Source organism: Ammospiza nelsoni, chromosome 4 (assembly GCF_027579445.1).
Source record: "Ammospiza nelsoni isolate bAmmNel1 chromosome 4, bAmmNel1.pri, whole genome shotgun sequence".
NCBI lineage: Eukaryota > Metazoa > Chordata > Aves > Passeriformes > Passerellidae > Ammospiza > Ammospiza nelsoni.
The window spans coordinates 51528165-51599891 of record NC_080636.1 but is presented as its reverse complement, the minus strand read 5'-3'; the positions used below and the strand labels follow the sequence as shown (position 1 = coordinate 51599891).

The window sequence follows — 71727 nt, the reverse complement described above, 5'->3', positions numbered from 1 at the left end:
CCCCCGGCCCCAAGCTCCAGGGGGAAGCCGGGCAGCTGGGGCAGGCACACCTCCCTCGGCAGGGAGGCCGTGCTGCTCTCCAGTGCCACACAACTTTGTCAGGCCCCTGGGAATGGAGTTTATGAGGGGTGACAGCAGCAAGGAGAAAGTGCCAGAAATCACTGCCTAATAGACACAGCAGTCAAAGCAAAACAAGCAGCAACTTACCTGAATCGATTTTTAATCCAAGAGGAATCAGATTTATTTGCCATTTAACTAACTGCTCCTTACAGACATCATGGGAGGAACAGGGAGAGGAGTGGATGGGTGTGAGTGACACATGGCTAGTGTCAGGAAACAAGATCCCCTCACAAGAGATAACCTGCAGGAAGGCTTTATCCTGCTCACTGCCAAATCCTGTCCTGCAGATCCCTAAGCCTGCTGAGGAGTGCAGGTGATAAGGCTGCACAAATTCCTGGGAGAGTTATAAGCACCATAGGAACTTCAGAGCTGGGGATATGCTGCCACTTGCTCTGAGGAATGAGAAACAGAAATTACCTGCAAGAGAAATGGACACCAAAAGGTGCATGTGGATGTGCCTTTCCAAAGCCTTATCCTATACCAGAACATCAGGCAAATTTATTTGCATTCCTTTGCTAAGAGCACCACAAGACCACCAGGTGAACCCAATAGTCTCCTGAGTGGGGACCTGGTTCAGTGACTTTCTCTGAGGTATTTTAATTCCTTTGTTGTGATGGATCTTCTGGACCAAAAAGCCCAGGGGGACAGAGGCTGCTTGGTGTCATTTACCCTTACAGCAGCCAGCACCCAGGACCTCTGGGCTCTCTTCTCCATGGCCATCACCAATAGACAGTGACAAAGCTGTGGAGTAATAGCAACTCATTCCTGTGTGCAAGGAAGGCCACCATCTACCTAAATGCAAAAAACATGTCAAACTGCACAGGCACTTTTTAAACTTCTCTTAAAGGGTCTTCTGGTTCAGCCACCAAAACCAGAGGCATACCAAATCTGAAAAGTCTAATGATATAGAATCCCTGTTTGCTGGTGAAACAAATCTCTGCATGAGCAGCAATGAAAAGTTCCTTCCTACATTGCTAGAAATGTGAGGACCTTTTAGTGACACCAGAAGAAAAAAACCAGACAGGACACAGCTGAGCCATTGGACAGTTTGCTACAGCTCTATCAGCTCACCAGAGAGCGGGCAGCACCAATGCTGGATGGAGCTGTGCAGGCTACAAAGGATTAACACCACCCTGCTATCAGTTCTCATCAGATTTTTCAAGCCATGTTTGTGCTTCTATTTCTGTCCTACAGGAGCATGACAGAAAGCCTGCTGTCACCTTCTACAGCTTGAAACTAATTCTAAACTACTAAAATAATGACTTTGTGCAGAATTTCTGAATGACTACTGGAATTTTAACCAATACTCTGGTTTGAAAGAAAGAGGATTTTCTGCAAAGTAAATAAATGCCCCAGTGCCAAACTTAAAATTAATCACAAAAACCATATCTGCTTTATCTCACCCCAGACAACAAAGAGCCCATAAATGACAACGCTTGTTTTCAACTTTATAAACTCTTCTATCCTGTAAGTAAAGGATCACTGCAGCTCACAGGGGAGGCAAGAAAGAACAACAAAGACCAGAAGATCACAACTATAATCTCTCTCTTTCAGACACACACAAACACTCAGATGTCCCTCTCTGTGGTGGATAAGAGGTGAGACATGTTCAAGAGGAACAGTATTTGACTTGCTGGTAGGTTTAGGCTGAAGAGAAGAGATCTCCAACAGGCTACATGATTCAATGATCTCTGCACAAAAGTCACTGTACAGGAGGGACTTGGGTTACCCAAAGAGGGATCACTGGATCACCTTTCAATCTGAGACGTGGTCTCAAACACTTCTAAATAAAGCAAGGTAACTGCTGCAACCTAGAAAAAAACCCAAACAACCCAAGCAGGATTTCCTACAAACCAAGACAACTGTGGTAGATCACGCTGGGCTCTCATCTGCCCCATTGTGCAGCCTTGCAGCTGAATTTTGAGTAGCTAAGGCTGTAGAAATCACATACAAAAAGAAAATAATGTTGATGTTCAAAAGCGTCAGGCAATGTGATTAGAGCTGTCAGGCACAGCAAACAGCATGGCTTCAATACACAGAACTTGCAGCTCACTAGAAGACAGTACATGGCTGACTTCATAATTTTATTAAATTGCTTTAATTTTGAGCTGAGAAAATCTTCCAAGTAGAGCCATACTTCCTTTAACTGCTACTGGAAACTTTTTTAATGTGTGGAAATACTTGCTATTGCCATCACTGGCATATCAGTCATAACATCTAATGGTGTGGAGATTGTTGCCTTATAAAATTCACAGCTGGGTAGCTACATGGCTCAAGGCTAAAACCTATTTTAAAATCCAGTATTTTAGGAGGGAGAATGTTTATTAAAACATTTTGCCCATTAAAAATATATGACATATCATTGGTCATTCCATGTGATGCAGTGCCAGCCCTTTTTTAGGCAATCCACTTGGGATGACTGCTGAAATCCTGGCAAGCCTGTTTGACAAGACCACATCCTAATAACTAACTAGTCCATCAAAAAAAACCCAAAGAAACAAACAAAAAACCCCCTCAAACACAAACCCCTAAAAAAAGCATTCCCGCAGCCTGAAAGAAACTCACCACTGCCCCTGAAGTAGCATGCCCAGAACTCGCTCACATACAGAGCTACAGTTGGTCTCTTCACGCTGACAGTCACACACTGACATGCTTGCTTGATCTCCTCATGGCACAAGTTACACTGAAATAATAATGAGGCTGAAGGTTTTAGTTGGGTTTTGTTGCAGTTTTTTGGTTTGGGTTGTTGTTGTTTTTTGTTTTTTTTTTAATGAAATGTGGTGAAGAGAGAAATGTTGATATTCTTTCAGCAACTCCAGAGGCATTTGGCATCCAGTTCCATGAGCTGATGCCTGTCTTGACCTGGAGAACACAAGGATGAATACTTGGAGGCTAAACAAAACTCCAGATTGCTGTCTCTCTGAGCATTTCCCCACCTCTACTCTGTCTGCAAGGAGAGCTGCCGGCACTGCACAGCAAGGATCCCCTTGCCCAGGGTGAATCTCCCTCCCCAGTGAGTACTCCCACTGGAGTGAGCGGGATGACCCACGGTGGGACCGATCACCAACATGAGTGACCGAGTTCCCCACCTGATCCCACCTCTGAAACAGCTGGCATTTCAATTGTTAATTGAGAAAATTATCTGAAAAGCTCTGAAAAAGTGGAAAGGACTCAGATATGGAGAGATGGATGTGCAGTCAAGGTCATCTGTTCTCCTGGCTTGTTGCTGCCCATCCAGCAGCTCCCCCTCATTCCAGCTGGCAGCAGCAGGACTCACCGTGACCTGAGGAACCACAGCCCTTCCCAGCTGCCTGCAAGACATGCTTCCTTTGGGATTTTGCTTCCTGCAGCAGCAGGACCAACAAGGCCAGGCAGGAACTACGAGGTCTCTCTTCCCAAACCACTGACACAGCTTCTGGATAGCCAAGGAGGTGAGGATGAGGGCAGACTGGGCTGCCTCAGCACAAGAAAGATCACACCTTGGATGTGAGGTGTCAGTCATGTTCAGTGAGGTCTTTGTCCCATCAGGCCCAGCCAGACTCCTCACAGGTGCCAGAGTTACCTGCTCTTCCTACTCCATGTGCAGAAGAGAGGGCCAAGCTGTTAAAGTCACTTTCCTACTGCAGGAGAGATTCTTCTGGGAAGTTAACTCAATCATGTCCTGTGGTCCCAAGGAAGCACAGCCTGTCCAGTATGTCCTGGTTCAAGTCCCAGCTGAGTCTTTGCTTTGGACTAACTCTCCAGCAAAAAGAACACCATGTTTTTATACTTGCAAGTATGCCACCACTGCTAACAATCAGGAAAATAACCCTTGACTGCATTTCACATCCCCTTGCAGGAAAAAGCATGGATACTGTTATTCATACTTGTACTGTACAAATGTTCCCAAAATGTCAGTCTTCTCTAATGACCCTAAAGAGACTGAAAATTAAAGTGCAGTTCTGGGCCAGGAAGCAACTCTATTAAAAAAGAGACAGACAGAGAGAGCCCGTAGCTGTTCCGAGCAGCCTTCCAAGTTCTATATATTAACTAAGCCTATGCACCAAAGCCATGTTTTTAACTACTGTCAGCACTGCGGAGTCACTCCAGCAGCAATCGAGCAAGCTGTTCTGCCTCATGCCTCATCACCATTTCTCACACTCTGCATCAAAGCACCAACATTAGCAAATTCAGCTGCCCTTCAAACTCCCAGCTCCAGTCAGGAGGAAGCATCTGCGGCCATTCAGCTCCTTGCGAGCCTGCCGAACAAAGTCCCAGTGGCCAGGAATACCCGGAGCAGCCCAGCCCGATGGCTCTCCGTGACACGTGGCCCTAGCACAGGCAAGGGAGCTGCGAACAGCTCCACATCCCCACGCCGCTCTCGCATTCCCACTCCAAACCCCTCCCCGGCAGCATGGATCATCTGCAGGCTTTCAGGAGTCACTCCTGCCATTCAGCACGTCGGCGGGAATCAGATTTCAGCGGGGGAAGAGCACACTTCCCATGTTGGTAAGATCAGTTCCCAGTGACACAGCACAGGCTGACACAACTGCGGCTCCAGCACCGTGCCTTCAGCGAGGCACAAAGCTCCCGTTCCAACAGTCACTCCGACGGCAGAACACCGTCACAAGGCATCCATCAGCTCAGCAGACTGTAGGAAAACAGGAAACAGAGTCAAGAGGGGCTTTGGGCAAGAGTAGCAGAATTCTAACTCCTCACGGCTCAGTGTGCACAGCACAGACAGGGAGTTCAATCACTGCCTCGTTTCTCCCAGAACACGGGGTTACTGTCATTCTGAGGTCACAGAGAAAGGAGGAGCAGAGGCAGAACAGAATTCTCAAGGCTGGCCAAATCCAAGTGCTCTGCAGCCACTTGTGGGACACGCTGGTGAGTTTTGTATGACTGATGACACACAGCACACATGATTTGTGAAAGGGAATGGCAAGGAGGGAGCAAGTGGAGAACAGAGGAAAATTCCAACAGATGCTTCTAAGACTGGGAAACAATTTTCTGTGGATCTTGCTTAATGTTTGACAACTTTAAAAAATCAATGCATTAGCTTAAATATGTGGAAGTAATAGATGAAATGGTCAAATAATTTTATGACAAAAGGGAAAAATTAGGTAGGAAAGCAGGTTAGTGACTCCCTTCCCTCTCTTCTCTGCAGAGAGTTTTTAGTCCAAGTAATAGCTAAAAAGGAGCATTCCAGGTCTCCAGGCCCACAAGTAGATGGGACTGGGGCATCTACTAGCATGAAAGGTGGACAAACACATGACCTTACAAATGAGGGATTAAAAGCAATTGCAGGGCTTGTTATACTGTACTTGGCTCTTCACCAACTTCCAGCACTTCCTAATACACAGCCTCCTCCTCAGCACTTAAAGGTCTCCATGATTTAATGAAGCTATACAGAGGATGAGGATAAGAGAGGGAAAATGACCTCAGTATCTTCAGAAGATAATGGAATTCCAATTTTAGTAATGAAAACCACTGAGTAAAACCTATCCAAAGACAAACTAAGTGGCAAGGGCAAAACCCTAATCTGGCAGGCAGGTGACAACATCCAAGGTGCAGTGAGCCAAACAAAACAATCATTTCCTCCACATTTCCTGGATCTTTCTGGACCATTTTTGGATGCAAAGCAAATCTTCATTTTGATATTACTAGTTCTCAAACTACACCACTGCTGCTTAGCAGAGATTGTGGCATTTAGCAACACAGGAAAAAAAACTATGCGCATGTGTTCATCTTGGCAGATGACGAAAAAACAAGCCAAAAGGAAGTGCACTGAGATCATCCCAAATGTCAATACCCAGGCCTTGTTTGGGATTAAAGCAGTGCTTCATAGATCAGATTAAAATGCCCACTAAAAGCTTGGAAGGACTTTTGGAAAAGGCCCAATTGATTTCAGCATAGAAATCCTCATCAGAAGCAAATGAGAACGTGTGTCTGTGGTCCTGCTTACAGCAACACTCAAATACCTGGAGATATCCATCAGCACCAGTGAGGCTTTACAGCAAAACCCACAGGATGACTTTACAAAAAGGCTGGTTTGACTTTTAAGTGCCGTAGAAACACAATCCTCTTCGGTAAATTTGCTGCCAAACTCCAACCAGGTGAGAGGAGCCACAGACTTCCACAGGGAACAGTTTGGTTCTTCCTTTAGCAAAGGCCCAAACCATGTACTTCTCCAAAATTACCTTATGGAACAAAGTTGTCCACAATTCCTGGAGATTCACTCTCACTATAAATACATCAACTAAACATACCCAGCTAGAGAAGCAAAACATCTCAGTCAAAATAATTGGTCTAGAAATACCTTCTGTTGTGGCATGAATTCCAGCTGTGATAAAATTTTATAGGCAGACTGGAGTTAAAGAGACCTTTAAATATGAAAAACAAAAAACCTCAAATCTGATGCGTCTAAAATTCAGGACTCCACACAAGTGGAGGACATTTTTTCCTCTACCAATTTTTTTTTCCTCTATCAATTTCACTGGAAACAGACTGTTGTGCTAGGAAACACCACCCATATGATTAAGAATCTTTCCAAAGCAGCTTCTCTCTCTCCCTGAAAATCCCTTAAGTTCTCAAAAAAATTTCTTTGTTGTCCCCATATCACTTCCACCTTCAGAATGTATCCAGAAAAAAAGCCATTTGTCAACTACCCCCAGTTCTTTCAGTTCAGGACTCTATTATGCTGCATAATTGTTTGTGTGCATCTGCTTAACATGGAGGAAAAGATGTTGCTAAATTGGCAGCGGAACAGTGGGCTGGGCAGGAGAGGTGCCCTCTCCATTGTGTGCACAGGGCGGTTCTGCTGACTGCAAGGGCTCATGCAGCAGGAAAAACCCCAAATGCCATCCCTGCTCTTGCTATTGGCAGCTGTTCTCTTATCACCAAAGAGAATTTATCGCACCACTGACAGATGCTGAGATTCAGAAGCTGGAGCTGAAAGCCAAAGGGATTGATTCAAAAAACAAAAACACCCTTTGAAAGAAAAAAAAAATATATATATATAGGAAGAGCCCTCCCAAACCAAGTCACTTCAGTGCACACATCACATGGCATCTCTCCATGGGGAGAGGAAAGAGAGAGCTGAACCCCCACGCAGATGTCTGCGGGTCTGTCTGCAGCACTCCTGGAAGCTGCTCAGTGCTAAACCAAAGAGCAGCAGGAAACCACAGAGAACTTGGCCACAAAATTCCTAGTGGGGGCAGTGGGAGCAGAGAAGACTTTCAGGGAAGAGGACCTTGAAATCAAGCTTTCTTGGTATTAAAGTCATTCTCAAACACAAGATACTTGCATTCCCAGTGTTGTCTCATGAAGGGAATTGGTGGAGCAGGGCTGTCTGGGATTTCTATTCTTGCACACACAGACACTTTCTCTGTGAAAGCCTCTTTGACTCCTATGAGGCTACAAGTCTTAGTTCCTTATATGTGACTCCTCAGTCAGGAATCGCCTGCACAGCTGCTGTGGCTGCTCCCAAGAACTGGAGACAGGATTCCTGTGCTGTACATAACAAGGGGCTCTAACACCTCCCCTCCCAATGTCACTCATGGCCCAGTGCACACAGACACTCCCTGCACACAAACAGCTACGTGGTCTCTGTGGCCCTAGAGCAGAGCCTGTACTTCATCCACAAGTTTTGCCAAATTGCTGCACACAGGATGCCAGTACATCCCTCCTGCTTCCTGCCCCCAGGGAAAACACAACTGTGTTTATCACAGGCAAAGAAACCCTGAGCTATCCACCAACACTGCTGTAGGCACAATGCGAAGGAAGACATGCAGTGCCTTCTGCCAACACTCCCAGGTGCGTTTTCCTAACTAAGGCAGCCTGATACAAGGTTTAATTCCTGGGCACTAATCTGTCTTTTCTGGAAAACTCAGAGTAAGCTGAATTCTCCCAGGGCAGTGGATTCCAGCAGTGGGGAAAGGAGTCCCAGAGCACTTCCCATTTCCTTACTTGTAACGTGGAAAGCCCCCGAACGAAACTCGGGAGGAGGCATTTTGCCGGGCACTTCAGAAGAGGGCAAACTGGGAGGCACGGCAACTTTAGGAACATTAGCACCATCCCGGTGGGGAGAGGCCCGGCCCCACCGGGAGAGCCCCGAACTCTATGGAATGAGGGTGAGGATGTCGCGCAGCCGGCGGGAGGCAGGCCCAGGTGCAGCGGCAGGACGGGCGGTACGTGGAGCAAGGCTGACACCTGCAGGGAGAGCTGGGCAGCAGCGGGGCGGAAAAAACAGTTTCAATGCCTCAAAAATCAGCACCGAAAATATTTTCACTCTTTCAGTTTTAAAATTCAACCACTTTGGGATTTGCTCACATTCTGCCATCAACATTTGAGATATTTGGTCCTGGGATCATTGTTCTTCCCGTGGTTGCTCCCTGGAAAACCACAGCATAAGTGGAGCAGGGCACAAACAGATCCTGGGATCCCACACAGGCTGACCAGGCTTCCTTACCGGCTCTGCTCTAGGTTTCCAGCAGCAGAGCCCCACACCGCTTGTTCCCTAAATAATTTAAATGTGGTGCAGGCACACAGTATCAGCTTGGGCTGGTGCCTCGGGAAGCTCCGGGGACAAAGGATTCCCCGGCGTTTGTCAGCTCCCCGGCGGAGCGCCCCGAGTCTGGGAGCTCCCTGCTGAGGAGCCTGCCTGGGAGCGCCTGGTCACCGTGCGGAGCCCCGAGCCCTTGGCCAGGCCCCGGGGCCAGGTCACGGCTCCTTGCTGGGGGCGCTGTCCGCTCCTCCGCCCCGGGCACAACCTGCAGCTGCCCCTGAGCTCCCTGCTCTCAATGTGCTCCTCAGTTCGGCTCCTGGGTGATCTCCTCAGCCACCTCTCTGGAAGCCTTCCCTACCTCTGTCTGCACAGCTGACTCCAGTCCCAACACAAAAGTATGGAGCCTCTTAAGCGCTTTCATCTTTCCTCCCAATTAATCTTATCTGCCAGAACAATTCGAGATCCAATGCAGGAATTAGGGCAAGCTACTTACTTACCCGGGAAGGTCAATTTAGGTCAAAGCTACAGCACACAGATGGCTAATTTCAATCCCTTACATATACCACACAATTGTTCAATAAACTCGAAATAAATAGTGTAAGTAATTAATTTAAAGCTGCCCTAATTGTTTCTCAATTTCCCTTATTAGTTTAACCTATAACACTCCTCCTATCAAAGTGTCAAAGCTCTAACTTAACAGCCAATTAAAGCTTCTTTAGGAAAAAAAAAGTGCTGTCAGCGCCGATTTCTTCTGACTGAGCCCCTTGAAGCACTTGGGAGTTCATTTAAATTGCACTGGGCTTAGAACCAAAGTGCTTTTTGCAGGTATCCTGTAAGCTAATGAGACAATGGACAATTAAGATTAATTAAGGTTTTTAACTCGGTATCAACTTTCTGACCGCCCTTTGGCTCGGTGAAAGTGGTCTGGCGCAGGAGCAAACAAGAAGTCGCTGGGTGTGTCAGCGGGAGCTGGCCTCAGCTCACTGAGATCCGGGGCTCAGCTACGGCTGAGGGTCCCCCCAGAGAACCCCTTCTCTGTGTGCTTCTCTCCTGAATTAGCCTTACTAACCTCATTATAGAACGCTTGGGTGGATGGGAAATCCTGAACCAGAGCAGCAGTATGGAACAGGAAACAGAAATAAGTAAAACAGGACTGAACCATTCCGAGCCAGGCTCCGAATACATCCCGGGAAGTTGAAACGCAAGCATGTTAAAGCTAAGCCTGCTCAATTATTTTTGTGGACAGGATTCCTCTGAGAAACTCCTGGGGTTACATGAGGGGAAAAGGTACCTAGCACACAGAGCAGCTGAGCAGGAGGGAGGAGGAACTGCAGGGGCAGGAGCAACAGCGCTCCAAGGGCACTAACAGGGAGAAATCTGAGTGAGTGATTGATCGGTACAAATATTCAAAAGCTGCTGCCGGCCCAATCCAACTTAATTTGGGGAACCAAATGGCATAACACAAATCTGGGAGTGACACAGCACAGCTGGTTCTGCTGAACACCTGGCCCTGACTGTCAGGGTGGATTTTAACCTCCCTTCATCCCCATCTTTTACTTCACATGACACATCTCTGCCACGGGACAGCCCCACACACTCTTCACACCGTTTGGTTTAATGAGACCAAGGACCTTTGCAGGAGCCTTCCCAGCACAGGACTGGCTGGGAGGGCCAAGTGAACCAGCATTCCCCTGTAGCACACTTGCCTGCACCTTTGAAACCAAAACTCTTACTGTTATACCTGGGGAATCAGTGCTTTACCCCCACTACTTTTTTTTTCTTTCTTTTTCTTCTTTTTTTTTTTTTTTTCTTTATTTTTTCCTTTCTCTCACCTTTTTTTTTTTTTAATTAGCAAAAAAAAAAAAAAAAAAAAAAAAAAAAACAACTATTAAAAGCAACTGGTAAACACCATACAACTTTTCTTACTGAGGCCATACAAACTTTTGGAAGTCTTTCTTACTACTAAGATTTTTTGTTACTTCCCAGAGTACACAGGGAAGCCCCCAAAATGTTAGTAACCATGACCTCAATTAACCAGGGGTTGCTCTTGCACAGTGCAATTGCAATTCCCAAGGAGAATGACAGCCCTCAGGGTTGTTTGACCTGACAGGTGTGTTCTTGGCCTCCCTGACTGAGATTTGCAGCCTCAGGCCTACCTGAGAGGAATGCCTGACTGGCCCAAAGGCACATTTCTGTTGTTTCAGACGGCTGAAGGGTGAGGGGGCCCCAGGGAGTCCCCGTGTGTTCACAGGTTCTGAGGAGTCCTGGAGGGTTCCGGAAGGTCTGAGGCACCTCAGGAGTCCGAGGTGCCTCAAGGGATCCTGGAAGTCTGAGGATCTCAGAGGGTTGTGAGGGTCTGAGAGTTCAGAGAGGCCACAGGAGTCTGAGATGCCCTGGGGAGTCCTGGCAGGTGTGAGGGGTCTGAGGCACTCCAGGGCTCTGAGGCGTCCAAGGCATCTCAGGGGGTCCCGGAGGTCTGAGGGGCCCTGGGGGGTTCCAGCAGGTCTGAGGGCTCTGAGGGGTCCCAGGAGTCTGAGGCACCTCAGGGGGTCCCGCGGGTCTGAGGGCTCTGAGAGGTGGCAGGGGCCTGAAGGGTTCCGGGGGGTTTAAGAGACATGAGGGCTTTGAGGCGCCCCGGGGGTGTGAGGGTTCTGAGGCACTGCGGGGAACCTGGGACTCCAAGGCGCCTCGGAGAATCCCGGAGGTCTGAGGGGTCCTGCGGGGGTCCCGGGAGTCGAACGGCTCGGAGGGGTGCTATGAGGCGCCCCGGGGCGCTCCGGCGGCTCCGAGGCCGCTGAGGCGTCCCGGAGATCGGAGGACTCTGAGGCGGCTCTCGGGCGCTCCCTAGCGGTCACTGCCGGGGCAGGACGGGGCGGAGCCGCGCCTTGACGCCATCGGCGCGCGCCGCGCAATGACGTCATCACGGTCGTTCCCGGCGCCACTCCCGATCCCGATTCCCATCCCGATCCCGGCCCGGCCCGTGAGGGCGGCTTGGGGCGGTCCGATGCGGCGGCGGGCAGGATGCACCAGAAGCTGCTGCGCAGCGCGCACTACATCGAGCTGGGCAGCTACCAGTACTGGCCGGTGCTGGTACCCCGCGGCATCCGGCTCTACACGTACGAGCAGATCCCGGTGTTCCTGAAGGACAACCCCTACATCACCGATGGATACCGCGCGTACCTGCCCTCCCGCCTGTGCATCAAGAGGTGAGCGCGCCCCGCGGCCCCGGGCGCCCCCCGGCCCCGCCGCCGCTCACCCCCGCCCCGCCTTGTGCCTCCTCTCGCTCAGCCTCTTCATCCTCTCCAACGAGACCGTCAACATTTGGAGCCACCTGCTCGGCTTCCTGCTCTTCTTCACGCTCGGCATCTACGACCTGACCGCCGTGCTGCCGGCCGCTGGCGCCTCCCGCGAGGACTTCGTCATCTGCTCCGTCTGCCTCTTCTGCTTCCAGGTGGGCGCCAGCTGCCGGCGGCGCTGAGCCCTCCGCGGTGCGGGCACAGCGCGGGCCCGGCGGCGTCGCTCCGCGGGGTAAAAACCGAACGCAGCTGCCACAGGAGAGAGTCTGTGATAAACGAGTGCGTTTGTCCGGGCCGTGTGTCAGAGCTGCCGCAGCTTGAGGGGGCCTGACGCGGCTCCAGGTGCTGCTGGATAGGGCCGAACACCCTGGCATCCAAGGGATCAGCCGCGGCCCGATGGTCGGGAAGGGCAGAGGGCTGGTGGCCTCACTTGTTACTTGTCAGAGGAATGTGTTTGCACAGACTTGAAGCCTGTCTCCGGTGGGCCCCTGCACCTTGTGAGAGCACAGAGAGCTCAAGGCACTGTTGGTGTTCTCTGCAGGGTACAGGATGCCTTTGTAGAGCCACAAGTGGCTCTAGTGCCCCTCCCTGCCCCTGCAGAAGGCCACAGAGAACCAAACACTTCTCAGGGAAAAGATATTAAGGCAGCCTAGGAGCAAACATGCAGCCTGTGCCTAAGAGTTAAATTTCTGTGTGTTCCCTCAGTCAAGGCACGCAGTGAGTGCTGGGCAGTCAGGGCAGATCTGGGCTTTGGGCTCTCCCCTGTACTGGTGCGGATGTGTCTCCCTGGAGCGCTGCCAGCTCTCTGGCCTCAGGGGCCCACTTTTGCTACTTGTACAACTGGTTGCCATGGTTTGCAGTGTCCTGCTCCTCCTCCCCCGTGCCAGAGAAGCTTTATGGTCGGCTGCCAGGGATCACAAGTGCCTGCGCTGGGGTGCACTGCATAGCACAGCTGCAGGGCTGGGACTGGCTGTGCTCCCTGCTCCTTTTTAAGGAACTAACCCTCCTCCTCTGGCACTCTGCGTAGGTGTGTATGCTTTGCTCAGTAGGATACCACCTGTTCTGCTGCCACCGCTCCGAGAAGACCAGCCGGCGCTGGATGGCGCTGGATTACGCGGGCATTTCCATCGGGATCCTGGGCTGCTACGTGTCAGGCGTGTTCTACGCCTTCTACTGCAGTAATGTGAGTGGGGAGCAATGTCCTTGCAGGGCTTGGTTCCTGTGTTCTCATTGCAGTTTCTGTGTGCAGGAAGGGGGTTCTGTGCAGGTGTCCAAAGAGAACAGGAGCGAGGAGGCAGGGATGGGAACTGGAACATGTCCCTCTGACCTGAGCTGAACTGTGGTGGCTGAGACAGGCAAATGCAGGTTTTTCTTTCCAGCTGTTGATTGCACAAGCCTCAGGGAAATATTTAAATTTCTCTCAAGGTAGGGAAACTTTACAGGTCCTACCTGTATCCAGTGCCTGAGGCTGGTCATAGGATGTGTCCCATCACAGGTGCTTTATTCAAACAGTATTGCCCACGAGATAGCTGCTGTGAGGCAGAAACAACCTTGTTTTCCCTCCTTCTAACAGAGGATGACTAAATGAGTTCCCTCTCAAGGCCTGCCCTGGGCATGGCTGTCCAGGAGCTGAGCTGGACAGGTGAGGCACAGGTGTATTGAAAACATTTGGTGCAGGAAGTGCTTGGAATGAAGGATGTGGTGCCAGGTGCCCCCCAGGAGCAGTCTCCTCCCCTCAGTGCCAGCTGACAGGCACAGGGCCCTCCACTCAGACCCACAGCAGGGACAGGGTGAAGCACTGCTGTGCTCAGTCACTGAAACCTTCTGCCCAGAGCTGACTTCTGCACACCACAAACTTGCCTTTGTTTCTTTGTACCCTCAGTACTGGCGCCAGGTGTATTTGATCACTGTGCTGGCCATGATCCTGGCAGTGTTTTTTGCTCAGATCCACCCCAGTTACCTCACACAGCAGTGGCACAGGCTGCGCTCCATCATCTTCTGCTCCGTGTCTGGCTACGGAATCATTCCCACCATCCACTGGGTTTGGCTCAATGGAGGCGTTGGGGCATCCATTGTACAGGTAAACAAAAAAAAAAAAAGAAATAAGACTCCCTTTTGCTTTTCATTTGCCATCTTCCTTGAGTTCTCTTACACTTGGGAAACAATGGAGAAGCAGGAGTAGTTACAATTCCTCTAAGGACAGAATTCTTTTGGTCAATACAATCCAAATGGGAACACTGAGAACTGTGTTGAGAGGGAAGTTTCATTGTGCTGTGCTGCCCTAAAGCTGCACGGTGGGAAGGGGAGCAGGATCCAGCTGTGTCTGTGCCTGGGCACGGAGCAGCCTGTGCAGGCAGACCACACCCTCGCCAGGGCCGGGGGCAGGAGCTGAGGTGCCTGTGGAGCAGGAAGGAGCCTGTCAGGCTGTAGGAGTGTTCAGGGCTGGCCACCTCCACAGCTCCAGAGGGCAACCAGGAGACACTGGGATGATTACTTGTCTCCTCCTCTGTTCCCTAGGATGGCAGTAGAAATCAGCATTTACCTGCTCAGCCCTCTGTCTCCTACGCAATCCTCCTCCAACAGCTCTTTCATGTTACTATTTTCCTGTTTGTTTCACTCCTTGGAATTACATTGTGACAGCAGCAGCCCAGTTCAGCCAAAGGCAGTCTGGTGTGCCCCAGTGTGAACCACCCTGAAATCAGTGCAGTTAGCCAGTAATACCTGATGGTGCTGAAAGAAACATTTCCTTTTCATAGTGAGCACAAACTGCACACACCTGGGCTGGCCTGTATGGATGGCTGTCCATGGGGTGAGGGTTCAGCCAGGTCCAGAGCTGCTGTGGAATGTGGCAGAGCACCACTTGGAAATAGACGTGGCCTTTATACAGGACATTTCACACTGGCCCTCTAAAAATCATCAGTAACAGTTGTGCCCCCACACTTCCCCATCTGGCTTCCCCTGGCATAGCAGGATGGTGTCTAGGGTACATTTTGTTTCCATACTTCAGGGAAAGGGCCCACTTTTGGTAACAAAACATTCTGCTAACAAGATGCACCTGGTGGCTGAGTTGCTGGTTGTTGATCCCCCACTGTGAGCAGTCCTGTGTGCAGCTACTGTGGTCCCAGCCTAAGTGGGATGTGCAGTGCAGTGTCCCTCACCCTGGCTGCTCTGTGCAGGCTCAGGGGAGTGGCAGGTGACCTTCACAGACACATGCTGTGCCTGCTGAACAGAGAATCTTGCATATAAAAGCAAGAAGCTGGAATACAAGAGGTTTTTTTCCACTCAGGCTTTCCCAGAGTTTGGCATGTGCGTCCCCACTGGATCTGTGCATAGCTAACACAGGCAGGGAAGGAAGATTCGGTGCTGTCATGCCTTTTCCTTTTTTATCTTTAGGGACATTTTTTTCTGGTTTTGTCTTCTAACAGAATAGGAGAGCTTGCTTTTCTTTTGCAGGAGTTTGCTCCGCGGGTATTTGTCATGTACTTCATCGCTGCTGTAGCTTTTCTCTTCTATATTTCCAAAGTTCCAGAAAGATACTTCCCAGGTAGGAAATTCTCTTCTGGCTGTTTTCTTCAGTTAAGCTTCCTACAGTGTCACAGTCCTTGCTGTGGGTCCTGAACTTCCTGGGAGAGAACAGGCTGACCATGTTCCCCATGCTGTGTTCCCATACAGAGTAAAAGAGTGGGAAGAGGCAGACAACTTCCATCAAGTTCGTTAAAGAACTTTCCCTGTCACCCCTCAAGGGCAGGGTGTGGCAGAGCTCTGCAAGAGACCAATTGCACTGCACAATGTGGAATAGTGGTGGAATTTAACAGCTGAACTCCATGTCCCTGTTCTCCCCCACAGGCCAGCTGAACTACCTCGGCTCGAGCCACCAAGTGTGGCACATCCTGGCAGTGGTGATGCTGTACTGGTGGCACCAGTCCACAGTGTACATCATGCAGTACCGACACAGCAAGCCCTGCCCTGAGTACAACGCGGACCTGTGAGCCAAGGTATGGCTGCTGCCATCCTCGGGGGAACAGGATACCCCAACCACAGGCTTTGGGAATGCTGGCCTGAACCTCAGGTCACCGTTCCCAGACTGGGTCCTGATTGGTGCCTATAAAAAGCAGGGATGTGATGCCAGGCACTCTGCTCACCTGTGCTGCTGCATTGGATGAGGCTCTGGGGAGCTGCTGGGCCCTTGAGCAGTTTTAGAGCAGGCTGGACTTAGTCCTGCCAGATCCCTTCCAGCTCTGTGTCACAATCTGAGTAGTCTCAAACCATCATCAGTACGTGTCCTTAAGTAGCATTTTCCTCAGGCTTTTGTCAGGTTTTCAGTCTGCTTAGCATTGATCTGGATGTTGTGGAAATCAGATGAGTTGCCAATTACATGTGCACAGTGATTTACCTCGTTTCCCTGCTCTATTTCAGAGACAGCACGAGAGGATTGGTGACTGGGGGCCTCATGTCAAGAGCTGTGCTGTTAAGGACTGAGGCAGTTCCTTTGCTGACTCCTGGGATCTTACCCCCTTGCTGGGACAGAGTGTTACTGCAAGCTTTGATAAACATAGCAGCACTGCCTGGGTTGGAGGAGCATTTCCTTCTCAGCCAGTTCCTGCCCTGCAGTCAAGCACCAAGCAGCTCCTCCTGGAGCCAGACAGCAGGAGGCTGAGCTCACTCGGCACGCAGATCCCAGCAGGATGTTCTGTTGCTTGGCAGACATGAATGGCTCAGCCAAGGGTACTCAGGCCTGGACACCAGGTTTTCAGCTGGTGTGCACAGTTAGGAGAATACTCTTGGCAGTGTGCCTGTAAAATTGAAGGAACTGTGGGAGCTGGTCCTAGATCTGAACCACAGGCCTGTGGGTAGTGCATCCTTCAGCCTTTACAGGGAAGATGTGTTATGCTTCAGCACTGGCACAGGAACGCATGAACTGGAATTCAGTGGATTTCTGTCCTGCTCTAGATGACCCCTTTCCCATTCCCTGGGAGATAATATGACGGCCTGCACACCTAGATCTTCATTGCAGATCTTAAAAATAGCCCACCCCAAGGAGGGGCATGATTGTGCCATTGCTTGAAGAAATTTCTCTAGATCCCTTCAGTAATCTGGAATCAGTATTCCAGGAGTAGCACTACGGCTGCGTGTCCATGTTTGCTGTTGTTTTGCCATCAGGGAACCTGCTGGGGCTGCAGATTCCTGACTTTTGGCCTTTTCCTATGTGCAGGATGATACTGCACTCACACTGCTGTCCAAAATTACTTGCTTTCACAATCCTGCCACCGTGCCAAGGCTGCTTGGAGTTTCAGGATGCATTGCAGAACCTTCCCTTATAATATGAACACCAGGGAGCCATGGAATACACTGGTTAGCACACAGCTGCTGCCCAGCACCATTAAGCTCCAGGGGTGCCAGTCTTCCAAACAGCATTAAAATCCTTTGGACTTCTGGGTTAGAGGCAAGGATGCTGTTGGGACAAATCCTAAGTGGCTACATCCTTGTGGAGAGGGCTTCCCTCAATGCACTGGGAGAGGCTGGCTCTGTGCAGTGACTAGCCCAGGGCAGGCAGGCTCTGTTGATTGCCCAAAGTTGCCTCCCTCTGAGCTAAGGCAGAGGAGCAGGACTTGGTTTCTGGTCAGGGCGTGCCAAGGAGACATGGAGTGGAGGTGGAAAGTTACAGACAGGCACCTGCACACCTCAGGCACAGAGAAGGCAGGATGGGAACTCCTCCTGATGTGCTGGACGGGGATGCTGTCTGTTTAGGTCAGAGGGTGGTTGTGGTGCTTTTCTGTTGATCTTCTTTAATGCCAGAAAGAAGTATTGGCAAAACTGACTCTGCATTAATGATTCAGCTCCCAGAGTTTTCAGCCTTTCAGTGTAAACACTGATTTTTTTTTTATAATTTTTTAACTTGACAGCCAAGCAAGTTTCAAGTGCACTAATTACTACTACTGAAGCCTGACAATGAACTTGCAAGTGTAGAAGTCTGTTTCCAGTGTTATGTGTACAGTAATATCTCAATAATGTGTCTGTAATATTACTGACTTGATCATTTGCTAATGTATTTTTATAATGGAAACTCAACTTCTCCAGCAGTTTTCACCAGATAAGAAAACTGATTGCCAAGCTGTGCATTTTTACCTGACACAATTTATCAAGCTGCATGATGATCTTTGATGTACATATTGAACTTATAAATAAATTCCAGTTCATTGGCTTTTTCTTTAGACTAACGTCATTCCTGCACCTCATGCAGCAAAACAGCCGATGCCAATGGCTCAGCCATGGAACTTGTGCCACAAACAGGGATTTTTGTGGGACACTCTCTAGCTGAATTTGCTGATGAGCTCAGCTTTTCAGCCTACTACCAGTACTCTTTATTAATAGAGTCCTGCTGCTGCTGTATCTGTTCTTGACCGTTTCCATTCTTACTTCATCTCACACAAGAGTAAAAAGCAATACAAGGAGCATCCAAACACCCTGCTCCAGTAAACAATTGCAGGAAGGGGCTCACACCACATTATAGTTCTGTCCACAAGTGCAGTTCTCAGTCCAGTGCCATTGGGACCCACACATGACCTTTCTGCAGGAAGGCTTTAAGGAGTAACACTGAACTGAAGGATTTTCAACCAGTTGGACACAGCAGGATGATTGGGCAGCAAATACAACTACTTAAAACAGTTTTATGAGAGTCACAGATACTTACATGGCAGCTAAAAAGTCATTCAGCAGCAGCGCTTATAATGAGTAAATGAAAGCCTACACACAAACACTTCACCATGCACTGTTGAAGAGACCTGAAAAGGCACTGTTACCAGGTTTCTTTATTTAACAACTCCAAGGGTTTTATGATATATATCAGCTTCACAAAAAAAGTTAAAAGTTCTGGCTTTAGTAGTACACAAAAAAGCTTTAGAAACTCCAAGTCTAACAAGAAGTGGAAGTGTAGTTCAGGCAAGTGCACTTAAAAGCTGAATGCCAGCAATTTTAAAATAGTTTTTATGCTCTTTAATAGTAGGTGATGCCTCAGTCACAACTTTACCATACACACCATCTTCCTGATTTCCTTTCAAAATAAGCTCTATGGAACAGCAGCACAGCAGACACCCTTGGTGCTTAACTCATATTCACTCAAGTCACAAACATGATTGTGGCTGCTGGGTTACCAACACTACAGCAACTCCAAGGGGTACATGATGTGTGCGAGCATGTGTATATTTTATATATACTCCTTGGATATATAAAAATACACTATATAGTATAAAAAACTCCAGATAAACTCTTTGTCTCACAGTAGCAAATATATCAACTTATTTTCACAGTACTTGGTTTTACTAACTGGGACACCCAGAATGATAATAAGCTTTTTCCTCCAACACTGGTGCTCACAGAGCCCCCCACCACAGCATTAATTACACACCTAAGGGCCCTTTGAGTCCACAGGCAAACACAACTACCTGGTTTTTCCTTCCATCACCACAAACACTTAAAAGAGGTTGTGCTTCTTAGCACTTCGGGGCAGACATTCTCTCCAGCAGCTGATCCTACAAGGCCTGTGCTTCAGTCCCTCAGCATGCAGAGGGAGAAGCTGTAAAAACCCATTGGGATTTCTGTCTGGGAAGGGAACTGTCAACCCCTTACCTTGCCCTTTTGCTACCACAGGCAGCATGTACTTGACTACTGCAAAAAGGCCTTTTTGATTTCTACTAAGGTCACATTGCACTCCACACACCCTGAAAAAAGGCAAAGGATACCCCATTCCCTGACAGTCACACATTTCACCTCCTTTAAATAGTGGATAGTGGCTGAAAACAACCCCAAGCTTGGGTTCAGTTGTGTATAAACTACATACACCAGGAAAAGTCAGCTTAGCAGGGTGCACCAATCTCACATCGGCCATGAGAAAGAATAAAATAACTAACTCTAAAGAAAAAAAAGTGAAATTTAATAAAAAACCTGATTGGTGTCTCAAGTGTGAAGAACCAGGTTTGTTAAGGCCATTAGTAGGCAAATATCATGAGCCATAACTTGAGCCAGCTCTAGAGTCAGTGGGGTCTGCAGTTTGCCTGTGCCTTGTCTCTCCCTCCAGCTTGGCTGTGCTGCAGTGTAAGTGCATAGAGACCCTCTGCCCAAGCCCCCTGCAGCCCTCCTCAGCCTGGAGCCCCAGGGTAAACCAACAGTACTGAACACATTTCCTATCTGTAATTTACCTGATGGCTTCTGCCCACACTGGGTCTGCTGGTGCCCAGCCTCCTCCCTGCATGTACAACAGCCCCCACCTCTCCTCCTGGGCCCTGTGCATTGTTAACCCTTCCCACTGCTTTCCCACTGGGAAGACAGCAACAGCCTGGCTTTGGTGAGGACTAGCCACCTCACTGCCACATTTGTCATCTTGCTGTGTTCCAAGGGCTCTTCAGGCAGGTAACAGCTCTGAAAGACATTGAGAAAGGCAGCTCATAAGCATGCACAGAGATTAAAAAAAGGGAAAAAGACTGTTAACCTGAGTGTCAGAAATGCTACAAAAATTGGCATGTGCTTCTTGCAGCCTTTGGCACCAAACAGGTGAGAAGAGCATTAATAAAGCTTGGAAAGTCCTGTGTTGAAACATTTCTACTCAATCTCCCAAGGGCTTATCTCCTAAGCCTGGAAAAGGCACACTGAAGCAGGCACAGCTGGAATACCCCACTTAGACCCTGTGAGAAGTGAAACTGAGGAAGGTGAAGGTAGCTATCTGCACACCATCACTATGAGCTACATTCAGATTCCAGAGCTAAGGGAAGCAATCTCACATATATCCTAGGGGGCATTTTATCCAACTGATCCCAAAGAAGTCTGATGATTTGTTTTCAATGTGTTTTCAGTGAATATTGAAAGGGACCAAATGCCCCCATCATCTCCTGAATATCCAGCAGGAGGCATTGGGGGGAAAAAAGCTCACAACCCTGCATATTTCACTTCACCTGTGACAGGGGGTCATGTGAGGACACCCAGACACAAACAGGGATGTTCCCCCTGTGCAAACACCCAGCTACCAACTCCTCAGCCTCCACTGAAGCAGGACAGAAAGGTGGGACAAGCTGAGGAGCCACCTCCTTCTGTGTCCCCATGAGGATGGCCATGGAACCCAGGCTGGGCTGTCCCAAGGGACTGTCTCTGCACACACCAGTACCTCCTGCACCACAGGAAGCACACACTGTGCTTGGCAGTGGTCACACCTCCTGCCATCATCCAAGGTGCCTCCCAGCACTCCTGGGCAGCAGGACAGGGCTCCCTCCCAAAAGGCTCCAAGGGGCGAAACGTAGCTCGGTGGTCCAGCAGCCAGCAGCTCCTGCTGGAACACAGCCAGGGTGGAAAGCATCTCCAAAGCTCAGTGCATTTAGCGACCCTTAAAAGAGCATCAGGTTACAGTCATCTCATAAAACTATTGTGGTAAAAAACCAACAGAGAGGACACATTTTCTTTTCAATCAAAATCCAAGAGGAAAACAGACACAAATCCCAAGGTGTAATCAAACCAATCCAATGGTTGTACCTCACAGTCAACTCCACAAGTCATCTGAAGCACTCCACGTGCCCAAGGACAGCCCCTCTCTTCCAGTGTGCGGAGGAGTCTCCCAAAGTGCTGCAATCCCAGCCATGTCCCCTGCTGGCTCACTCCCCCACACATTCTCACACATCAGTCAATCACCTGCTTCTTGAGTTTTGACTCTACAATTCCAGTTTGCTACTTTACATTAACGGCACTTACTATTAAAAAAAATAATTCAAAATTGACCATTTAGGCACATAAAAAAAACATCTGCCTTTCATCTCTGCAGCTGCATAGATGTCTGCAAGGTCCCAAGCCATAGCTGTGCTCTGGAATTCTGGGCCACAACCCCTTGAGGATGTGGCTGCTTTATTTTTATGATTAATAAAGGTAGTTTTCACCTAGGAAGCAAAGACCTGGCCATTTCCAGCACATAATCTGGATATCAGTATGTCTTGGTTCTTAGGTCTGCAGAGACACAAAGAAGCACTGCAGTTCATCAGCCTCCTGTACATGTAGGAAACATTTTCCATGTGCTCCCTGCCTCTTCCACTCCAATGGGGCACATGGCACAGGGATGGAAAGGCAAGACCAAAGTGCACAAACAACAGTATGTCCCAGGGCCCCAAGTCAGTGACAGGGATTTATATCCAATTACTCATTACATTCTGAGAGCCATCTCCCAGAAGGAAACAACACTTCTGATTTTTTTTCTTTCTCAAAAAGATCCAATTCAGAATTAGCCATTATTTGCAATTCCACCACGCAAGCAGGCCACTGCCTCCTCACCCTGAACAATCTGTACAACCCAGGCTCCTAGCATTTCAACCACATAAATGACTCCACTAAACCTTTACTAAGGGACTTGGAGAGGTATAGTGGGGGGAACCCATTGGAAGCCTCTACTGTTTAGAAGGGAACGGAGCTGCTCCAAAGGGATCTAACTCCAGTGCCTGCTGTGGTTGGCTCTGTGTGCTCTGCACCACCAGCTCTGTGAAGGGCACGGCACCAAAGTCATCTGTTTTCAGCCCATCCCCGCCGTGAACGGCCCCGTGCAAGGAGCTCTGCCTGGGCCTGCCAGCCACCACCACCGCGCCGTGGTCCCCGCGGCTGTCCCCAAAGCCCTGGTGCTGGGCATGGCGCATCAGCTCCGGCGGGTGGAAGGGTTTGGCCCCAAAGGGATCCAGCAGCGCCTCGTCGGGCTGCAGCAGGTTGGCTCGATCCTTGCTGTCGGTCAGGGCCACGCTGATGTTCTCCTTGGAGTCCGAGATGGTCAGGAACTCGTTGCTGCTCTGCGAGTCCCTGCGGCCGGCCTTCCTGTGCCGGCGGGCGCGCTCCGGGGTGCGGTAGCTGGGCTTCAGCCCCTTCTTGGTGCTGGTGGGAGTGCCGTGGTGGCGCTTCCCGTTGTTCTTGGGCACCTCCTGCTTCATGCGCCTCTGGCGGGAGGACAGCTTCTGCAGGTTGCGCTGCTGCTTCACCTTCTGCTGCTGCTGGCTGCCTGTGATCTCCTCAAACGGAACCAGCCCAAACAGGTCCTGTCTGCTCCCAGCAGACTTGGGGACGAGGGACGGCTGAAATGGGGTGCAACCAAAGATATCCACACTCCGCGGAGAGCTGGGGGAGAGCAAAGGCTCCATCCCTGACCCCTGCCCATCTCGCTGTGGCACCTTTTTGCTGAAGGGAGCTTTTATGAAAACATCAAAGTCATCCTGCTCTTGGCTTAGGCTGGGAAAAGCCACCTGAGAAGAAACATCTTTGTCCACTTTCTCTCTTGCCTGAGGCTGCAGTGTGAAAAAGGGCACAGCTCCAAACACATCAAATTCTTGGCCAGAGTTGATCAGAGTGCTCGATACCTCAGGCGGGGACATAGGCACCAAAGTGGGCTCTGTGATTTCACTGCTGTCCACCCCATCTCTGAACCAAGTGCCCAGGAGCCCTTCCACACATTTTTGCTTGGTTCGGTCACAATCAGAATCAGAGCTCTGCTTTTCTTCCTCCTCTTCTTCCACCTCTTCCTCAGAATCCATGAGCAGAGGTCGGTGGCCTAAATTCTCTGGCTCTGTATCGTTGTCATCATTGAAATCCCCATTCTCTCCGTGCAAGACTTCTTCATCCTCCTGTTCTTCTTCTTCCTCACTGCTCTTGGGAGAAGGAGGATCCGATTCAAAATCGCTCTCTGACTCCTCACCACCTTTTGTCACGTGTCCCTCTGCACTTTTCCTCCCTGCCCGAGGATCTCTAAACGCATGGCTCAGTTTTCCAGCCTTTGTTGGGGTCCCTAAGTTATTTCCTTGATTGCTGGCTGAGTTATCCACTTGTTTTCCAGGGGAACCTGCGGGTCCAAAGAAAAAAGCAAATGAAAACTTAAAACACAGAAAGGCAAAACTTTCTCCACACACTCCAGGAGCTGATGCAAACATATATCCTGTACTTAGGGAGTGAAACAAGCTAAAAATCACATCTGACATTTCAAACAATGCACATAAAATCGATAGACAGATCTGCCAGCTTTACTTCTAAAGCACAAGGTGCCTGGACATACAGTACCAGTATTTGGGGGGCACACAGAAGGGGCCAATGGATAAAACAGATCTCTAGAGACAGCTTTTCAAATCCAGTCATTACACAGCCTCTCCTCTGGGGAAATGGGAGGCAGCAGAACTTCCACACTAGTTTTCTGTATTTTTTAAGCAGACAAGCTATTTTTTTATGTGCTTCTGCTTTGATAGTCTGCTCTGACACACAAGGCTCTAGTCATGAGAGCAGTCCCTTCTAACTTCTGTAGAAACTGAGGCACAAAAGCTCTTGCTTTTCCTCAAGTTTGAGACCAACACTTTCTGCTTGGTGTTTAAATACAACCTGTCAGCTCAGCTTCTCTATGGCAAGGAAATTTATCTACTTGTTTCCCTCTGTCCCTACTATTCACTGACAACTAGAACTGAAGGAACAACTCACTGATGAGTCTTTTGTGGAGTGGTTACCTTGGGAACACTGGAAACAGTTAAAATTTTGCAGTGGTACAAAAAAAAGATGGCAAGAGCAGGCAGAGAAGGGGAGGCTGCACAGTGGCAGTGGCACTGCTCTCATCACTAGGCACACCCAGTTTCTCCCTGTGTAAAAGCCCCATGATGTGGGGAGATGTTTTCAGGAGTGTAACTGACTGTGATTTCTAGTGGAAAGGAAAGAGCAGGAGGAAAATGAAACCACTCAGGTCTCTTCTAGGTGAAGCACACTTCCCCTTGGAATATCCTCTTGGCCACAGACAGGGTGCATAATGTCAGATGTAATGCCAGCAACAGCAGTGAGAATTCACCTCCTGGCAGGCCCAGAGCCACTGCCTACAGCCTGTGTGCCACTGACCAGAGAGGCTGCCAGGCACCCTGGCACTGGGGACATGGCACTCATGTCTCCAGGACCAGACAGCAGCTGGGGACAGGGCTGCTCCTGTGGAAGCAGCTATTAGAGAGCTCTACCCACAGCACTGCACCCCTGACCTCACCCAAGCAAAACCGATGACTTTCACTTAGGGCTTTGTAACACAAACTGACATTTAACCCACTCCATGTGCTCAAAGGATGGAAAAAGCCAGGGATGGCTAGAGGCATCTGCTACTTCTCCAAAAGTCATCTTCAGCCAGAATCCACCTCACAATTCTTGTTCTTGCAATATACCAAATTATTTTCTCAGCTAATTCCTTCTTTCATGGGGAAACTAGTGTGCAACTTCTAGGTCAAGTCAGAATCTTTACTTTCTATGCTCCAGTTTTACAAGAACCACTTCTTCCATTTTAAAAGGAAATTAACAGCAATTTCCTCATCCATCAGCTTCCTCACTCCTTTCCAGCTACACATAAAATAATCAAAATTCAGCAGCAATACAATTTATGTAAGGATTTAAAAATAAGATGACCAGAATGACTAAAACCATCAGGTGATTAGGGCTTTGAGCTGTTTCTTCTTGCTTTCTAGTGTCAGATTGCTTTTTATCTACTGTAATTTTAAATGCTACATATTTGCTTTACCCACTAAATTAGAATCTGGATTATTCTGCTGCTTACTTTAGATTTCCCAAAGGTACAGCCTTCACATGGCACTAAATAACCCTCCCCTAGCCTCCAAATCCTGCTGTTTTCAATATTTACTGAACACTAATGTTAGCATAAATGCAAATAGATTTAAAAGAAAAAGGGACTACTTCTAGGTTAGATGTTAATACCACTTCCACAACAAAAAGCCCAGACCTTTTCTGTGTCCATATCCACAAGAGTTTATAGTCCCACAGAATGGTTAGACCTTTGCATTTCATCTCAATATGCAGTAAACAACTAATACAGCATTTTTTTCAAAGAAGAACTGAATCACAGTGTTACCTAACACACCTGACTTCTCAGCAGGCTGAAGTATAATTGGTGAAGTGCTGCCACAGTCAGAGTCCCTAGAAAACACACTGAAACAGGCACTGATGAGACAGAGCACAACCTCTCCCCCAAGCAGCTGAGCTGCATCAGGCACACAAGGTGCAGCTCCCAGCCCCAGAGCTCTCCAGACAGACAGCACAGCAAAGAGGACATTTCCCACAGCACACACCACGCACAGGCACCCCAGCTGCTCCAGCATCCCAACACACGCACCTGCTACTCACAACTGCGATTCTTGCTGGCAACACACAGCAAATCATCTTGGGAATTGGGCATCACGACAACCCAGCCTTTCACCCTAAGGTTTCCTCTCTTCAGTCTAACAAGCACAACCTCCAGAGGAACTCTGATGAAGCCAAGACCAACTGACCAAGCCATCCCTCTTGCTGGAGACATGCATCCACAGCAACACAGTGGCCAGGTGCTTTCCCCCTGTACTTGGAGCTCTGAACCTCTCTTCAAGGAAATACTGAGCACCTTCCTGGCTGATAGAGGCAGACACAGGGTAAGAGCTTGAAAGGCAATGAGAACACTGGAAGTTTGATGTACATGTTCATTTTTACTTTGCCCACAGCAGTGTGTCCTGGCCCTGGTCAGCTCTGCGGGCTCTTGCTCCACTCAGGGCAATGCCATGGCACACACCAGACTTCGTGCAGGCAGGAATGAGGCAGTCGGCAGGAAAGGGGAAGCCTTAGGTGCAGGCTGGTAAATGTCCCTGCACATGAGAAAGCATAGTCCAAAATATCTTAATTTTGAGGCCACTCCAAGACACAGCAAGAAGACTTTCCTGTTCTAACAGCACCACAGCACAGTCAATAACTGTATCTCAGCTCAGTGGTTTCTGAAGAAGGCTTCCAAATTTCTACCTCTTCAACTGAGATTGCTCCTTGTCCAGTCTCCTTGTGGGAGTTAACAATGTGACTTGGTTATTGCAGCACAAATCCAGTGTCTAGGTATTAGGTACAGACTGGAAATTATCCAACAGTGAGTACAAACTCAAATCCCCACTAGGAGCTCACTATTATCAGAGTTGCAGAGCCAGCAGGTATGACCCTACATGGACCATGTCACCTGGAAGGCAAGTGGCACGCAGATGATGCTGTGAACAGCAACTGCTCCTGATATGTAGATTTGAAGAGAACTCCTGTACTCCAAAGAGGATTTCCAGAACAGTGATATCACTGCTCCCACACTGCAGTATGTCAGGAGAGAACAAGTATCTTCCTTTATCCTTCCATGTGTGTTGAGGATAGAAACAACCAGAGCCACCTGCTCCAAGCAGAAACTACTCTAAGATGCTCATATTGCACACTTTTAGCCCTACCTGGCCAACTCTGAGGGAACAAACCATCTCTGCACCCACCTTTGCAGCTGCAGTGGCTTCATGTTAGTCCCAGGAACAGGGATCAAACCACATCAGACAAGAACCAAAACCAATCCAAACAAACAAAAATACCCTCACTAGAACTACCATATTTTAAACCAAGATAGAATAGTTTGGTTTTCTACACTACAGTTGCCCCTGTTTCACTGCTAATGAAATCAGCAAATGAAAGAGAGCACTACACACAAGCAATCCCCCAAAAGGGAAAAGCCCCTGCTTAATGACAATTGGATGCTCTGGCCAAACAGATTTCCAGCCTCAAGTGTTGTGTCACATTGATTTCATGCACTCTTGTCAGGCTGCACCACTGCAGAGACATTCAGATACATATTTATACAGCACTGCTGCACACTGGGGGCAACATCTGTTTGCAATGTGCTGTTCAGATTACCACACTTCTAATCAGGTTTGCAGCTTGTAGGGAACAATTGTTCTTGCCTCAAATACGAGCCAGGTGGAACATCTTTAATCATATAAGAAGATCCCAATCTTCAAGGAAATTTTCTGTTCCGATGTTCTTTTTCGAGACACGGGATTATAAGAGGATGAATTCCCTCTAACAACTGCAGTAATTACATGCCTTCTGCTGGTTCTTCTTTTTAGGGTATCATGGGGGTAGCCCAAGAGTGGGGCATAAGAGCTTTAAGCTCCCTTGGAATTGGGAACATACTGCCACCATCATTTCATAACAATTTGCCACATGTCAGCCCAAGGATTAGCAGCAGGCTGCAACTAAATCTGCACCAGTTCTCCGACAACAGCCAGGGCAGCAGCTGCTCAACACTGTAATGGATTTATACGTCTTACCACCTCTATTTTCAAGAGCAACAAAAATGGAAGAATACCACGCTTGTGTCTGGCACTATTGCTGACATTCTTTTAAATAATTACTCCAGAGATTAAAGAGCAATACAAAAAAAACAGTGCAATGTGCCCATGACTGCTGCAAGATTTGAGAAAACTTGAAAAAAAAAAAAAAACCCAGTAAAGAATTTTGGAAAGAAAAGGCAGACCCTTGGCAGAACTTAGACATACCGTTTATACTTTTGATGGGTGAACAATTTCAGGTTACTTTGGAAGGGGTATCTAGAATAGCTGAGGTTTTAGATGATCTCGATACAGGGAAATATCCTGAACCTGCAATCAGCAAGCACTATGAATAACTGAAACCACAGCCAAGAAGGTACAGAATAACATCAGTGAAGCTTTCAATGAACACAGATATTGACAAGAACTTACTCTGCCAAGTTACCTAAACCTGAAACACTTTACAACACCCAGATCACTGCACGCAGGGCTGGGCACCTTTAAACCATCAGTTTAAAGGTGCCAAAGAAACACGAGCTATTGCCAGTTGAGTTTTTCAAGTTCTAAAAGCAGTTCAAGTCTTTTTTGTTTCTTCTGGTCTGGTATTATTAAGTTCTTAAGTTCTGTGTCTCACTGAAAGGCCCAGACTGCACAGTGGTCCAAGAGCTCCACAGCCATGGTACAGAACTTGCAGAGGTTTGAAACCCTGTTGGAAGCAGTACACAAAAAACCACTAAATGAATCATCATCCCCCATGTCTGCTCCTGCCAGGACATGACACGTCCACTGTGATGCCGTGCACATCCAGCAGCATCTACTGCAGCAGGGCATTCCCTGCAGGGCATTCCCAGGGATTGTCCAAGGCTCCGGATGACTCCCATGGCACTGCGTCTGGCACACAGCCAGCTGGTTTGCTGCAAGATCCACAGAGCTGGGACAACACAGGCCACACAACACAGCCCCTCTTATCCCAAGGCAGACACCTGCAGCCACCACTGGAAGACATCACCAGGTTGCCACGTGTGGGAAGTCTGGAAGGCAGAAGGAAGCTGCTACAGGACTGTACTCACTTTTATTCAGTCCCTGCACAAAGAAGGGGTTACCACAGAGATACAAAAACCAAGTGACTTGATCACACCAACAGCACACATGAGCTGTATAACATTCAGCACAACTGTTAACGAGATGACCTGAACCAGAACTCCATCCTGAGATCCCAGGCGACAGCTCACGGAGATTCTTCCACAGGAGCCAAATGCCTGAAACAGCTTCAGGCAACATTGCCCAACATCTCCACTTATCACACAGCCCATCTATGAAACCTGGAGTGTTACCTCAATTCTTGTGTTCCTTCTGGGAATTGCAGTATTAAGCTGAGGGAAGCAAAAGGCCATCCTAGCCCATCTTCATCCCACAAATCATTAGTGTGAATAAATGCAAGATGACCAAAGGCACCAAGTACAGCTCACCAGCCAGCTGTACTATATTCATGACACTTCCTTCTTACATTTGAGAGTACCACAAAGCATCCTTCTCCCAAGCTTCTGAAACACTTGATAATAACAAAGGGGATTACAACACAAGCTGGTTAACACACTTGAATCAAACATTTCCATTCAAAAAGGCTGTCCACAGGAGATGTTTTTTGCACCGTCACCATACAGTTCAGACATTCCAGAACCAGAACCTGTTTTCCACATGTGAAGTGCATAAAGTGCCCCAGTGCTGGCTAGTCAATTCTCTCTTTCTTTAAGAAGTTAGCAATGCAGGGTTTGTTTCTATCAGATCAAGAATTGAATTCTTTCCCAGGCCAGGTTTCTTTTCCAGTCATGTCAGGTCTTAAGGCACTACTACTGTCCACAATAATTCAGGCATAAAGTAGTGTGAGTAGCAAGTTTACTCGTGAGAACACTTTGAGTAGGATACACACCAAGGGTGAGAGACACCAAGAGCTTCCACAGTGGTTCCCTATTCCCCAAACTAAGAGGCACCCAACACCTGTTAGCTCATCTCAAACCTTTTCCCTCTGTGCACACCAAGAGACAGAAGTGTTGCTGCTGGCTCTCCATTCCCACTGGACAAAAATAAGCACAGAAGGTCTAACAGACAAGCAGCTACAGTCCATCCAGTTGCAGGCTTCTTCTCCTGGTGACCCTTGCATCAGTGCCAGCCTGAAATGCACTCTCAGCTCCACAGGAAATATCCCAAGTCACAGCAGCCCACAGATGATCAAAGGCTTCCAGTTTCAGCCTCTGCTGCTCCCTTGCCTCACCTTGCCAGACAGAGGTGAACATACCTGGTGACACCTGCTTAGCCAGATTACCAGCAGTTGATGTTGGTGGGTCCAAAGATGACACATGACATTCACCATCTTGCTGCTCTCCCCCAGGAGGTGACCCAAGTCAGTTAATTACTGAGTGAAGAGCTGCTTTCAGCAGAGAACCCTTAGGCCTCCAAAACAGGAGTGATCCTCTGAGTGACTCTACTCAGCCACAGACCACACACATGATTTATACATGAGACCTATGCCAGAGCAAGGAAAACCAAGCAGAAAAACCCCAACCTCTGAGATGGAACTGTGGCAGCTACAGTAGAACACAACTTCAGTAAGAACTGTCATTCTTCAAGAAAGTCAGTTTTATTTACTTTAAAGATACCATGTTGATAAGGTCACCATTTCATGTCATTGTTATTCAACAAGTCAGAACTCGGGTGGCCAGAGCCCAGGGCAAACACTGTTGCACAACTCCCATTTGGCCTGAGACACATTACAATAAGGAAATAAAACTTGTGCTTGAACAAGATCCCAGAATCTCTCTTGTAAACACAGGAATTGCACTCAAGGTATTAATCCTCTGTTCCACTTGCCAAGCAATCCCCTGCCCTTGGATGCCCTGAGAAAGGGACACAGGTGGTTTACTGCTCAGTTACACGTTTCACAATCACAAGGAACAAACCAGAAAGAACATTCACACAACAGTGTTAAGTACAAGCAGAAATCAAAGTATCAGGGAGGGACATTTGTCAAGTTGGCCCCAGAAAGCCCTCAGTTAGAAATTAAATATATCCAAGTCAACAGCTTTCTTCATTTCTTATCTGTCTTGCAACTCCTCTTCTCAAGACATCACCAAGAATAGTTCAGTGGAGAACATAAGCTTTTAGAAGATCAATATTAACATTTAAATATTTTTTCTACCTGATTTGTTTACTAAGTGCAACTCACAGTTAACACATCATTAACAGTACCTGTCTTGAAACCAAGCCAATATTCAGTCTTGTTTAAGTGCCAGTTAAAAGTCCACAGGAGAAAAGGCTATAGAAAAGTGCACAATTTTTTTCCAGTGCCACGGCTAACATTATACAACCAGCTCAACATGTCTCAAACAGCCTGTTTTTTCAGTCATGACTGAATTTCAGGGGATTTTTCCTACCCTTAATAGAAGCAACTCCTTTTTTTTTAGTGTATCAAGAATTAGAGCTTGGATTCCAAGCAACAAAAATAAAGCATATGAAAAAACACAGTGAAGACATTTGTTACAATCTAAAGCTATATTATAATCATCTAAAAAAGGCAGCAAACATTCAAATGCACTTCCAGGATGGCAGGTGAGGAAGGCAATACAATAACCTCTGGACACAAGGGTATGAATACAAAATAATTGATGGCCCCCATCTTAAATGGATTATAAGCTATTTTCTGTTTGTTTTGCATGTGAATTCAGGCTTACCTCTAACTCAAAGCAACATCTGGAATGAAGATGCTAGAGAAACCTTTCCCAATAGCACCTGCAGAGCAAACCCTTCTTCATTAAATGGCTTTCACATGGCACTGAACTACTGACCATGAACAAGGTGACAGAACGCAAACTTGTCCTGAGAGCGCAAAACACCAGTACAAGCTAAGAACACAGTCCTACAGCAAGGAGAATGAATGCAGGTCCAGGGAGAGGAGCAGGCACAGGGATTTTCACCGAAGGCTCTGCACAAGACAAGAGCATTACCCTGCCCACCCTTCACCATGTGGAGCACCAGAGCCCTTGTAAGCACTTGCAGCCCTACCAGAGCATCTCCAAGAATGAAGGACCGAAGTGAAAGAAAACACAGATACTACCTTAGGTTGACCCCAGCTGATTTATTTTAAGGCATGTTACCTGAGCTTTTGAAGTTCCATAAGAACGGTCTGTACATGTCATACTAAGGCACCTTTCTCACATAAGAACTCACAACAAAATCCAAGTGGCTGCAGAAGTGACTGATCCTCCTTTTACCATTCAACCACCACACAGGTTTTACTTTGTCAAAGGTACCAAAATGAATACTAAAGTGCTGATCAACCAAATGTTAAAACTGCTGCTGTTTAAGTTGCAGAGTGATGCAGTTTCCCACTCACAATGCCCACATAACACGTTATTTTTACTTCCATATAGGTAAACATAGTCAAAGGTGAACTGAAAAGCAACAACGAATGCCCACCCTCCCCATGTACAGACAATGTAAAATATTTGCATTTGACTCAACTTATACCAAAACTGTGCATTAAATGCATAGAAGCATGCCAACTGTCTTCACTTGGCTGGACAACTGAACTAGAGAAACTGAGTCAGAAGCAGACTACAGGGAAGTAGCAAAATTTGGCCTTAGCAAGCAATTTCCCTTCAGCAAAAGCCCTTGTGGTTCTGCCCAGGTGATGCCCATTGCTCTGGCTCAAGAGAGCCCACCCTACACAGTTGGTCCCAAGGCTCTGCAGGCACCAGGAGCTGGATGCACAGGTGACTTTAATTGGAGGTAAAGAATGCACCAACACATCCCTTCAACCAAGTGCTGTTAGGAGGCAGCAGAGCCCTTGGCCATTCTTTGGTCCTGAACTGCTGTGCATACTTCAGCAGATACATACACCTACAGGTATGTATGCATACAGCTACGAGGTAATCGTGTCACAGATGGAACTTGCCTTGCTGAGAAATGAAAGGTACAGAACCAAAGGGATCTTCAGCAGGACTTGTCTGTGGAGCAGCATGTGGCTCCACACTCTTATCTGAAGATGCTCTCCTGTCCACCAGCCTGTCTGTAAAAAACAAAATGGAACAGAACAAAAAATAAAGTAAAATAAAATAAAAACAGAAGGACTTACACCTATGCAAAGCTATGCACTGTACAGGGTGAGGGAGGAGTATCCTGTATGCTTGTAAGCAGCACAGCTCTTGCCTGCACAGTTGCTCTGGGCAGCTCTTTCCTACTGCCAGGAGACAGGCAGAGTGCCTGAGAGGTCCTGCACCCACACCTGTCCCTGCAGGAGCACCAGGGTGATCCCAAGCCTTTGTGCAATGCTATGGAAGCTGGGCTGGGGGTTCTTTCTCAGCAAGGAAGCAGACTCACTTTCTTGGCTCCCAGTTCTGCACAGATGATTAAGTGGTTACAAGAGTTAAGGAAGAAATCTACTTCTTCACAGTGCTGTCAGAAATGCAGCATCAGATGTCACTTCTGGCCCATCACTAACCCATGATCACAGCAACACCAACAACAGAGAAACAACAAGAGCCAGGAGCTCCAAGCTGTCACTCTGTGTCACAGCTCTCCACAAAGATGCTCAGTTCACAAATCCATCCAATTGCACATTATCTCTTACTGTAACCAGCACCATTCTACTAGGAAAACCCTCACCAAGTATAAGCAATGTGTTCTGTCCTGGGAACTGGATCCCCTTTTATGAGAGAAGTGATTAATCACCCCAGCAGTACCCATCACTGCACACACTGACATTAAGCCCCTCAACACATGAAATCTGATGATAATGCCAGCCTGACAAATTGTGGCAACATCATCATTCTCTAACAAAGGCTTTGCATATTTAGTTAGGTGTTACTGTCAAACATGCAAGCTTTAAAAATATTTGTCAGATTTAGAAAGATCTTTAATTTATGTAAAAAGCATCAGCTCAACAATACAAACTAGGCTTCTGAGAAAAGAAAGAAAGGATTCATGTTTTGAACACTAGTGAGCACCACCAACTTACACACCACTGTATGTGAGTTATAAACTACAGGACAGCAGCTGGCTTTAGTAAAAGAAAAACAGAACCACTGATCAACTCTGCATCCACAATTCTCTTTTCTCTGGATGGCAAAGAAGATACTTAGTACTCAACAGCCTTTTCCCCACATATAAGATAACCGACACCTAAAGAGAACTCAGCCTTCAACCTTAATGCATATCTAAGGAACTTCCACCAAGTCTCACATGATTTGAAACAATTTTATAGGTACAAGACTTAATTTTACAATAAATCTCCTGATCTCCCATTATTCCAGCCAAGTCTGAGAAAGCACCAGTAGACAACATGGAGCATAATTATTCCTGCTTTGACTGCAGCAAAGGCATTAACACTGCCACATATGCTCACATGATCTTTGGCACAACACCCTCAGTAACAAATAGCCAGGTTAAAAGGTCTCTGAAGGCTGTGACATGTGTACCTGCATGCACAGCCAGACACAAACCAGCAGTGCTCCCCCTCCCGAGGGACACCAAGCCCCATGAGCTCAGAGCAGCTGTAAGGTAGCCCATCCCTACAGACAAGGCTGCCATCTAGTGTGCTGCTGGCAAGGGAGCAACTCGGGGTCATTTCTGCACTTTCTCTATGTGAGTAACTAAAATCCCTAATGCTGGTTACTACTGAGCAGAGCTGTGCTGTTGGGTTTGATTTGCTTTTCAGATACAGCACATCAGGTAAGTTATCACATCCAGCTCTCTTTTGCACTGAATTAACTTGAAGAACTGAGCCCAAAATGTACCTTTGTTATCATCTCCTTTGGTCCTTGCATTTGTTCAAAACTTGTGGCTTAACCAAATCAATCTCATCCAACTTGTAAAAGCAGTGCCAGCAGTCCTGAATTCAGAATACAGATGCCAAAAGTGGGTGGCCTTGTGCTTCGGTACGAACTGACCTGCTCCAGATTCACAAGTGCAAAAAACTAAGGGCCGCACATGGAAGGAGCTTGCTTACAGATATTCTATTCTACTACTGAATCCAATCCTTAACTAGGACTTGGAAGGAATGCTAAGTTTCAGCTAGTACATAAGCCATTTTTCCCAGCTACCAGAGAGACATTTGACTGTAAAATCTGTGCAGGCTACATTTCCAACCCAAAAACAGGAATCTGATTCAATCCACACAGGATACAAAGGAAAACTAAAATCAGAGCCTCACAAACAAACCCACCCAGTCACTTTCCTAAAGGATTAACAGGTAAAGTGCAAAGTGCACATCCAATAGGAAAAAACACTTAACTGAAGGCAAAGGTATTTTTTCCAGTTACTCAAAAATCAACTTTACTGTACTTTTAATTGCAAGAAACTTGCTGATAGACAGCCAAGCATATACAATCTGTTTTTTAACATTGTCACATCTTCCAAGTCCCACTAATAAATCTGATCTCAACAAAGCCAGTTATAGGAAGAGCAACTAACAAGCATGTGTTCAGCGATTAAGAACAGAAGGTAATTCCAAGTAAAAACCATGGAGATAACTGACTTCACGAGGAAAAAGTTTATTCAACTATTGCCATATCAGTACAATAAACCAGCCCTTACATGTAGCCACTCAAAAAGGACAGTACAAAACATTAACATAATGTAATAGATCAATTTTCTTTCAGGCATTTTCAAAGGACATATCAGACCCACACAATCTTCTGCTCTGGTGTGCAAGAAAAAAGCTGGAAAGGAATAAAGCAAGCAGCCAAAATTCTCTTCCCATTTGACAACATACCTCTGCTGTTGAGAGCCTCTTGGCAATGCAGGTGACACAAGCAGTGTAGAAGAGCTAAGATACTACCATTTTTGCAGTAATTGAGCCAGTAACTACCAGTTTCAGACGGTGAGCTCCTATTGGACGTGTTTTCAAAAAGGAAAAGGAAAGGAAGACAGGCCCAACTGTGCCCTCAAATGCTCAGAAAGAATGTTCTGTACACAGCCTGCACAGTCCTTGGACAGGCAGGTGTTGGAACTGCTGAGCAACCATAGAGCCCTCATTTACTGGGAAGCAAAGTAAGCCTTCAAGCGTCCCTTACTTGATCTGAGCAGGTCAAACTCTCTGTCCAGCAGCTCCTCCTCTGTCAACTTGGAAAAATTGTCCTCTCCAAATGGGTTCCACCCTGACATATCAGGTGGGTTACTGATGTTCTGCTTGGGGTAACTGGCAATTGCTTCAGCATCAGGAATGCCTGACCTGTAGAGTCAGTTCAAGGAAACAAATAGAGAAACACAGGATTGGTTATCAGGGTCAAAATCTGAGACATGCTTCACAATGCCAAGTCCTACACACAAGCAATTAAGAGCTCATCCCAAAAAAAGCTGAAGGCTGATTTAAAAGAAGCCTAATAGGAACCTAGACAAATATATAACCTGGTTTCTAACATCAGTGAAACTGGACAGATCTTTAGGTTCTTTTAAGTCAAAGGAAGGGGATTTTTTATTACATACACCGCCGTGCACAAGAATTAATGCAAAAGTCATCCTTTATTACCATTTATTATGCAAAGACAGGTCTGAGGGCCACCCCTCAGGGACTGTATCTCTTCTGAGGTGTACTTGGTGTTACATATTCAGGTCACACCTCTGAGCACAGGAGTTGGCAGCCCTAGCACATCAAGGCCAACTACAAAGCTGCTCTCAACAGGGTGTTCAAAACTCATTTCAGAAGCACATAACCTCATTCAACATAGACCACTGACCACCCCAAGTGAAGTGATTAGCACTGAGTTCCTGGATTAAATTTGTGAACAAGAAATACTGGAAGAAATAGTTTTAAAAATTATACCAGGCTCATCTGTTGACAATCTGTCTCACTTTGCTCCCAAAATATCCTTTACCACTGAACACCCACTGTCCAACTGCTCTAAGTAATCTCTTACTACCAAAGCAAGTAACTTCTAAGAAAAGGATTTGGCAGTGTTCACCACAACTAGAAATGTAAGCCAGGAATAACCCCCAGGCTCAGCTGAGCCACAATTCTCACCTGTTTGTAGGGTAGGGAGGATCTGCCACTGTTCCACCATGCACTGGGAGCGACCTGGGGTAGGAGATTAAGGCTGGTGCAAAGTCTTGTGGAGAAGTGATATACTCAGGGGACTGCATCTGCTGTGCCTGCTGCTGAGCAAGCATCTGTTGCTGCAGGAGAGCCTGCTGGTACTGCTGCACCTGAGGAGATCAGGACGGTGTTACCAGAAAATGCATGGGCTGGCTGAAACTCTTCTGCCAACTATCAGTGCTGCTCTTGCAGCCACCTCCACCCTCCAGAACACATGGGCACAGAGACACTGCTCCAACAGCTCAGGGAGACAGCTTCTCTTCTCCAGCCTATTACCACTTATATTTCTGTCATTATTGCAACCCAAATATATGCCACTGCAGCACTGCTAATTGTGGGTTCATCATACTCTCTTCTTAAATCTTAATACAAGATTTCAGGACAATTTCTCCTGATCTTTACAAAACAAGCTATGGCAGTTAGCTCTCCTGCTTTTCAAGTAACAATTGCATGTCACCATCTTCAGTCACTCTGTTGTGTAACATGTATTTGCTGCTGTGGCTGGTACTGGAAACATTAACCAAATACATTTCAAATTAGCACAGACAGACCTTATGAAATTTGGGATAGATCCCATCCTATTAATAATACACAAGTGCAACTCCAGACAAGCTGGTTTGGATTAACTTCCCACCAACTAATTATTATTTTAGATGCCAAACTGCATGCTATTAATCAGGTCCACAGCTCAGTGCAACTTCTCTTACTGCATCTACACAAGAGTAGATTTACAAGCACAGGCCATATTTTAAGACTGTACTATCTGTTACTTACCATGGCAGGATATTGTGACTGGACAGGCTGCTGCTGGTACACAGATTGCAGCAACAGCTGCTGCTGGACCATCTGCTGGTGCACTGCTTGGTGATACTGGAAAGACAAAAACTAGCTTTAGAAAGTAATGATGTCCCCTCAGAAAAAAGCTGGTATTCTAATTAATGCTTCTTCTGACTATCACATCTATGACTCCACAGCATTTTCTAATTAAGATATCTCATAATCAAGAGCCAGTTCACAATTCAGTCACTGCACTTCAACCACTCTGTTTGGAAGCTTTTTCCTTCCTCCACTCCCCAGCCAATTCTTCACAACATATTCAGCACTGGTGCATGTACAGCCACACAACTGATGCATCTACTGCAAGCACAACATCACCTATAATCACTCCTAACATGTATCCAGAGCTCCTTTACACATGGGTAAAGCTTTGAAATCACATAGCAGTGATGCAAAGAAAGATGGAATTCAGGATCAAACTGCAAGAACACAGCACAAGGCAAGCAACTTCCTAGGACAGACACTACAGGGCCAATGAAAGAACAAAGCAAAAGCAAAAAGGAACAGAAGTTGTTTTAGCTGGAAAAGTACAGGCAGCACCAGCAGAACTGTTGAATGATCCCAAGGGTTATGAACACATACAATGAGTCTCCAACACCTAACAGATCTGACTGTACCTGCTGGATATAAGCATCCTGCATGGCGGGCTGGTGCTGCAAGTGGTGCAGCTGCTGCAGTCTCCAGTCTCCCTGCTGCAGCTGCTGGAGGACCCTGTGCTGCTGGGGGGTGGTCCCTTGGGACTGTGAGATGTCTTGTCCATTCCCTGGTCGAGTGGTTCCTGTGACAGACAACACTAATGACATCCAGACACCCCAGCTTCAGCCAGAGCTGTCCCTGGCTGTTTTTCACCTCAAGCTGACACTCTTTCAACTTCTCTTCCCAGTCTGACAAGCAGGACACCCGGTAAATACCAAGTTGACTTCTTTACAAGTAATTCCAAGCCTGCAAATGAACCATGTCTACATGCAAGATGCTGGGAGCTTCCCCCTGGTCTCATGACAGCAAGCTGGGTTCCAGACTTTTGCTTTACCAGCATTTAATTTACACACTGCAGGATCTCAAACCCTTATCTCAAAGCATGCAGCTTTGTATGCATTCAACACAGGCATACTTTGATTTTTTTTTCCCCCTAAGGAAACTATTAGCTCATCCATCAAATTCCCTTAAACAGAGCACTTGATGAATTTTGCCACTCAATTGCTTCTGCACCTTTTAAGAGGCAGGCAGTACCATAAATTTTTCTCTATCACAATGTGTTTTACATTCTGAAGTGCCCAGGAATGATCTGTTCCTTGTCATAACAGAAAAAGCTTTTCAAGCTGGATGTTACATGGATCCCACCTAGCAAAAAGTACTTATACCTGGGACAAAACATTCTCGGAGGCCTTTTGAGACTTTTCCAAAACCATCCCTGAAACTACTCTTTCCTCTTCTGCAGCAGACACATAACAGCATAAAACGCAATTAGAAAGTGTCCTAGGTATAAAGGTCAACTATTTCAGTAAGTATTTATCACAGCCATAACTCCTTCTGAATGAGAAAACACAAGGATTTTTCAAAAACCCATTTCACTCAAATGAGTCTCCCCTAACTCCTCCTGCACCCACAGTGTCACATGGAATCAATCTGTCAGTCATGAGAGAAGTGACATGTTTCCAGCCTTCAAACAGCACCAATAGGTTGGTGGTATCTCATGACTTCTTGAGGCACAGGAGAATCTTTTTGCTGCTACAAAAAAACCCAGTTTGATTCAGAAGGGCTCTGTACTTTTTTCAAATTATTCACAAGTCAAAACAAGTGTGAACTTCTGTCTGCAGTGGGCAAGTTCATTGAAAAACCAGTGTTAAGCACAAAGAAAAAACACTTGCACTTCTCAGTCTGAATTTAGTTTTTGCAGCACCTCAAGTTTACAGCTCATACAGTCAGAATCTTTCTGAAGATTCAGTTTTTGGGATGCAAAAAAATAAGACCGATAAAACTGAGTTGTAAATGTTATCTCTGGCAGAGCAAGAAGAGGAAGAAAGGCACAATTGCTTCCTTATTTTGGTCCATCCTCAGACTCGAAGTTACCTTTTTGCCCACGATTAGCAAATTCCCCAGGAACTTGTACTTTGACAGGAGTTGCTGAGCTCTGGATCGCCAGCACACTGGAAGGGGCAGTGCTTGAGTTGGCCTTTGGTCTTTGTCGTGGTGCAATTGAGGTTTCTGTTGGTCCAACAGCATCTGTTATTCTGAAGGGACAATTTTCCCATGTAAGATACTTGATGAAAAGACAAATATTTCTACTTCAAATTTGACACAGTACATCTCTTAACAGCTGAGTTATGTCTCAATAATGTGCTACTCTACTTCAGCACTGCGTGTAAGTACCTTAAAATTCATTCCATAAAACTCCAGTCCTGTGCTTGAGTCCACAACACTACCATTAGAAACAGGACTACTGTTCATACGTACAAGAAATAAGAGAAAGGAAAGCATTATGTGTTAGGTCAAATTATTTCTACTGCTGCGAATTTCTTCAGGTTTTGTTCCTCTTTTTTTGCAAACGAAGCTGATAATTATAATTGAATGTAGAAATATCGAGTCACACGTGCTGGCAGATTCAAATCCAAATAACTTCCACTGACAAGGAAAGGAAAGGTAAAGGATTTACCCAGCATCAGACTTATATGCATACGCACTAGATCATAGCAGAAAACAAGCACGGAGAGGAATTCCCATGGTTTGGGGTTTGTTGTTATTAACAAGGACAAAAAAAGTGAATATTTTTCCATAAAAATTTCTATTTCTCAAAAACAAAACCCATTTACCTTCAAAACATCAGTTCCCCTCCATGGATTCTCAATATAATGAAAAAAGCAAAGGTGTGGAATCCAAACAGACTTGAAGCACTTCGAAACACAAGTTTATCTAATGACTTCTACTGAGGTAATACTTCATTTCTTCACAAGTGTATGAAAACAGATTTTAAACAAACATGTAGCTTAACAACATTAAGAGAAAGAAAAGTCACATCCCCCTGCTCACCTTGCTTTTATTTGGCTTTTTCTAGCAGCTGCCTCACTAGCTGTCATGGGTTCAGGAAGACTTGAGGGGACAGGAGAATTCTTGGGAAAAACAAATTTGAATAAATTAAAAAACCAAAATCCTGAAAGAAAAAAATTTGATACATATTCAAGAGGAATATTTGGATTCAAAACCTCCACATGCCAAGGCTTCATGCAGAACTCAGAGCTGTACCTGAAAAGGGTTTACCTTATCAGTATCTCTACATCATCTCAGTGTGTGGCAGAAGTAAAGCAGGACCTGACTGGTCTGACTCTTTTGTCAGCTGCTTCACTTCAGGTACACTGCCAGCTACCAACAATAAAGTGCAACATGGTCTCCAAGTACTTTGTGTGACTACACAGAGACTCACTTCAGCCTCATGCTCTAAAGCAAAGACCAATCTTTGGAGGAAACTGTTTTTAGCACACGCTGCTCCTCCACCACAACACAAATTCCAGAAAACCATACAGCACCAAAGCTTCAATGGGCTTTTACCTTACCCCCACCTGAAAAATTCCTGAATTAATCCCACACCACCTAGACTGTTTTATGAGAAATATGACAGCTTGGGGCAAAGGATGACACCAATCCTCTCTCATGACAAATGCACATAAATACAAATCTAAATCTGGTCACAAATAGAGACAGTTAATTATCAAGTATTTCAAGACTTCCTGGTTTATTTTAATCTGTGTTGCCAAAAGGCAAAACTCAAATTGACTGAGGACATCCTTCTACAATGATAAAGGAAAAAAGGAATTCAAAGAGATCTCAGAAAATTCACTGGTCTGCCTCTGAAGACAGATTGCTACAACCAATATTTCTTGTAAACTCAATTATGAGATGGATTTTTCCTGATGCTTGCCTTGAGAGCCACTTTATAATATTCAACATTAGCTAAAGTCCCCAAATTCCACTGTAGTACAGACAGTTATATCTGTGAAGCAAGTCATCTTTGAGACCAAGCTCAGACCCCCACAGAAAGCAAGGCTAAGAAGGCAGGCTGACTCAAGTACTGCTCTGCTTGCTTTCCAGCTCCCTGGAGTCCTTCCAATGGACTACCACAATTGCTAAGGACACCTAAGCAAAGGGTTTATCCAAGAGCAAAAACACATGCTCTTGACACTCCACTTACAGCATTCAGCCTTCTACTGTCAACAAGGTAATATCTCTCTATTTCATACTGATTGTGTTAAGAGATTACTAATGGCTAAAATCCTAAGCCAGGTATTGGAATGGTATCAATACAGCCCACAGAGCTACACCCTCACAATTAAGAACATTTTATTTATAGAGATTTATATTTTATTTACTCATACTGCATGCACACAACAGGAGCTTGACGTGTTCTCTGCTCTGTGTTACACTGAGGAACCAGGCATGTGACAGAACTGATGTGATCTCTCAGCTCCTCTCACTGACTTCTCAATATTACCTACATAACACACTGAAAATACAAGCAAAGTCAAGAGTACTTACATTTATATTAGACACTGGACACTCCTTTTTGGCAATTTTAAAGGCAAAGTAAGATACTTGAAAAATATCAGGTCTCTTCTCTTGATCAGGTTCAAGCATATATCCTGCAAAAATTGATAAGACCTATCACTGGCTAGATCACAAAAAGCCTGTTGAGACACAAAAAACTGTTGCGACAGCTACCAGCAAGGAAAAAATCCAGCATTTGCACCAAATCAGCTTACCACCAAGAGTCATTTGCAGTGTTATTAAAACAAGTTCCCCACACCCAAGATACTTTTTGTCCAGTCAAATAGTTTATAGGGTCAAAAAAATTGCAGAACATGCATGCTGCTCGATAAGCTGATGCAGCTGTGCAAAAGGAAACTTAACTGAAGTAGGAATTAGTAACTGCAGAGAGAAACAGCACAAAACCAACTCACTGCACTAACATTTTCCAGGATTAACACAAAATTCAATGTAGCTAAAACAAGATTGACACATCTTACTACATCAGGCTTTTCTCTGTAGGTTTCATTGACTATGAACAATTCTGCATATAAAAAAAATACTGTTTCATGAATAAAAGGACCTTTCCCTGACAAGACAAAATTCCTTATGTTCCCTCTTAAACACTTGCTTCCCAAATTAAAAGGTTTGTTGCTTTCCCAAGAAATCAAATATAACACAGTATATATAATCCAGCAATCTTGCCTAGATAACCAGAAAACATAAACAGTGAAATACACTTTCTAAAAAACTTAGGCCTCTAAAAATATATTCTGCTATGAAGCAAATGAACACTATGAAAATTCAACTTCTCACTTTTGATGAGCAAAGAGAAGCACACTTGCACAGTAGAACAGCCAACCTACCATGTCATTTTACAAAACTCCTCCATAGGTTGAAAAATAGTATCAGACAGATCCTAGAATTTTATACAAAGTTATTATTTCTGTCCTGTATAGTTCACTGCAAATTTAATTTTTAAGAGATTTTACAAAATAACAGATTCCAGCACTCAGCTGCAGCACCATGACATGGAATCAGAACACTCACTGAAGTGACTCCTGCCACTGGATTCTGAAATGTTTAACTCATGGGGTGGGGCATGAGGAGCTTCTTCCTCCCCAGTCACTGCCTTGTAAAAGCTCAGATGAAGCCACAGTCCCTGAAATACCTTTTATGACCAAGTGCAGCTTTTTATGACTTCCACTCCACATGGAAAGAAGGGAAGCTTACATAAGGACATTCTGCCTCACCCAGATACATTCCATGTCAGTACCGCTCATCTTGGCACAGTCATTCATTGAATTTAAAAAATTGCATTCATACCTAGGAGAAAGGATTAAAACCCGTACTTCTCTTAAAAAAAAGTAACACAGCGACAGAGAAAGCTACTTAAGTCCTTTGAAAACTCATCTCATTTTGTCAGTACTGGCAGAAGGCAAGTGCTTACTGTCATTACTGCTGTTTCTCAATTATGAATGTGTACTCAAAAAAGTGGTTTGGATTTGGTATTGCTTATTACATAAAAGCATAACCTGTGTGGTCAACGCATCCATAGCCTAGGGTTATAAGAGCTCCTATTCAAACCTTTTGAATTTTTCATATGCTGTCCATCTCACTCTTTCAAGGGAGCCTACTCTAAGCTGAAAACAAGGACAATACTGATGATTACTGTAAATGTTCGTTCCCACATCCGTGTCTGGGTAACGGATGAATCACAAGCCTCAGAACTGCTTCATGTCCAAAATTTTCCTTAACACACTTAGTGCTTCCAAACTGTTGCGAGAGCTCAAATCTGACACTTGGGGTTGCACAAAACTTCCCAGATTTTTGTTCTAGTATAAACCATGCAACTACTATTAAAATTGTCCCCAGTGCAATTAATCTCAGCACACTGATGTTGCTATGCTAAAGCAGCACTTCAAATTTATCTAAGCACAACTGCACAACTTGGACAGAAAAGTCTGACATTCCACAGAAAACACACACTTAAGGATAAATAATATTAATAAACAGAGCTAAACAATAAAGAGAAGCAGTCTTGGCATTCCCCCTATTCCTCTGGGATTTATCAACACCTAAAGAGAAAAAAAATCATCCCTGAGTCCCAGAGAAACCAAAGGGTTCCCTTGAGCTTCAAGGGCTCTTGGGGAGTTGAGAGGCACAGCTGGAGGTGGCAGGGTTTGACAGCAGAGGTGCTGAGCAGCAGCTCAGAGCTGTGCTTTGCTGGCTTGGTGAGCTGGAGGGGCGGCTGCAGTGCCTGTGTACTTACTGATCAAGCAGTGCACACTGTGCGAGTACCGCGAGCCATCTGGGATAGTGAAGCTCCCGTCGCAAATGGCCACCTGACTTTCTCCAAAGGGAAGGGAAAAGAAGCACAGCTTATACAGCAAGCAGCCCAGTGCCTGTAAAAGAAACACAAGCCCTATCAGGGGATGAGAACAAGCCCTTGCTACCACAAGGCAGCACTAACAATGCTGCCCCTGGCCACAGAGATGTTCACATGCTGTGTGGGAGCTGCACTTTGGAAGACAGCTGATGGGTTGAAGCTGCTCTAACAACACTTGCTCTTGCTCTGATTCCTGCAGCACACCCAGTACAAACCAGAGCACACCAAGTGCTGCATTCTCAGCATCATATCATGACTCTTTGCACTAAATTTCCTATCTTATTCCTTGTCTGCTCATCAACTACTAAAAATACCTTTCTTGATCATGCTGGCAACAGGTTTCAATAAGAATTCACTGGGGGCTATCAAGGAGAAACCAGAGCCAACATATGAGAAGATGTTCTAAATCACATCCCCCTTCCTTTAAGTTAAAAAAAAACCAAAAAACATGGGATTCATTTTATTTACAAAAATCTAAGTAGCCAAGACACTTCAACTGTTCTGTGTTCTATAGCTGCCCAATGTGTTTCATTTTCCAGTAATTAGTTTTTCAGTCAATACTGGTTTTAATTCCCCCTTCCTTTACCAGTCCCATAGATCATACTATCCAATTTTTTGCTTACCCAGATATCTGCCTTGGTAGTAATGGGTTTTCCTCCATATAGATTGATCATCTCAGGAGCTCTGTATGATAGTGTAGTGTACCTAGAAACATAAAATAGAGAGGACATAGCTAAAAATCTAGCATCACAGGCAAGAGGGTGTTTTCCTGATCCACCATGCACACACCAAGCACAAAGTTTCAAACATGTGCCTGGAATTGTCTTACATGATGCACATCATTAGCGCATTGCAGCATCACAAATAATATCTGGAGCAGCAGTATGAACTATCATACACAAAAATAAACATTAGGTCAGGTTAAGTTGGCTTTTAGCGTTATCGCCCCAAAGCAGACTTTTGCCAGAGTGCCTGTGCATACACAGCCAGTCACCTGAGGGGAACAAATGCTGAGTCCTACAAGGGCCCTCCCTATCCCACACTGAAAAACGCAGAATGCAGGCTTCAGAACAGTAACACCCCAAAACAACTCAGCTGGTAGCTCAAATACCTCGAAGATGGAAAAAGCCTCTAATCACTTCATGACTTGAAAACAAGCAGTCTGTATTTACCCCTCTGACACAGTTAGGCCAGAAGGGCAAAATCAAAATAATACATGTTTTCACAAGTGTGTCTAAGAAAAGTTGAAATATTTTTCTGATCAGTCTCAGGAGAATGGACACAGACCATACTCTGCAAATGAGACTCAGCATAAATGCACTGCAGGGCTTCTTTACATCAGTTATTGGTATCTTAGCAAGTATTTGCTTAGTAGTACTAAAAAAGCACAAATGAAAAATATCCAACTCCTAAAATGGCCAGGAGCCAGACCTATATTTATGAACAATTTACTTTCACAACAGCATGCTTTTTGCTAACAACTTTATTTTTAAGAATCACAGTTTTGAAAAACAATCTGTCAATAAACAGAGGAAATATTATCAAATACTTGCAGTCTTTTACTGTATTTATGCCAAAATGAATTCAAGATCAGCTATTAATTTCAATTCATTAGTGATACATGCACACCACATTATAATATATGGAGTTTCCTGGCAGCACAGTCATTGCTTATGACAGATCACCTGAAAGTGAACGTACTTTTTTATTTCTTCTTCAACCATATTAACACCATCTTTTTGAGGGTTCAGGTACTTGTTAGTGGCACTGCCAAAGTCACAGAGAACGTAGTTCCCATTATCATTTAACAACAGATTCTCCACCTTCAAAGAAAACCAACACACAACAGGTAGGTTAACATAAAAGCATGAACTTCCAGGTTAAGCGTTACTACATGTTCTCACACACAAACAGGAAGTAAATGCTGCTATGAAGTAAATGAACACTATGAAAATTCAACTTCTCACTTTTGATGAGCAAAGAGAAGCACACTTGCACAAATGCTCAATAGAACAGCCAACCTACCACGTCATTTTACAAAAATCCTCCATAGTTTGAAAAATAGTATCAACTGCTAAACTTTGTTTTGGCAATAGGTGATGTCCTATAGTTAATGTCTGTTTATAGCTTCACCAACAGCAAGCTCCCAACTAGAAACTGGTCTTACAGAAAGCTCTCCCATATCCTCAACCCTCTTCAAGCAGATCCCTGATTTTAGCCTGGATTTCCTTACAGTGAAGGTCATACCTTGAGATCCCGGTGAACTATAGGTGTTTTGCACTGATGCAACCGGGCAACAGCTTCACAGGTGTCACAAAATATCCTCATTACTTCTGGCTCCGTGAAGCCTGTCTGCAGACGCTGGTTCATCTGGTTCACAACTTGCCCAGCTAAAAGACCAGGAGAAATATCTTTCAAGCAATTCCTATCAGGTACAGAAGTAGAGTTATATGCATTAAGTCCACAAATATGATGCAAGAAAGTTTTCCTCAGTTACTGTATTTGAACAAAATAAACCTTGTTTCCCAACCATACACTCTTGTATTACCCTAAAGAGAAAAATTATTGGCACAAATGAAAACAATCCAGTCCCTGAGGCTGAAATGTGTTTGACACCAACAGCGGCAAACACAAAAAAAGAACGCATCACACCAATATGTCACCTAAAAACTATCTCTTGCATTAGGATCCATAACCCAAATGCCAAGTGAGTTCATGAATTCATTCTCTGAACACCCTGTCTTTCTGGGAGAAAAAGGAGGAAGAAAGGGGAAGCAGGGAAGGAGGGAAACAAAGCCCTGAACTCATCCTCCAAGGAAGAAGACCTCCCTTTCCCTTTTCATAGGTTTCTTTTAAGACTGGCAATCAATACTTCCCTGTTCCTTGCAGTAATTGTACCAGACACCACTAAGCTCTTCCTACCACAATGCTCGCTGCACACAGGGATGAAGAAGGATTCTTGCAGAGACAGCAGGCCCTTGGTGGGCATTCTGTCAAACAAGGATGCTTACAGCACGGGAAGCCTACCACTGTCAAGTTGTCTGACAGCTGACATCCACAGGGTTATTTACCAGGGCCATTAGGGAAACAGTACTACAAACAGTGAGTCAGAACTGAGCTCCCAGAATGGTACAGAAGTTCATCCATACAAGCAGGGTAAAGGGCCAAAAATGTGGCCATTAGTTTTCAAGTTCTCTTTAATCCATTCCCCAAAATCTACATTAATCTACATGGTCTTTGGCTCCTTATGGTACAGATTGCACAAACTGTAAGGCTCACTGCTTATACTGCAAATATAACCCACATACACCTCAGCTCAAAGTACTGGTCAAGCAGTACAGACCATGGGAGGCTTCTTTCCAGGAGTATTTACTTTGTGCTGCAGCACTTGGGGCAGAGTATCACCAATTACTTGGGTTAACCACCATCTCATACTAGGAGGTCTGCACTCAGTCTCCCTAGATTTTAGACAAACTTCACAAGTTAAACTCATTGGCAAGTTTATATACCCTACATATGTGAACTGAGAGGAACAGCCAGTCTCTGACTTAGGTATTGTTTCAAACAAAGTTACATTGTCAAGCAGGAACACACGGCTGACATCTTTTTGGACAGCACTATCAACCTGAACTTTACTACACCTATTTGTAGGAAATCACCTGTCAGGTGAAGCTTCTTCAATGTTGTCATCTAGAACAAAAATAGCAGAGGGAGCAAAGTGGTGAAAATTTGCTAATCTTTCCTACTGAGTTACATTCCAGACACCCGTTGCTTAGCAACACCAGCAGAACAGCACAACTGCACTTCATACATAGAGAATTAATTTCCCTGTTTGTAACCATATCTAATTACAAAGCTTTGCGAAACTTTTACATTTTGGCCAGTGCCTAGGCAGCAATGCCAGCAGAAAAGTGAAACTAACTACTTGGATTCCAGCTGAGACACATACATGTTAACCCCCTACATCAAGGGAACAGTTTTAATCAAAATCACAGGTGATAGTACAAACCTTATCCTCAGTATACCTAGGTGATGACCCTTACCTCGACAGTACTCCATGAGGATGAGCACCTCCCACACGTTATCACTTAGTGAGTTTACAGCACAATCCAAATAACTCACTATGTTCTTGTGCCCAGATAACTCTTTCTGAAAGAGAAAATGGATATTACACTTCAGTACTGAGAAAACAAAGAGCAATTTTCAGTTGCCACTACAGCACTGGAAGAAAATCCTTTTACTTGGGAACCAGACATACTGACCAAACGGAATATACACATTCATGTGAGGTATCAAATGCATACTCAAATAATTGAGAAATTAATCATGCAGCAACCCTAAAGCCAGCATTAGTTTCTGTAAGTACTGGTGGAAAATCAGGAGCAAGCACCAAAAGCAAAAGGTGCCTAGAAACACTGGAGAGGCATTTGCTGAGTGTACACTAGAAACTGACACTTTCTCCAGTTCCAAGCAATGGCTGTCTTACCATGATGGTGATTTCCCTCTTGCAGATGTTGAGGTCTGGCACATTATTCACACACATCCTCTTCAGTGCGCAGCGCGTCCCACTGGGCGTGCGCACCAGGAACACCGTGGAGAAGCCACCTGGAGAACACAAGTGACAAAAGCAGCTGCTTGAGCTTCTTGTACACATCTACCCAACATCACTATATCCTAAGGATGAGCAACAAAGACTATATCGGTCATTGAGTGACTAGTAACAAACACTTTCCAAGTTAAATATTTGTTACCTCAACCCATTTCTTTTAAATCAAATACTCATGACAAAAGCAAAACCATTGAAGCCTCACTACTGTCTTACAACATTACATGAAAGCATTAGAAAAGCACTTTCACATTCAAATGAATTCATAAAGCACAGAACCACGATGTTTTGAGACATCAACCCTGCAGTACTTAATCATTCAAAAACCTGAATCGAGTCAAGGTACATTAATTCCCTAAATCCACATTCTAATACATAAAAATATTTAGCAAAAATCTTGAGAGACACTGAAGAAGTGATGTGACTTTTTAGGCTAGCCTCAACAGCCTCCCTGGAGTCCCAGACAGCACAAGCAGCCAGCCCTAGAGAAGCATTTTTATTTATACCACACTCAATGTGTGCACTGGAATTAAGCATTTTCTTAAAACCACTCCCACTGGAAACACTCTTATCCAACAAGAGCATGAACTGGGCCCCACAGAGTCGAGCCCGTTCCCAGAAGGGTTTTTTGAGGTTTTTTTTCGCTCTTCACTGGTAGAGAATAATCACAGAGGCAGGAAATACACAAGTGAAACAACCTACACAGGAAGTACTTCCCAGTGCTCAGGACACCAAAGTGAAACCCAGCAGGCTGTTTTAGCTGCCTCCTGTTAGTCCTGCCTGCTGCTCAAGGAGGCACACTGGCATCACCTCAAGGCTCACACAGACAGCTTTCCCACACTTAGAGGAGACCCACCTCACAGCAGAGCCCATGTCAAGCTCTGCTTTCCTGAAGTGCTGTCTGATCCAAAGCCAAGCAGCACCACAGGAACTCTGTACTAGGGCAGGAGCTTGGGAACACCACCAGGACACAAATAACTAAATTAAAACAAGTAACTACTCCAATAATCAGGCAGCCACTTGAAATGCACACATTTCATGGTACCCAGTAGCATCTGCAAGTCATGTTGCTTAAGTACAGTGCACCTCATTTGATGCAAGTCTCATGCTCTTGAGCAAACAAGCACATAACCACTGCCACTCAAGAAGCTAAGTTATATCAATTCCTCTTGAAGATTAAGTATTTATTCTTTAACCTAATTCTCATTTAGCCAAATGAGATGGTAGGCTGTCAAAGCAGAATTACCACAAGTTTAATTCAACAACCTCATCCTAGTTCACACAGGGCCTTCCTAAAAAATTCACAGGACACCCACTCTTAACAGTTCAAGTTCTCAACACTCAACTCCAGCTGGCACTGAAATGATCCTAGAGGGCTCCAGCCTGGAGCTCTGCCAGAGTGATGTGCAAGACCTTCATTAGCAGAATTTTTGTACTATCCTCACAATAAAACTACCTGGTTTTTAAGCACCAATATCTGACCAAAAATATAAAGCAGTAATCAGGTAAAGCAAAAGACTCATGATTAGAAGGTAATAATCACTTCTTGACTTTTTAAGCCAGTTTTACAGCCTTGAAATTCTCTCTGCCTATCAGGAGGACAAAAAAGAACTCCGTATTTTCAAGCCTCCCTGACAAGTGTTCCGATGTAGCCGAAGCAGACAGGCCCAGGTAGAAACCATCAGTGGAAAGCAGCAGAACCCTAAAGGCCGAGCCTAAGGCTGCTCTTGCCATCAGGTGGCGATATCAGCCAGCAGTTGAACCCGAGGGACTGAAAAAGCAGACCTGGTCCTGGTTTGGCAAGAAGCAGATCCCTGACCTTGAATGGTCTGCCATCAGTGAATAGCGCCGCTATAAAAACCCTTTCCTGCAAGAGTCAAGGGGTACAACCCTGGGCAAGGCTGGGTGACCTGTCCTGCCCCAGCTCACAGGTTTCCTCACTGCTCCCCTTCCTGTTCTCTCTCCCCTCCCACCGGGGCGGGCTCAACACAACAAGGAGCTTCATCTCTTTCAGTCGGATTTCCTCCAAAGTCACTCGAAGTTTAAATCCTCCCAAGGACAGCCACATTGCACTTTTCCCTGGAATGCCTCATAAGAAGCCTTTCTAAAGAATGTATAGTTACATAAGCCAATAGACACTTAGCACAATTAAACTCTTTAAAAAGCTCACACATCTTTCTTACCTTTCTTTACTTGAACTATCTTTGTGTCACCTTAACGATGCACTTTTGGGATCACCTTATCAGCTAGCCAGCAATGATTGGTGCTTTTTTCTGGGCTAGTTATTTTGTTTGTTTGTTTTTAATGAAATTCTACATCAGCCACATGTGTTTGGTTTTTTTTCTATGTATATTTAAGGTCAACCTTGAGTAATTTCACAGGCCTCAACATGCCATTTACACTTCATCATGTTACATTCCTGAAACTCGAACCAGGAAACAGTGGAGCTGTCAGAATTCTAAGCACCCTATTTGCTTATTCAGGTAGAACAAAATAAGGCTGAAAAATCTTCCAGCGACTTTACCATCTTTCAGACTGTTACACATTATGTGTATATATAGACAACACCTTTTTTTACATCATACAGATTTTTTTGAAACACACAAAAGCATCAAATGTTGTTTCTCCAAGTAGTGAAACCCTTGACTATGTATTCAAATCTCAGACAAACAGTACAGAAATTCTGGCACAGAGGGATTTTACCTCTACAGTAACAAACAGCAGCCACTAACCACATCTGTAAAAGTTGAAGCAGGAATGGCAGCTATACACTGTAAATGGTTCCTTACAAATCCATTAAAACTTGGATGTTTTGGAGAGGTGACTGAGTTTTTAACATCCATCTCTATTCAGACAAGCAAATCCTCAAAAATAAGTTTTGATAAAGCTAATGAGTATACAAAAGTATATTTTCAGTTACACATGTTTTTTCTGTACATTTCAAAACCTGAAATTAAAGAAGCAATAGATGTGTACACCAACAGATCCTAATTGTTTTCATGTGCCTATGCAATGCAGACAGGTATTTAGGAACTTCCTCAACAACTCAGTATGATCTTGGGTTCAGGAGGACAGTTTTTGAGGACACGAAGCCTTGGAGGTGTGAGCCCTAAGAGGGGTTCCAAGGCCAACCTGACTGCCTCTATCACAGCACAGTTGTACACTGGCTTTACATTCTCTGTGGAAAGCTGTTCTTAATAAAGTTGAGTGTAAAGCTGTTGCTAACAAAGCCCAACAACAACCAAAAGGATAGGTTATTTCTAATTTGAAACCCACTGCCAAGACAGGCCCTCGGCCTCACACGACCTTGGTCAAGGAGACAGCCTTGTGTGCCTCTCCACAAAGCCAGAGAAACAGGTTCAAGTGCAATTATCTCCCTGTGACCCATCTACCCACACATACCCTCTTCTTCCCCAATTTTGCAAGAAGAAGCTACCCATCTACATGCTAATTTCCTTTAAAATACCAGGTCTGTCTCTTTGGCATTCCAGATACTCCTCCCTCCAATGATTATTTCAGTACATTTATCTGTGTCCTGAATAAATTTCTTCACTCAACACTTCCACTAACTTACTGGGACAATCACTTGATGCCTGGGCCACTTGTGCATGTTTGCTCCCTGTTAGTTGCAGAGACACATTTTCAAGATCAGGCTGACCTGCAGCCTGAGCCAACTCACTCCAGAAGTGACACCTCCCAGGACTGCATAGCCTTCCAAGTACTGGAGCTGCAAGCCCAACAGACTGGAAAGAACCATTTTATGGACTAGGAATCTACTCAAAATACAGAACAAGACCAGTTCAAGGACAAATGCCTTGAAACAGGCTCCCAGCAATACAAACTAATAAAACCTTTACTGCAAGTCTGCAATGACAGAGAACAGTATGACTTTATTAAATGTTTTAAGCATCTTTCTTCCACAAGAGAAAAATACCCCACAAAACCAAAACAAAAAAACCCATGAAGACTCCCACCAAAAATAAAGCAAAAAACCAAATCTTAAAAAACCACCAAACCAAACAAAAAAACCCCAAGCATCCTCCCTTCCCCTCCAACTCTAACCTCTATAGCTTCTGTGGTACTCCAACACAAAAGAAATCAGTGTCCAAAAATCAAAGGACATTACAAAGTCTAAAAAGAACTAGTTTTTCTCCACAAAAAAAAAGCACAACCTCAAGAAAAACAGCTCTTCATATCCCATCCCCTTTTGTATGGAAGACTCAAAAAAAGCCCTTTTTCAACCTACATCAAACAATATAACCATGTGCTATGCTACCAGGAATTTGGAGTCTGCTCCTTTCTGCCAGAGTTGCAGACAAACCCATGCCAAGAGCTGTTCCCTGCAGCTCAGTTTTGATTCCCACCTTCAAGGTGTGTGAAACACACATCAGCACTGAGGCTCTCAAGTGTCCTTCCACGACTGCTCTGGAGCCACAGAGCCCCCTCTTCCATGCTGCTGCTCCATTTCCCTGGTGCTGCCACAACATCCATAACTCTGTATGTCCACTGGACCCTACTGGGGTAGGTTCACTTGCATCAATTCCCAGAACCTCTCTCCTCCCCACAAGGATGGCAGTCCTTCCCTCCAGAGGCGCTGCCTGCTGTCAGTCAGCACAGATGGTGCATTGCAGGTGCTTGCAGGAGTGGCAGACTAAAAGCAGACACAAAAACCACCTGAGTTTTGCATAGAAAATATTAATTCTTGAAGCTGTGCAGCTTTCCATCTGTTTTTGACGGCGAAACCTTTAAAAACGCACAGAGCTCCAACATCCGAATTTCTCATCAGATTCCAAACAACATGTGATTGTTGAGGGAGTAACCTTTAACAGAAACTTAAAATGCCTTTTTCAAGCCTTATGAGAAAGTTCTGATGAAACATTTAGGTTTTGTCACAAGTTCCACCAGAGAAGGAGGCAACAGTTCTGTCTGCCCATTGCTGAAGCACCTCTGCATGAGAGGATGAGGCTGAAAGCAGCTCAATAAAGACAGCGTTAACAAACACTAATCATAGACACACATCCACCTTTCCCTACATGTACATCTGTAAATTTCATGAGCATGAACATGGGCATGAGTATTCTCAGTGAAGCTTACCCCACGAGCCTCAGCCTTGAACACAAGGCTCTGAGACACAGCTCCACCCTGAAGATTTGACAGATGTTGCTCCCAAGCTCAAGAGCTCAGCATTTGCCAAACCAAGAACAGAAATAGCTCCCTACTTCTAAAATACTCCATTTCTACACACACATTTCAGAGTTCAGTATTTCTCCACTTTATTTTAAGCATGCAGACAATGCATTCCAAGGGCCATACCACTGCTCCCTTTCCCACTGCCCACACAAATTCCCACCATGTAACAAGCTGACTATCAGGGCCAGTTTAGACAAGTAGCACTGTTTTTCACAAATCTGCATCCGCTCCTCCAGCAGCACTGGGAAAACAGCAGCTGTGAATCACATCCCAGCAGGACAACACCGTGCAGCCACAGCAGGCAGGTCTGCCACGCACACCTCTGCTAATGACACTGCTACCCCGCCCCAGGCTTGCACGTCTGGATTCCACTTCTCCCAGCATCAGCTGGAGGCCAACCTCACAAAAAAGCTCTGACAGAAGCACCAGCAACTGCCTGGGGGATCCAAGACACTTAAGTGACTGAGCAAGACGGGAAAGCTGAATTAAGGTCTGCTACAGACTTTTGTGAAAAGTTTCTGTATTTATTAGCACCCATGCCCCAGGGCCAACCCTGAGATGCTTAAGATTCAGCACAGCAAACAGCAAAAGGAACAGAGCTCTGTGCCCTGCAGTACAGCCCATCACCACCCCACCTGCTTCTCCACATCCAGGTGACTTGCTAGCATGTCTGACTACTGCTTCCATGGCATCCCCTGCTGGACAGCCTCAGCTACTTGGCTGCTAGAGAAACAAAAACCATCCATTTCCTAAAGCAGATAAATTCCCTAACACACCTGCAATAACCTAAGTTTAAGGAAGATGAAAGCAGATGGACTGCAAAGCTCACTTAATGCACACTTTTAAAAAATAAACAAAACCAAAAAATCCATGCATTTGCTACACCCTGCAAGGAATGCATCTTATGCACTCAAGACAAAATATTTTATTTCTTAGAGTAAAGCTGATGCCTTCTCATACCTGGCTGGAAAAAGACCAAAAACTTCCCCATATTTCCATCTTCAATCAAGCTGCTTGAGATTTAGTCACAACCACTGCACTACTTTGATGTATTACACCCTCACCACCTTCTGTTCACTGGGAAAAAACCAAACAACTAATGCATTTAACTCTGCAACTGTGTTTAACAGAAGTCTGTATTTAAGTCAAGTAATACTTCCTGTCTATAAGGAAAAGACCAAGGAAGGTTGCCAGCAGATCACCAACAGTTCAATTTATTTACTATGAAAATTACTGTTAACATCTACTTACTTACCTGTGCTTGTCATGAGAAAGCTTTTCAACTCACCCAAGACCTTGATAAGACACCTACAATGAGCATCCACTAGCACAGTTTACAAAAAAAAAAATCACAAAATCTGAAAAATTTGAACAGCAGTTTTATCTTTTGCATGTCTTCCCCATCTCCTGTCTTTGCTCACTGAACTCAGCTCCAGCTGTAGTTTAGTCTGACCTGAAAACAGAGTGAGCTGAAAAACCACAAGGACATGATCCGTGCATACAGGCTCGACAGAATTCACCATTCTACAATGGTGAGGTTACGAGCATGAACTCATTTTGTTTCCTAGATGAATTTCAAATGTCATTCGCTAATTTTTTTTATAAAGCTTGATTTTACGTCCAGTAAAATCAAAAAATCAAATATAGTTACAAGTTACTTAAATCAGCAGGTAGATAATCCATAGCCAATATGCAAATACAATATGCATGACTTTTTGGGAACTGAACTTAATTGCCATACCATATAGTTACCAACCAGTAACTTAAAGTTTGTTAAGAAAACAAACACCTTATCTCTACCAAACACTAACTTGCTCTCTAGCTGGCCTTTCATTTTCCTTGCCATCACTGCTGGGATTGTGATTTCCATGCGGAGGGCTAGGAACGCCCAGCCAAGCAGGGCTCCCCAAGCCTAAGAGCGCACTGAATGCCCCCGAGCCGCGGCACGGGAACAAAGGCCGGCACACAGAGCCCGGCTCCGGCCCAGCGCCTGGTTCGCGGCGCCCTGGAGCAGTGCCACCTCTGGCTGCCACACAAAGACAAGAGCCACCAGGCCACGCAGACACAAACCAAGCCGTTTGTAACGCCTGCGGCACTTCAGGCTGAGGCAGATGTCACTGCAAGAGTCTCTGCTTTCCTCCTTTTTCAAGGCATCTCACACATACAAATGAGCAAGATGAAGCCCATCTCTTCCCCGCTAGCAAGAGCCTACAGTCTCCCTCACCCTCACATCAGAGCATAATTCACTGACCATTTCTTCCAGGAGCATGACTAGAATTAGAGCTAAAACACCCAATATGGATAATTAAGAAGGATTTTCATTATCTTACCTCACAGTCTTTAGCTGTTTGCAAATACTGGTGCATGTTTAAACTCCAGCATACCAAAGGTGGATGCTGAGATACAGACTTAGCCAGTCTAAGATCAACAGGGGACCAGTAACCTGTAACAACAGCACAATATCTGAGATCTGACCTGCTTACAACAATGAACAGAATTATAAGCCATTTCAGGCAATAATACTTGCTTAGCACCTGCATGGGGACAGGCAGTTCTTGAACGTCTACCTGGTACATGCTGAATATATTTGAACACTCCAAATTGCATATAAAGCATCTCTCAAGACCTTGCAGCACTTCTGTGCTTGGGATTTCAAACTTCACACTGTAATATTTGACAATTTAAAAAAAACAACACACTTAAATTTCATAACAGTCTAAGCAGCTTGATAATTTTAAATAAACAAGCTAGGCTGCAATGGCAACAGGATTACAAATAGCAGAATCAAGATGATCAAAATCATTTCATATCTCTCATACAACTCCCATGTTTCAAGAAGCCAGTCAACAGTGGTAACTCAGAATAGCACAGATATTTATTAAATGGACTAATCTGGAAATTCATAGGTTTGGGGAAACACAGCCATACAATTTGATGTCAGTTTAACAAAACAGCAAATCATGAGAAAAGCACAAAATGTTTAATGGAGAAATCAAATATTTGAAGAAAAGCACAAAGCTGGAAGGATAATACTGTAAAGTCACACCAAGATGGATGGAACTCTAAGACTACAAGACTAGACCAAATAAAATGCAGCAAACTACTTCTTTTGAGTTGCCAAAACAACATAAATTTGCTTTTCTATCTTCAGATTGCCTAAGACAACTCTGGATAGTTCTTTCTGGGATCAAATCCTCCTCCTGTTGCCTATACAAGTTCTCACAATGTAAAAGCCAAGTGACAATTCACCTAAACTCATGGCAAGTTAAAGGTCTCAACTCCATAGATGCAGACTGTGCTACTGATCTCTACCGAGACACAACAGCAAGGCCCAAAGAAAACCATTATTTAATTTGCTTTTCTCCAAATAATTAATTTTACTGCACATCACACAAACCAGACCTGCCCCCCATGTCTAATGCTGACACACTAAATTTCATTCACTCTTCCTGTTCTAGTCACATCAACACAGATTGTATTCAGGTCAGGTTCTTATACAGACCCATCAGCAGAGTAGAATTTAGTGCCTTACATTCTTTAATGATCTATTTGCTCTGCACCACTCTCATCGTTATATGCAAGTTAATCATCCAGAACAAGAAAAAACTTGTTCAGCAACAATTTCTCTGAATAAAAGCACATTCAGTTTTTCAACCTGCAGGAATTGCAAAAGAACATAAGAAAATGTCATATTAATCACTTACTTCCAAAGCTATTTTTTGTTTCATAAGAAGCTGCAACAATTACTCATTACAACTGCTAAGACAAGATGCACAGATAGCAATCACAACCAGAGTAACAAATTTTTTTAAATGAGTCAGTTCAACAGAACTGAAACAAACCAGGAACTGGACCATCCCTATGTTTGGGCACATGATTGGTAGAGACTTGCCTATTGAAGTTTCTAGGCACCACAGGAACAAATCCACCCATTTAAATAACATGCAAGTTTGGAAGGAAGCCAAACATACCCATGACTCTGAATAAAATCTCCTCAAGCCTGTAACATCAGAATTCCTATCTTAGTTTTGCATGTGGCAATTAAGGCACAGCATGTTACAGAAGGGATGAGGAAGAAGCCATCACAGAGCCAGGACGTTCCAAACTCTACCTCTATCTCTTGTACAGACTCATATGACTCGGGGCAAACCCCTTCATCTTTGTTTCTCCATCTCTGGAGTAATGGCTCTCCAAGAGCCATGTGATGCTCTTTGCAGCAATTCCAGCTTTGATACCTCTTGAAGACCAAGATAAAGACTGCTCAGAGACGTTCACCTGCACCTGAGTCTCTATAATCAGTTGTTCAGTACTTTCCCCACTAGCCTCACAAGCAAAGCAGACCTAATGATCAGCAAGACTAAGGGAAGACTCCTCTACCTTTACAGGGAGACCAGTCCCAAGTGTGCCAATTTTCAGTTCCACTAGACAAGAGTGCTTTAACACGTGATGCTCAAGGACAAAGCAGCATGTTTTCTGCTATCAAACCAAAATAAACATTCCTTATTTCATTACGACAGTCACCTAGGATCAAAGCTGGGGTTTTTTTTATTTCCAGTTGGCAACCTTCATTTGTCTACTTTCTTCCACCCTGCCTCTGTTCAGAGACCCAGTTTCACAGATGAACCCACCCATACCCAAGACAATCCCACTGGAAACAGAAAAATGTAACCAACCCAGACAAGCGTGAGCAAGGAACACGCAAATGTAGAGGGGAAGGGAAAGGTTCCTACCTCCTTAACCAGGAGACAAACACTGAAGGAGACTGAAATCCATTCCCAAGACAACCAGGGAAGCAGGAGCAGAGCAATTCATGCTCCTTTCTCATCAGCAGCTAGACAGTGATGCAGAGAAACACAGACTCCTCTTGGAGGAGAGCAGGGGTTTCAGGATCGCCACACGTCCCCATCCACCAGAGGAGAACACGCAGGACAAGCCATCTCTGCCTCAGCACAACAATCGAGCAGCGATGACGTGACCTGCACCAGGGCACTGCTGCTTGGCACCACTGGGACCTGCCACCACCCTCACACTGTCAGCTCCAGGCATCACCAACAGGCAAATATCCCAAACACATCAGGAAGCAGCTGCTCATCCAGCACATGAACAGATTTTAAACTAAGTCCACAAACACAAATGAGGAAAAGCTTGCATTCCCTAACAGATGCTTGTAAATATAACGGTTTCTTAGGAAAAGGATGGCATCTGATGCAATCAAGTTACAATCAGGCCAGTGACTGACCCTGCCTGTGCTCTGGGTTAGTCCCCAAGGCACCACCCAACTCTCACACTGCCCTTTGGCAGGCACAGAGCATTCATAGTGTCAGTTAACACAGCTCAGCTTACAAACACCAATTCCTTCAACTGCGGCAGCCAGCTTAGCTAGAACATCACAGAGGCAAAAAATAGCTACAGCAAGCAAAATATAGCACAAGGTTAAGGAATTAGGAGAAGGAAGACAAACAAAACACTGTAAACCAAACCAAAGCTGCCAGAGACAAGCAGCACGACCCAACTGAGCACCTCCAACACCTCCCCTCTGAACCAGAGGCGGCATCCAAAGAGCATATGTGCACATTTACAGAGCCAACCAACTGCCACAGCTGGAAGGGCAGCTGAGCTCACTCGGTTAACAAGCTTATGCAACACGACATGCTCATTCTTTTTTCCCTACTGCCAAAGCCAAGTGTGCCAGTGACTGTGCTGCTCCCTGGACACTGAGCCCATCCCTGGTATTAACTTCTGTTCTCCATGCACAGAACCACTTCAGGAACCCTTCCCTGTGGGTAACATAAGGGTTACTGACTGACAGCTCTGCTACCACACTGACAACAGCCCAGAGAAACACATACTCTCTTCCAACAATTACTGGGTCCTAGCTAACCTAGGTCTGAAAAGGAGTTCTACTGCTTTTATCCAACCATTTTTCTTTTCCACGCTGACACACCAGACACAGATTTAATTTCTAAAAAAGTCTGTTAAAACAGTAAAACACACCCCAAAAAAATTTAAGATCCTGCATAGCCTTTTTAAAAGCTATGCCATGTCCTTCTCAGACACAGCTAACACAGCCTCCATTCTCCCATGCTGCCTTATCCTGTGAGGGTGTCCAAGAGCTTTCTCCAGCAGCACATCTGCACACATACCCTCTCCTTAGGAATACTGTAACATTAACATTCTTTATCAAAATGCATCTGCAAGGAAGAAGGCAAGTAGATGGCACACGCATTGTCACATCTGTTTTCCCTCAAAATTTGGCACAGGAAAGTGATATTAACAGTGATATTAACATGACACTGCTACAAACCAAATTCCTTCTCCTGTAACCATCTGACTCTCAGCCACTAGCCTGAAAACTTAGCTTGGAATTACTACTTCCTCTTCACTTAACTACTGCAGGCCACACAAAAATTAAAGGGATAACATCCTCAAAAAAGACCATAATTGTGTGCAGTTAAAGGTGTAACACCACCCGTCCACACATACACGATGCAGGAAGGAGTGTCCGCAGGGCATGCAAGCACTAATAACTGGATAATCAAAGAGCATTAGACCACGTGCCCTAAAAGCTGAACTTGGCCCTGGCTGTACAATAGATGCCTTTGTCAGCCTACAGATGTTTCCCAACCTGTTCCTTTCTCCACCTGTGTCCCAGAAGCACACAGCAGCTCTGAAGAGCACAGCAAGAGCAAGTGCTCTGCCCAAGTGCCACCACAGTGCCCAGCACACCAGATGTGTGACTGACTGAGTTGGAGCTTGATTCTGTGTGCTACATTATATGAAAACAGACATTTACCTGCATGACAAGGGAATGTGTAACACAAGGATCACATCCAAATCCCCAGATTGCTTTTGGTTTGCCTGCTCATTACAAAGAGCACAGCTCCATGCTGTGCTAGCCAAACAACACTTTTTTCCATGTGAGCTGCCTTCATGAGGCTCAGGAGGTCCCAAGAAAATCCCCCCACACACAACACAGACTCCCCCATCTTTCACCACGCAGAAATCAAAAGCTGGTCTAGGATCTCAGCACCTGCCAGTCTGCAGATACACTTGATGTAAGGCAGCTGTGACTATTTTGGGGAGTGTAGAAGAGCTTCATGTGTATTGTGTTATGCTTTCAGCCAAAACAAAAGTCAGTTTCAAGCACTCACTCTGCTTTTTCTCCCTTCCATCTTGAACTGGAACAAACCATATCTGCTACTCCATTATTAGCAAAGCAGAACTGTTTGAGACAGAATAACAGGCTTGACCTTTACAGTCATGTGCAAACAGATTCAGAAATGTTTCACTCTGGAAAAAAATCGACATGACCAAACCAACTCAAATGCCACAAGTTAGCCTTCCAGACAGCCTTCCAGCTCATAATCCACCTAAACAACCTAGAACTAGATTACAACTGAACTAGATAACAACTGAAAATAAAAGAGCAGCTTCTACAGAGCAGCAAGTCACATGCAATAACCAAACTAACCAAGACCAGTACTGTACATGTCACTTTTGTCTCATAGGAGAACAGCACACCCCAGCAGAAGTAACCCTGCACCAGGTATACTACATTCATAACACCTGCCAGAGAAATAAGCTCTCCCAGAGTTAAAAACAGGGGCCACACCTCGTGGAAACACTTCGAAGTACTAAAGTCCACAGATCCATTACAACGGCATCTCTCTCTATTTACCTCTCCAGAAAAAAAAACAACAAACAAGCTCCACCTTGAGAGGAGATGAAGCAGTGTCAGCCATACTGCAGCCTGCTTCCAAATTTACAGAAGCTGCTGGAGCTGCAAATCCTCACAATGCCGTGCTCTGGGGACCAAAAATGACGGCTTAAGAGGTTAATTGAGGTGGGGGTAAACAAAGGCCAATAGTAACTTATCCTGCACAACACAAAGTTCGTTGACTTGGATTACCAACTGAACTGCTGTTGCTGAGACATAAGGTAGAAAAAACAACAACCACAACAGAACATTCAAGACAAGCTCAATTTCAAAAGCGGTTTGGAAAAACTTAAATAAACAGCATGACTACCTACAAACACACAGCACAAGAGCTCACAAAACAGGACCTGGATTCCTCTCAATTAAGGCTACATTTTTCTTAGGCCTCAGCTATAACAGTATGAATGTAAGAGGCAAACCAAATCACAAGTGATCAAGTACTTACAAACACTACATACCAAGTAGGACAGTAGAACTCACAAGCAGCTCATTCCTTCACTGGTGTAAGACACTGGAGGAACAGTTGACTGGCTCAAAATAACCAGGTGGGAACTGTGTGGGCTAACAGGGTGAGCTCTGCAGAGTCAGACAGCCACTGCTCCTCCCCTGCCCCACACTATAATGGTTTCACTGACTCCCTCCCTGCCCCAAAATGGCGGCAACTGACCCACAGCCGCACCCAAAATGGCGGTGACTGACCCAGGGCCTGCAGCAACTCAGACCTGCTGAAAGCTTTTGTCTGGGAGAAAGGCAAGCTGACCCCCAGAGCAGGTAGATGGGGAGAGAGCTGCTGACCCTCTGTGGGTTGATGAGCAGTTTGTTACTGAACCTCCTGGGAATTTGGTTGTTTCTCTGCACACCACCTAGAAGGAACCAAGCTACCTTTGCTATTGAGAGGCCCCTTTTCACAGATGTGCTTTAACCACCATATCTACTAAAAAAAGCAAGCATTCTACTACACAAAGATGAACTAATCAACTTATAAATACTTAAAGTACCTAACAGATGAACTTCATACCACTTGAGTGGCCTTTCCCCTGCCTCTCTAGCCCTAGACACAAGGTCACTTGGAAAAGCAACTCTCCCCCAAGCCACAGCAGCAGAGGCCCAGCCCCACACAGCCCCGGACTCACTGCTTTATCAGCCTGGACGACAAAAATAAACCACTGTGTCCACTAGCACACCACTTCTTTCCACACACCCCAGGGCACAGCAAAGTCAGAGCACAAGACCAGCCAAGTGTCATGCTCACTCTTTGCTGTCCAGAGCAGAAGAGCTGCTTTGCATCCCCTCTAGGTACTTCTGAGAGTTGGGGCACGCAGAACTACCCAGGCCTCCTTCAAGGAGCCTGGCATCTCACCTCCACGCTCCTCAGCAGTGCACTGGCTGGACAGAGTGCAAACCGCTGCGGGGGAACACTACACAGCACTGCTTTATTTTGCTAAGATACAACAGCATATGCCCCACAGCTCCATTAACCAATTCTGAATGAAAACAAAAAGCAGATGATGACCATCTTTCCCCATCCACAAATCAGCTTCCAAACCAATCTAGTCAATTTTGAGAAGGAAGAAGCTGGAGAGTCCTCCAGCCTTTTCTTTAACAGCTGTAACTGCCTCTTCCTTGCTTCATCTGCACTTGTTAAAAACATACCCATATATTCAATTACAACACTTCCCAAAACCTCTTTGGTCTGCTCCTGGTGCAAAGACAACTTAGAGCCAACTTAGAGAATTCAGTTTCACCATCTCAAGCCCTGCCAAGCAATCAAGACAGAAATGAGCATCTTGCAATGCCTACCTTCATAACAGGCAGAAAAATCACTTTTACTGCAGTTATTAAGCAAAAAGGACTTAGTGAAGTCCAAGTCAAGACAAACAAGTAAGTAGTATCACTATGTCAAGCCACAACTTTCCATCTCCTCCCCATGTAAGACAATATTTTGACAACTTGCTAATTTTAAGTTTCATTTTCACTCTTCACAACATAAGCTGTTCTGCATTGACATTTTTAAGCATGTTTCATACCTCACCATTTCCAGTTTGCTGCAATTTCTGAGGTATAAAGTCTTTTTCAATACTGGAGTTCCCATAACTTCAGTTCCCCAAACACCACCTCAAACTTTGAACAGAGAACTCCCCCTATTTTCATTAGATTTCACTTTCCCAACTTGAGCTGCGTTGCAAATACTCTGCTTCAATAAAAAGACAAAGCCTTCAACTCTGTATCAGACATTTATTCCACATATTTCTACCTTGCCCTCAAAATGGATAGGAATTGATTTTCTACATCAAACCTTCAGTCAAATTAACTGCTTTTCCCATCTCTGAGAAATAAAACGTAAAAACACATACCTCCATCAAAAAGCACACTGACCACTAGGCTATGGAGGCCAAGAAGTCATCACAGATCAGGTGAGTTTGGAACAAAACAAACCATCTAACAGCCTAACTACAGCTGAAGACTACAGCTCTTCAACTTCACACCCTCTTCAGTCAAAAAGATGCATTTCCTTTAGATAGCATTATACTTTATTCAGAACAACTGGATAATAATGCTCCACACTTCTGCCTTTAGAACTTTGCAACAAAACCATTTTGTCAAAGACTACAGAAAAACATCTGGAGGGCAACACCTGCATCAACATGGGAAATCTGCACCAAGATCCAGCCCTGCAACCCAGGAAGGTCATTACAACCCCAGCTTCTCAGTATGACCACTGCCAGTCCTCCAGTTCCCAGGAGCCTCCATCCTCCACAATGCCAGGAGCTGCCTTCCTAAGATTACTCAGAGCAAAAGCTGGAAAGAGGGTGGGGGTTAAACAGCTTGCATAAAACAGACATATCATGCTATTAATTCTAATAGCTAATAAAAACACAATATACCACAGCTCTGCTAACAGAACAGAGCTGTATCTCCTATTAAATAGATTTGTTAAGATCTTTAGATTTGTTAACTAGATCAATCATTAATGCCTCATAACACAAGCTCTAACTTGGATGGCTATTAGCATCTTAAAAGCTATTTCATCAGCATGAGTAATAGGAACTACCTGACAAGTTCACAAGCTTCACTTAAACTCAGTTTCAGAAACTGAAAGAAAAAAATGCCTTGTGCAAAGAGGACAGGAAAAAACTTTTCTCCACTGCCCTCCCATGAGAAAGATTATTAACCAGGGGATTTGTAAAGCATTCAGCATTAGTTACAGGTAGCAGTATGACTAATGTAGCAGCAGTAACACACAATTCTTACTATTAATTGCTACTGAGGCAAGGGATTGATTGTCAACGAGTTATTCCCAGATACAACGCTATCTCCTGAGCCATAAAGCCTGGTGTCAGTTCGGAGCACCCGAGCGCCACCGGGACACTCAATCAGAGAGCCCTTCCCCCGGCACACACCTGCGGCACACACACACCCCCTGTCACAGCCCAGCTGCTCCCCGGCAGGCAGAGGAGCTGGGAGAGCCCGGCCCCTCCTATTTCCCCAACCCTGCGCTTGTGCCACCTGTTCCTTTCTGATCCTCCAGGCCCCTTCGGCTCCTCCCTACTGACCCGCTCCAGGGACAGCTTGGAGACTTTTCTCAGGATGCAGCAAATTTCCACTGCCCCGACCCTTATCAGTTCTCATCCTAAGCATCTAGACTCAAAACACCACATAAAACCTGAAGAATAAAAAAAGCAGTAGAAAACATCTTTCAGACTCGAAAGTAGGAAGTTAATTCACACAACAGTCACATGGTAAATTTGGACTTCCCCTGGCCCCCAAGGGCTGTCAATTTGTTTCTGCCAGCTACAGAAAAGAAAAAAAACCCCATAATCTGTAGTGACTCTAAACACAGAACATTGTGAGAAAACTTTTAACAATCTGCTACACTGAACAAAGCACTATAAAATTTCTCTCCTCTCCACTACATACATTTTCTGTGACACCACCTCAATTTGTTAAAGAGTCTATTGCCTTTTTTTTTTAATCTCCATGTTGCTATCAGCCCAGCCAAGACATGACCTGCTGTCAGACCTTCTTGCAGTGACTTGGAAGTAGCTCCCAGCAAGGCCAACCAGGTATGCAGGTGGCTAATTCCTGACACCATCTTCATAGCCCAAATACAAAACACTGCATTCCAAATATTGCATACCAAATCCACTTTTCTATGAAAATCATTCCTAGACAGCAATGAAAAGCTAAGTGCCACTTTTGTGCTCCCATGCCAATTAGTGATATTATCTGCATGCACTTGCTAAAACCACATCTTAAATCTCCACCAAGAAATGCATAAAATCAGCGAAAGTTAACTAGTGTACTTACACATAAATATATTTACAAAGTCTAAGCGACACACTGATGAAATCGACAGAGATATATTATTTCACCCACAACATCCTAAGCAGTGCATTGTAAACATTCAGTAACTATGAAATATACAGAACTAGCCCTAAACTCAGTGACCTGGGAAGCAAATGACTCTTTACACATCACATCAATTACCAGCTCTGGAAGACAAACACCACACTGTTTCCCACACAGTGTGAAAAACTGTGCAAAACTCAGTGCAAAACTCAAAAATGGCTCTTCTGATGGTGTCCCATGCCAGCACCTAGTGAAGCAATACAGCTGAGAAAGTCCAGCCAACCCCATGGCTACAAAAACCCTACAACTCTTCCTCCGGTCCCAGTGCAAGTCCGACGACACCAAGTGCAAGTTCACCACAAGAAGCACAAGCCGAGAACCCTGCAGCGAGGGGAGAGGCTCCACAGCACAACCTGCCAGCACTGCACTTCCACCCGTGACACCAATCTGCTGCCTTACACCAAGAAAGACCAAGAATTTTATTTTGTCGGGTTTGTTTGCGTTCTCTTCCCTCACCGTAGGGGGCAAAAGCAAAACATGCAGCTGACGGAGGCGCCGCTGACACCTCACCGCGCCTCACTCACCCAAGGCACCGAGCCGGGGAACCCCGAGCGCCCCAACGAGCCCCCGGCCCAGGGAGCGGCCGAAGCAGCTCAGCCCAAAGCCCCGCAAGCCGCTCCCCGCGGCCGAGCGACTCCCCGGGGCCGGGAGGGCCCGGCTCCGGCCCGTCCGCGCCGCCCCCGGCCCGCTCTTACCTTCGGCAAGCGGCTCCTCGGGGGTCACTTGGTACCGCCCCACCGCCAGCGCCCTGCCCAGGGCCACGCCGCTCCCGGAGCCACTGCACGCCGTCCCGCCGCCGCCGCCGCTCCCCTCGGACTTGGGCATGCGAGAAAACTTCTTCATGGCGAGCGGAGCCCCAGGAAGAACCGGGCAGGAACCGGAGGCAAGCGGCGGCCAGGGGGTGCCCCGCTTCACATGCCGGCCGCAGCACTCGCTTCTCCTCGCCCGCCGCCGGCTCCCAAAGGGGAGGAGGAAGGAGGAGGAGGGGGAAGGAGGAAGGAGCAGCCACAGCTCCGGGCGGCCGGGGAGGCTGAGGGGACGCCGCGCGCTGTGCCGGGAGCGGCCGCCCCGCCGGCGCGCGGCCTGACGGCGCAGGCGCGGTCCTGCCCCTCACGAAAGTACCCGCCCGGCCGGAAGTGCGGCCGGCGCTGCACGTGCCGCGGGAGCGAGGCGCGAGCCCCCCGCCCCCCCCACCGCGGTTTCCCGCTCGCGGGGCCCCGCGCGCTCCCTCAGGGGAAATGGCGGGAGGCGCTAAGGGGGACGCGCCCCGGGGGGGGGACACGCACCGCGCAAAACCCACCCTCACGATGTCCGTCGTGCTCCGCCGACCCAGCCCGGACGTGCCCTCGGGAAGAGTGTGTGGGAAGCAAAGCGGTGTGGTAATGATCGCCGTGGTAAAAATGGTTTCCCACGCCCGGGCCTGTGGAGCGCTTCGAAGAGAAACCTCAGGGGGGTGGTGGAGTCCCGTTCTCTCCTCACCTGGCTGCTTTCTGTGTCACCTGCTCAAGGTGACCTGGCCCTGGCAGGGGAGCTTGACTGGATGATCTCCAGAGGTCCCTCACAAACCTAACCTAAAAATATCTTCATCTGGGAAATATGTGCGAAAAGTGTTGATGATGGGTATAAATTCCAGTGGTGTGCCTACGCATATACTCTGTGCAAAGGTGTGAGGGTGACTGAAAAGAAGGGGTGGGACAGGGCTGAAATGATGGGTCTGTACAGGTAGCCATCAGCAATGAAATTTAATACGAACATTTCCCCTCTGTTGAAGTATACTGACATTGACAAAACAAACCAGGGAATTTACCACCACTGATTCACAGGCTGATTTCACACAGGAGTCCCTCCCCCACCCCATACAAATAAAAATGTAGTACTTGTGTGGTTGTTTTTTTTCCTAACCAAATGAAAACATACACAGTAAGACCAAAACTGGTAAAGAACGCTCTATCAGTTGTTGCCATCTTATTTCAAATCTCTCATACCTTCTCAGTGATTTCTCATGGACAGCTCCTCACAGCACTGACTCCTGCACAGCCAGCAAACTCCAGCTCTCTCCTAACTCACTCTTCTGTAGCACTTGTCTTCTTATTGGACACAGCTGTGGCCCATTAAGGGCAGGCCAGTTCCTAATGTTTGGTGATTAGTACAGCTGCAACTCGTCAGGTGTGAGACTACCTTCGGCACTATTTTCTTACATTCTATCCCTCCACAGTCAGTCTCTCATAGGAATAAATGAAGCTGGATTTTTGGGGTTGGCAGTGGTAATTTAACAAAACAATCTTTCCTGCTGAACAGGTAAGTTTTGGATGGATATCACTTACCGCCACTGGTTCAGTAAAAACGGAGAGGTCTGAAGTACAAATCTTTGGGATGATGTTTTGGTAACCAAATTAGTTTCAACTTAACCATGTTGCCACAATCTTAGTGGGTAAGAAAATAACAATGTGTCTGTATTGAAGGGACAACCTGTCACGTATGGAAAGCACTGATAAGCTGTTTGCATGGGCAGTCCCCTTTCTGAGGTCGCTGCTGTCCTCTCAGTAACAGCAGATCTGTTTTTCAACAGCATACAGAGATTAATTTGCAGTTTTCCCTGGGAGAGAAAGGAGTTTTCAGTGGATGAAAGGAGCAGAGTTCTGTGAGATGACATAAGCAGGAGTGTTGTGTTACTAAGGGCATTCCTACAGTGAGATATGGCTATGCCTCTTAAACATTTAATGATCTCTTTGAGAAAAAAATGCAGCCAGGTTACGAGCATGTACATTTGGTGCCACTGACCGCTGTGATTTTGGTGGTGCTCAGTAAAAATAATGTATTTGCTAAAAGCCACTGTGACTTTGAGAGTACAACTGGCTTTTAGGTTACCTGGTAAGGTTTTATTTGGCTTTGGTGTCCCCATCCCCATCCATGTGTTCTTGTTTTTTTTAAAGTAAGAGGCTGAATTATTGCAGGAGTTATTTATGGGCCAGAGAAAATGAGCCCTCTTGTTACACTGGGATTAACACTGCTAATCTCTGTCTTGGCATCCTGGAGAACACAGAGGTCTCCTCCTGGACATAGCTGGCAAATTAGTGTGTTAGCAGTGCACACTGAGCTGCACTGCTGAGCCTGTAGTGGCTGCAGGGCTGGCTGGTCTCCTGGCAGGAGTCTCCAGGAATCTCTACTGCCTCACAGTGTTCCACAGCACCTTTTGCCTCAGCCTTAGCACCAAATGGGTTTTTCCTGTGAGATGCCAGCATGTCTTCATGTTAAGGAGTCCCTTTTAAGTGTAGAGCAAGGAAGTTCAATAATAGGGAGGATTTTGACAACTCACTTAAAAATACAGGCCCTCCAAGCAGGTAACTGAGTGATAATTTTACAAATGTGAATAGGCCCCCTCTCTTTTGTTTAAATCCTCACCTGAGCAGAGCAACATGGTGACATTTCTAGAAGCTATATTAATGTCCAGAAAGGAGGAGTTGTGAGTTGTCTTTCACTGAAGGTATGAAACCCAAGGTAAACTTTGCTCCCTCTGTACTGAGGTGAAACCTCTCCTTTGGTTCAGTCACAGCAGGAATGCTTTGGCCTCCTGCATCTGCAAAGTGTGCAGCAAACCCCACCTACTTATTGCAACACGTTTGGCAGTAAGACAAACGGATCAGAAAGGTGTTTGCACTACTTAAAAAACAAACAAAACAAGTTTTAATACCTTGAAAGCACTCACAAGCAGATATTTTCTGATTGGTGTAAAACAGTACATGGTCTGAAGAAAAATCTGGTGATAAAGAACAAAAATCAGAAATACAAATCCTGAATTTAGGAGAGATCATTTGGGGGGGGGGGGATGGCCTGTGTAATGTTTTTTTTTCTTAAACTGTCAACTTGATGAATCATGAAATCATAGGAGGTACTCAGATTTCATTAAAAAAAACCCAAAACAATATGACAGTGGAGCCAATACTGAACTTTCACTGCATGAAAACAAAGTGCTGGTCACCTGCTGTGTATGTCTCCATCACAATATTGGAAAGTTTTGCTTCTTCCTTCTTTTTACTGCTTGGGGTCTAAAATGTAGATACATTCCTTCACTTTCAGTAGTTGTGTGGCGGCAGATCTGTGTGGCATATAAATGACCCACTTCCTGGCCCTGTTTGGCACAAAGGTTCTGTCCCACTTAGTGTCACAGGAGCAGGTCTGGAGGGGATTTTAGTACAGCAGTAACTGCTCTCCATGTGCAGACTGCGAGAGGCACTGCTTGTGTCAGAGAGCATATCCATAACTGTGTTTATTTCCCAGCTCTGGAAAGCTCGGTTCCCAGCCGTGGGCACCTGCCTCGCCTCAGAGCTCGGACAGCTGTCCTGCCCCTGGGAGCGCAGTGAGGCAGCTTGGAGCAGAGGGACTCACCTCCCTGTGTGAAGCACTTTGCCATCTATAAAACAGTGCTGTGTTTAGCTAGACCGCTGTAAAACCTTTAAGGGTTTGTGGAGGAAAGCTCTAGCTGAGAACACTGTGTGAACATGAAACACCAGATATTTCACGTGCGCTCAGAGTGTGAAACGTGACGGTTTAATCCTCTTTAAACTGAATAGTTCAAATGCTGGCACCTTGATTACTGTTTATCGAGCATTTCTTTCCTCACATCTCTCCCTTCTCATAACTCTTTCCTCTGTACAGTACATGAATTTGTTTTAAATCAATCCCATGAGGATAAAACAACTTCCTGCAAAAATATTGAAAATCCATTACAGAAAGTATTTATTAAGGCAAAAGAGAAGTAGAAAATTTCCTTTGTGTGGGTGTTGTTTTGGAAATGTCTCTTGCTGCTTCTGGATAAACTTTTTTCATTCTGTATACCCAAACTGAGTGTCAGAGACAAATGGAAAAAAATCTAATTTTATAGAAAGATGTCCTTTATGTATTAAAACATTGAAAGAAATTGGTAATAGGGGATATCAAGTGTTCAGCAATTAT

At 45.5% G+C, this 71727-nt stretch overlaps 2 protein-coding genes across 5 annotated transcripts; one reads left to right on the top strand and one right to left on the bottom strand.

The window, feature by feature from the left end:
• Positions 1-11557: 11557 nt before the first annotated feature.
• Positions 11558-18267, top strand: PAQR3 (progestin and adipoQ receptor family member 3). The gene is made up of 7 exons (XM_059471332.1): positions 11558-11811; positions 11894-12056; positions 12929-13084; positions 13784-13981; positions 15355-15445; positions 15748-15896; positions 16318-18267. Exons 1-6 carry the CDS (start codon positions 11627-11629, stop codon positions 15888-15890), a joined length of 936 nt encoding a protein of 311 aa, XP_059327315.1. The 5' UTR covers positions 11558-11626; the 3' UTR covers positions 15891-15896; positions 16318-18267.
• Positions 18268-18692: 425 nt separating this feature from the next.
• BMP2K (BMP2 inducible kinase) lies at positions 18693-68804 on the bottom strand. 4 transcript variants are annotated; one of them, XM_059469981.1, is made up of 16 exons: positions 68760-68804; positions 49338-49456; positions 48895-49000; positions 47099-47241; positions 46553-46674; positions 45475-45556; positions 44735-44867; positions 42475-42578; positions 40975-41054; positions 40018-40178; positions 38565-38725; positions 37885-37980; positions 37039-37220; positions 36092-36249; positions 32974-33087; positions 18693-23746 (listed from the first exon to the last, which is right to left on the bottom strand). In XM_059469981.1, the coding sequence occupies exons 2-16, from the start codon at positions 49392-49394 to the stop codon at positions 22317-22319; spliced, it is 3129 nt and encodes a 1042-aa protein (XP_059325964.1). In that variant the 5' UTR covers positions 49395-49456; positions 68760-68804; the 3' UTR covers positions 18693-22316. The 4 variants fall into 4 exon arrangements, with proteins under 4 accessions (XP_059325964.1, XP_059325962.1, XP_059325963.1 ...); XM_059469979.1 differs by lacking the exon at positions 68760-68804 and adding an exon at positions 67470-67816; XM_059469980.1 differs by lacking the exons at positions 32974-33087; positions 68760-68804 and adding an exon at positions 67470-67817.
• Between the last annotated feature and the right edge of the window lie 2923 nt (positions 68805-71727).

What these genes read in the sequence shown, in the direction of transcription:
- PAQR3 (XM_059471332.1), top strand. Translation starts at nt 11,627, where the DNA reads ATGCACCAGAAGCTGCTGCGCAGCGCGCACTACATCGAGCTGGGCAGC. An exon ending in TCCCGCCTGTGCATCAAGAG is followed by an intron (nt 11,812 to 11,893) that starts GTGAGCGCGCCC and finishes CCTCTCGCTCAG; the next exon opens with CCTCTTCATCCTCTCCAACG. An exon ending in ACGCCTTCTACTGCAGTAAT is followed by an intron (nt 13,085 to 13,783) that starts GTGAGTGGGGAG and finishes TTGTACCCTCAG; the next exon opens with TACTGGCGCCAGGTGTATTT.
- BMP2K (XM_059469979.1), bottom strand. Translation starts at nt 67,617, where the DNA reads ATGAAGAAGTTTTCTCGCATGCCCAAGTCCGAGGGGAGCGGCGGCGGC. An exon ending in GTTGAAGAAGAAATAAAAAA is followed by an intron (nt 45,557 to 46,552) that starts GTACGTTCACTT and finishes TTATGTTTCTAG; the next exon opens with GTACACTACACTATCATACA. An exon ending in GTTTGACCTGCTCAGATCAA is followed by an intron (nt 33,088 to 36,091) that starts GTAAGGGACGCT and finishes TGTTTTTTACAG; the next exon opens with ACAGGCTGGTGGACAGGAGA.